The 72,089-nt window shown below is 52.4% G+C and overlaps 2 protein-coding genes across 2 annotated transcripts in view; one reads left to right on the top strand and one right to left on the bottom strand.

Annotated features, from left to right (window-relative positions):
• LOC144942293 (uncharacterized) overlaps positions 1-8,685 on the top strand; it is a 17,206-nt gene extending 8,521 nt beyond the window's left edge. Inside the window, exon 3 of the mRNA XM_078869063.1 lies at positions 1,788-8,685. Coding sequence (XP_078725189.1) covers positions 1,788-2,465 — 678 coding nt within the window. The 3' untranslated portion in view covers positions 2,466-8,685. The remainder of the gene's footprint in view (positions 1-1,787) is intronic.
• Positions 8,686-38,178: 29,493 nt separating this feature from the next.
• LOC144942446 (fibroblast growth factor 4A-like) lies at positions 38,179-65,773 on the bottom strand. Its single transcript, XM_078869319.1, has 3 exons — positions 65,308-65,773; positions 41,561-41,664; positions 38,179-38,355 (listed from the first exon to the last, which is right to left on the bottom strand). The coding sequence occupies exons 1-3, from the start codon at positions 65,771-65,773 to the stop codon at positions 38,179-38,181; spliced, it is 747 nt and encodes a 248-aa protein (XP_078725445.1).
• Between the last annotated feature and the right edge of the window lie 6,316 nt (positions 65,774-72,089).

The following is a 72,089-nucleotide window of genomic DNA, read 5'->3' as shown; positions in this document are numbered from 1 at the left end:
CCTCAAAACTTTTCTGGCACCCAGGGAACGGTTTCGTGGAAGACAATTTTTTCACGGACCGGGGGGGGGGGGGGGGGGGGGGAGTTCATCATTGGGTCTTTCCCCCTTTTCAAAGAAGTTCTCCGGCGATGTTTGTGTTTTACTCATGTTGGCTACTAGGGGTTAGCAGCTCGTGGACGGCCCCCAAGGGAGTGAAGTGTGGTTTTGTGAAAGTCCTTATGTGCTGTGCGGCAGGGGCGGTTTCTTCATTAGGGCGATTGGGCGACGCACCACCAATGTCATTCAACCACAGAGTCACGCTAGCCGTCACTGTGCCTCTGGATATAGTCCAATCAGCGTCATGTCACGTTCTGTGGAGTACCGCCTCTTTTTGGGCGATTTCCCTCCAGCTGAGAATCGCCCCGAGTGGCCCCATAGACTTACATTCAAAGATGTTTTTTTTCGAACGGGGGCGCTGCAATGCATTCTCTATGGCTTCCGGGAGGGCTCGCCCTAACGTGCTTACGTCATCATACGTGCTTACGTCATCATACGTGCTTACGTCATCATACGTGCTTACGTCATCATACGTAAGCACGTTTCATCCAACAAAATTATTTGTCGCCACCTAGTGGAATCTTTAATAAAATAAACTTGAGTGGTTTGTTTTAATAGTGAGTATAGAAACAAACAAGATGTATTGTAAGAGTCACTTTATTTTTCATTAATATTAAAGAAGTGAAGTTGCCTTTACATGCTTAAGCTGTTAATTTATCCTTTGCATGGGTGGACCTTATCCTTATCAATCATCCAGACATTTGCCCCCCCTGAGAGATTTTGCAGGAGCCACCACTGCTGTGCGGTACAGCGATGCACGTGTGTACACCAGCATGCGATAACGGAGTTGGGCCTGTGGGTGGCTGGCAGGGTTATTGATGAACTGGACTTGACTTGTACACCAGCCACGTGGTTAATGGCAACTCGGTTGAGGATTGCTGTGTGTGACACCACGTGCATTCTACAGGTAAAGGACCCCAAAGGTTGTTTTTGATCGTTCTAGAAATGTTCTAGGCTTGTTCGAGACTTCAAGCGTGGCTTTGAATTGTTAATTTGTGATACATTCAATAGGAGGGGTTTTAGCACTGTGCACTGTAACGGATGACGTACTGTAATTACGTACTGTATTTGTAATTCTCTAACCCTAATACTGTTTATCATATAACCATGCTCATGCACACAGAGTATGACTACTTGCAATGCTATTGAGAATAGAACACATGTACAATAGTAAGTTGTAGAATGGTGACAAGTACAGTACGTATACTGTACACGTCCTTCATTTCGAGTGTGCTACACCTGTCACCCCAATCGCTAAGCCGCCTCTCTCTCCTCCACCATTGCCCCCACCACCACCACCTCCACCACCTCCACCATTGCCCCCACCACCACCACCTCCATCACCTCCACCATTGTCCCCACTTTCACCACATCAACCATCTTCACCACCAGCATCACCACCACCTCCAACACCACCACCGCCTCCACGATTTCCCCCACCACCACCACCTCCTCGACCGTTGTCCCCACCACCACCTCCACCACCTGCTCCACCACCGTCACCACATCCACCATTGTCCACGCCACCACCTCCTCCACCACCTCCTCTACCGCCACCACCACCTCCTACACCATTGTCCCCACCACCACCACCTCCTCCACCGTTGTCCCCACCTTCACCGCATTCACCTTCTCCGCATTCACCTTCTCCGCATTCACCTTCACCGCATTCCCCGCCGCTGCCGCCGCAGGTGTGCGGCTTCCGCAACGTGGTGAAGCTGTACGCCAGCGACAACCTCCTGCGCGACCTCCCCGTGGAGCTCGGCCGCCTCAGCCGCCTGCGCATCCTGGCGCTCGACGCCAACCGCCTGGACGAGCTGCCGCGCTGCGTGTGCAGCCTCGCCTCCCTGTCGCGCCTCTACCTGGGCGGCAACCGCCTGCGCTCGCTGCCTGCCGAGCTGCGCGACCTACGCGCCCTCCGCTCCCTCTGGATCGACAACAACCGCTTCCGCTCGCTGCCGCCCTCCCTCTGCGAGCTGCCCCAGCTGCGCACGCTCCAGGCGGGCGACAACCGCCTGCGCTCGCTGCCCGACGGCGTCGCGCGGCTGCGCGAACTGCGCGGCATCTGGCTCTACGGCAACCGCTTCACCGAGTTCCCCGACGTGCTGCGGCGCGCCGAGAGCCTCGAGGTCATCGACGTCGACCGCAACGGCATCCGCCGCTTCCCGCCGCTGTCGCGCATGCCCCGTCTCAAGCTGCTCTCGTTCGACCACAACCCCTGCCGCCTGCCGCCCGAGGTGGCCGCGCGGGTGACGCTGGTCGGGGAGGCCGAGGGGGCGGTGGGCGGGCGGCCGCTCACGGCGAGGGGTGGTGGCGGCGGCGCGGTGGCGCTGGCGGCCGCCGTCACGGAAGATTCCGACGTTCGCTGAGCCCGGCGGGGTTGACCCGGTTTGCTGCCGCCGCCGCCACCGCTGCTGCTGCTGCTACTGGTTGTTGTTGTTGTTTTTCTACGACGGCACGTTTGGTGGGGGGGGGGTGTCACGTTCGGCAAGAGTTTCTAGCAAGTGCCCGGTGGTGTTTCCAGCCCGGTGGTTTTAATGCGAGGTGAACTTTCGTGGTGACGGCACACGATGAGCAAACACCGCAGTCAACCCCCATACGGTTTATAAGCCCGTATTCTTGTACAGGTAAATTGAGTGTTCAGGGCCATTCGCCTCAAGAACCGTTTCAATACGGGCAAAACAAAATGACGCGTCTATTTGTTTGTGTTTCTCCCCTTGTGATGGGACTTTATAGGACGAACGTTGAGATTTAAAAGGGGCACGGGATGACCAACAAGGTCTGAATTGGTCTGTAATAAGGTAGGGACACTGATAAGGGGTTGACAGGTATGGATGAGGCAGTCCCACGATTAGTTTGGCGGCCATTTTTGTCCTTCGTCACAATTCCTGCGAAAATTCCTGCATTAGTTTCGACCTTTCGAGGTCTCATCAGCAGAGTGAGCATTGTTGAATATGTCTTGCTGGAGGTACCGGAGCTTTGCCGGTGAGAGCACTCCGTCTTCAAGATGTGCTCAAGTCTCCCGAGATACCATCGGTAGGGCAGGGCACCGGGTTGTTATTCGTGCTTTCGAGGTCCCTGACTCTCTGCTCACAATCAACAAGGACCTTCATTTTAACACACGACCAATATTATCCATAATAGAGGGTTTTTTTTGGAAGGGAGGGGTTTAACGACACATTTATATTTAAGCGATTGAACGTCCCAAAAAAAGACCTCTATTAAGGACATTCATAATGGTGGGCAGGCCCCGGGGTAAAACCTGGGCCCGAACCTTCGCCTGTTGGCGATATCGTAGTCTCTGGCCAAAGCGCGAAGATGAAATGCTCGAATCGCTGTTTGGCGCTCAACAACAAAAAAGAAGCAATACGGCACAGAGGCACTCGTCAGCGTGCAACTTGCGAAGCGTGTGGCGTGGTTTACGAAGAATAGCCAGAGTTTACACTATGAGACATCTCCTTTACCAGTGGCAAAATATAGTAGTAGGTTTTTACCCTTTAAACTGGTACAAAACTGACACCTTTATACAAGGCATCATGTTTGCAATAACCACAACACAAGTAGTCAAAATGCAAACAAAAAGAAACAACTCTGATAATGATAATAAAATGCACTGTCCTCGAAGTTGATTGGGCCACACCCGAGACAGCTTTCCTTAGAGCCTAGTCTCCACTGGTGTTGAACCAGATGACAACAAAAGGCGTACTTGTGTTGTGGTTATTGCAAACATGATGCCTTGTATAAACGTGTCAGTTTTGTACCAGTTTAAAGGGTAAAAACCTATCACTACAATAGCCAGTGTCCACATCGAACTGGAGGCGCGTTTAAGTCCATCGGCCGAATTGGCCTTCCAGTTCGAATAGCTATGCAGCAGGCATTTGTATCAGTGGGAACACTCCGGATTGGTTTCGACATTTATGGGTCTCAGCAGCAGCAGCAGCAGTCGGACCTGCTGGGGTTTCTTTTGTTTTGCCAGATGTTATTGGCAAGAGCACTCGCCCCCTTCATCGCTAAGGCGGGGATGGTTAGAGGTTCCGTTCGGTACAACAAGCAATGCAATGCAAGCTCATTCTCCACCTGTTGTTGTGTGGCGGCCATCTTATATCATGACTTACAGCCGCCCCCCCATCCCCTTCTCATTCAACTGTCCTCTGTTGGAGGCCGGCCTCATGCCATGTCGGTTGTAGTGGGGGGGGGGGGGGGTGTTTGACCATACTTCACCATCCTGGCCACTGCTGGTTTGGAGAGGTGGGTTTCTTGTGGGCTGCCCCGGGATGAACTGTGTATAAAATATATAAATGTATACATTGTGTAAATATATATTATAGAATGTTATATTTATTTATTCCTGCCATTTAAACCTGCCAAAAATACCACCAGTCTGTATGCTCAGGCAATCGGGCCGTCCCATATTTCAAAATCGCTTGCGTAGATTCCATTAGAACACGGGTAAACAACGCCACGATATCACTTAAACACGAGCCACTCGATGTAAGTGTTTAGTTTCTTTTACTTAAGAAATGAAAGGTTCACTCAACAAGTATTTTAACTTTGAAAAAAGAAACACGTCACGCATTTATTTTGAACACGACCAGATCTAAATCCCCGCACAACATCAAATCTTCACACGTGCCGCTCCATAACAACGCAGACTCGATAGTTATAATGGGAGTCCCCCCCCAAGGGTACACGGCGAATCGGGGCGACCGCCCTGGGCCCCGCGCTTTGGGGGGAGGGGGGCGGTGGCGGGTGGGGTGCGCTTTTCGACGTCACGGTGTCAAATGGAATGTTTCCGATTTTTGGTGTGTGAGTTTCCCCGGGCTCCGCACTTACCACCCCCCATCCTCGCCCAAGGGACTGCTTTGATTACACTGGTCAACAACAAAAAACACATTTTTCTGGCCTGGACTTTTGCAGCTGTTTTAGACTAATTTCAGGGTGCTGATTCCAAATCTGGTCTCAGATTTGCTCTATCACATCTCATTTTTATGCTATCGGCATACCCCATTGTCATTGATTTTACCCGAAATTAACTCTGTCACTTATGATTGCAAGTTGTTGCGAGTCAGTGACTGCTTTAGTGTTAAAATATGGTGCTGATTGTTAGGATAGTGTGTTTATAATATCATTTTATGTAGATATCCACATTTATTTAATATTCTTCTTCTGCAGTTTTTATTGAGAATGCAATATTTGATATCTCAAAAACCTGATGTGATAGACACAAACTGATGCCAGATTTGGAATCAGCACCCCAAAATTACCTTAACCCGTTGGACTACCTTATGCCAGAAAAAGTGTGTTGACCAGTGTTATAATCGATCCTTATCATCGATCGTTATACAGCCGATTCGGTGGGGAGAGGCGGGGTGCAATGGGCGAAACTGCCCCCCCCCCCCCCCCACCTTGGAATGTTCTCTACTCGCCACTCTTAGTGTCTGCATCAGCGGACTAAGTAGGGGGGCACGGGAGGTGATGAGAGTGGGGAGGGATGGGGGAGCGTCACGATTTTCACTCGATACTTTATTTCACTTTGACTCGTTTGCATGCCGTCTCCTTTGTATTTGTCCATCTCGATTGCACCGTCTTATAAAGCCTCTCTTCCCTCCTTTGATATCGCAAGAGGCCCGCGTGGCCCTGTCGGGCGAGACGGAGGAATCCGATCCCATCCCTCGTGCCCTGTCCGTCGCATCGTGACATCGCGAAAGGTGGCGGCGTCGTCAGAGGCGGCGGCTTCATCCAGCAGTGGATTGGCCATGGTCCGTGATGATGATGATGAGCACGATGAGGATGATCGTTTGCCAATGTTATATTTTGGGACAATGGGGCCAGGTCCTGCAAAGGAGGCAACAAACGAGATGGGGGGGGAGCGAAACCGATACCAATCCAAACGGGACCATTGGGGGGAGGTCAGGCCTTCATCCAGCAGTCGATTGACCATGACCCCTGATGACGACGACGACGATGATGATGATGATGATGGTGGTGAATTATTGTTTAAAACGCAGAATATCCTGTTCAAAGTTTACACAAAATATATAACTTTATATACTACGTATGAATATAGATAGATATATACAAAGCGTCTAGCCGGAATGCACTCACATCTCAGAAGCTAAGCAGGGGCTTGAGCCTGGAAGAGCGCTTGTGTGTGAGCGAGCAGCGGCATGCATCACAGGTGCTATAGGCTACTGGCCGGGCAGCGTTGTCAGTAGCGACAGAGGGCAGTGCATGAAACCCAGTTGAGCTGTACTCCTATGCTCCCCCCGCGTGTATCCCTCGCCCCGCCTTCACCGTCAAGCCCGCGTTGACCAGCGTGGGGAAGTATGGTCAACTAGCCTCTATCGAGCAGTGGAGTGCCAGCAAGGGCTGTCCGTGTACACACATGGAGTCGAGTGTGAGCGAGAGAGACACACCGCCACGTTGACTGTGAAGAGAGCTGGACACGTGACGGCGAGAAGGGGACGACGATGGTAATCATGGCGAGGATGATGGTGACGATGGTGACGATGATGATGAAGGTGGTGACGACGATGATGATGATGACGAGGATGATGGTGACGGTGACGATGACGATGATGAAGGTGATGGTGATGATGATGACGATGATGATGATGATGGTGATGACGAGGATGATGCTGACGGTGACGATGGTGACGATGATGATGACGACGATGATGATGACGATAATGAAGGTGATGACGATGATGATAGTGACGATGATGATGGTGACGATGATGATGATGGTGACGATGATGGTGACGATGATGATGACAATGATGATGACGATGAAGGTGATGATGATGACGACGATAATGAAGGTGATGACGATGATGACGGTGATGACGATGATGATGACGATGGTGACGATGATGGTGATGATGATGGTGATGATGATGATGCTGACGGTGGTGACGATGATGATGACGACGATGATGACGACGATGATGATGACGACGATAATGAAGGTGATGACGATGATGATGGTGACGATGATGATGGTGACGATGATGATGATGGTGACGATGATGGTGACGATGATGATGACAATGATGATGACGATGAAGGTGATGATGATGACGACGATAATGAAGGTGATGACGATGATGACGGTGATGACGATGATGATGACGATGAAGGTGATGATGGTGACGATGAAGGTGATGATGATGGTGACGATGAAGGTGATGATGATGGTGACGATGGTGATGGCGGTCGAGACTTAACGACTCGCCCCGAGATGGCAACGCCTTGGGGGAGGAGGGGAGACAGGCCTTCATCCAGCAGTGGATCGATGACCGCTGACGATGACAGCGATACGTGTGCGCACTCAACACTTGATGATATACGCATGCCGTGTGCTTGGTGAGACACATCGTGTCGTTTGGATAAACACGAATTACATTTTATTTTTTGGTAAAAAAAAAAGTTATTACGATTGTGTCCTGCAGTATAGCAAACCGTGCGTCCGCGACTCGATATTTGTACCAAGGTAGCTTTGGATAATAATAATAATATAAAATACAAATACTATAGAGCATATCTGCAATTATAAATATAAGATGATATGGCAAAGATGAATAATCCTGATGTTTATTTTCATACGTTGCGTCATCCGCGATCTTCATTTGGAATCTCGATCGATTCTATTCCGAAGACGACGACGATGTGGATGATGATATCGATGATGATGATGTTGATGATGATGATGTTGATGATGATTATTATGATGATGATATATTATTTTTAGTACATGTTCATTTCTACTCGTGGCTCTCGAATTTGGATGGATCTGGTAAGCCCAAAATTGTAAATATTGACGGGTTTTTTTAATCACTTCGTTCATTTAACGTAACCGGCGATGTCCCTGGCCTAAAAAGGAGAGAGAAAGAGCGAGAGAATTACGACTCAGTTGATTCGATCGTCGATTATTTCAGCAGAAATATACGACCGCTAATTAAAAAGGGAAAAAAAAAATCCCCAAATTCACAGCTATACGTAATTGCTCACTCCTTCGCCAAGCCGCATTGACCAGCGTGGTGAAGTATGGTCAACCCCGCACACACCCCCCCCCAACCGCAAACGTCTTAGTCCACCCAGCAATGCAAATGACAACGCCACAATTGGTCGATCGGCAAGATGAGCAGTGGGGTAAACTGTGGGTTATCCTCACCTCTTCGTCCCAGACGTCTGGCCGTTATGGAAGAGTAGGCCAAAGCGCCCTCTGAAAGGTTCACCGGTGCGCCCTCCTCGTGGTTGAAGGCTCATCGGCAAGCGGTGGAATTGGCAAGAAATTGCAGGGACGCGCCTTTACCCATTCGTCTCGTGGTGGAATCCTGACGGCGTCTTCCCTGCCGGCATGAGCATGGGGGGCTGCGCTCATCTGTTGGCAGGCAAAGCCATCATCGGTGCCACTTTCATTATCCTCATGACATGGACCACGTCCATCCAACCAATCCTGACAACTCGCGTTCGTACAAATCCCCTGGCTTTTGTCTGGAATTTGAGGCCTGAGTATGCGTTACTACTTTCTCTCGCTGTGGTTACAGACATCACGGGAATCACAATAAACGCGGTTGCTGTTGGCGACGGACAGTAATGGACACATCTGATTTCGTAACAAGTGAAAGGGAATTTTGGGTGGTTCAGGGAGTGAGTGAGGAGTGAGTTGGGTGGTTGAGTGAGGAGTGAATGGGTGAGTCAGTGGGTGGGTGATTCAGTGGGTGAGTGAGTGGGTGGGTGAGTGAGTGGATGATTTAGTGGGTGAGTGAGTGGGTGGGTAAGTGAGTGAGTGGGTGAGTCGGTGAGTGAGTGGGTAGGTGAGTTGGTGGGTGAGTCGGTGGGTGGGTGAGTGGGTGAGTGAGTGGGTGAGTGGGTGGGTGAGTGGGTGGGTAAGTGAGGAGTGAGTGGGTAGGTGAGTTGGTGGGTTAGTCGGTGGGTGGGTGAGTGGGTGGGTAAGTGAGGAGTGGGTGAGTGAGTGGGTGAGTGAGTGGGTGGGTAAGTGAGGAGTGAGTGGGTAGGTGAGTTGGTGGGTGAGTCAGTGGGTGGGTGAGTGGGTGGGTAAGTGAGGCGTGGATGAGTGAGTCGGTGGGTGAGTCGGTGAGTGAGTGGGTAGGTGAGTTGGTGAGTGAGTGGGTGAGTTAGTAGGTGAGTTAGTGGGTGGGTAAGTGAGGAGTGAGTGGGTAGGTGAGTCGGTGGGTGAGTTGGTGAGTTTAATTCGCAGGTCCCCACGCCCTAAACAGCTGCGGCCTCCAACTCGCATCATCCACTCCGCCTCTCTGCTGACCTCTCGGTGCATGCGCTACGAAGAAGGGACATTTCCCGAAACGTCGCCTGCTCTATATTTTTTTGTTTTACTTCGAAGCAGAGGTCGCAAACGGGTACCCGGTCGGGTACGGGTACCCATTTGCGACCCTGGTGCGGCCGGGTACGGGTACCCGTTCCCTACCCGTACCCTACCCGAAATGAGTGACAAACGGTGACTCACCAGTGACTCACGGCCTACCCGTACCCGTACCCGGCCGCACCAGGGTCGCAAACGGCTACCCGTCGGGTACGGGTAGCCGGGTATCGGGTAAGGTACGGGTATCGGGTACCCGGTTGCGACCTCTGCTTCGAAGGCCACGCGCTGCGGTGTTGTTATCGACGAATGGGAGTTGTTGCCCTTCGTTGTTGCGCTCTACGTCGTCCGCGTTGAACAACAGCAGAGGGCGACACTCACCCACCGATGGGAGAGAGGTTGTGGGCGGCGCGGGTGTCGATGGGTTTCGCGAATCGCTCCGAGACGGGCGATCAAAGTTGGCGAGACCGCGTGGAGGGCCGCCACCACATTAGAAGGTGAAGGCGAAACGGACGGGGCTCTCGGCACGCTCTGATGGGGGGGGGGGGTGATGACCTGCGGCATCGATTGCCACCAAAGAGGAACACGTGGACGAGATCGCGCGCTCACGGCATGGCCACTCGCGAACAGCACTTGTCACGGCTGCTGCTGCTGCTGCTACCACTGCAGGCTGTGTTCAAGGTGCACGTTGATGTTGGATGTGTTCAACGAGGGCGGGCAGGAATTCAAGAGCGGCAGGATTTCGCCAGTAAGCACCGATCGTTGTTCTGGCGTGATTTCACGTGCGGTGTCATTTTGGAATTTGACCCCCAACAAAAAATGTGACCCCGAGTGTTGACCTCCCCGCCGCCCCCCACTCGCACACGGCGTGGGGATTTCTGTTCGGGGTGCTTCCGTGTCCTCCTCGTCCTCCCACGTGGTGCAAACGAACGCAGAGACGTCGCGGCAGAGAGAGGCACGCGGAGCGGAGACGTCGCGTTGTCGGCGAAGACAAGTAAGCGGGGCTTGGGCAAGAATACGCCTCGTGGCTTCGACCGGGAAGACGACGACATGGAGGCCAAGAACGATGGCGCAGTGGCACCCGAGGGATGGCGGCAGCGTCGGGGAGGAGGTTTTCATCCAGCAGTGGATTGATCCTGGCTGCTAGCGATGGTGTTCCGTTATCCTGGACTCCCCCCCCCACTCGCACCCCTGGGTTTTCTCCGGTTACTCCGATTTCCTGCCACACGTAGCGCGGTCGTGAATACCACTTTGCAAACGTCCTCGTTACAGGCGGGGCTGAGTGGCCGATGTCATCATCATCATTATCGCCAACATCGTGGTCATCGCCACCGCGATCACCATCGTCACCATCAGCAGCAGCAGCGTCATCGTCGTTAACACCACCACCACCATCATCATGTTTGCCATTATCGTCCCAACACCATCATCACCACCACGATCACCACCACTACCTCCATCATCACCACCACTATCACCAAAGTCACCACCACCAATATCACCACCACCAACCCCATCATTACCACCACTATCACCAAAGTCATTACCACCACTATCACCACCACCATTATCACCACCACCAACCCCATCACCACTACGATCACCAAAGTCACCAAAGTCATCACCACTGCTGTGCGCCCGATGCTTCGCTTCTCGCTACCGCGTTCGCAGTTTGCCGGAGGAGTCCCGCGATCGCTCCATCCATGGAGGAACTCTCCACCGCACTCTCCTCCTCCTCCTCCACGTGGCATTGTCCTTGCCCTCGCCGTTGTCAAGACGGGGTGGGGGGGGCAGTGGAGAGAACGCCGGGGGGAGCTGCTCCTTCGTCGGGTCTTCATCGGAGCTGCTCCTTCGTTCAGACGGCGCTGAGTGGCCGCTGTCATCATCATCATCATCGCCATCATCGTGGTCATCGCCCCCGCGATCACCATCGTCATCATCAGCAACAGCAGCGTCATCGTCGTCAACACCACCACCACCATCATCATCATCATTTTTGCAATTATCGTCACATCACTATCATCACCACCACGATCACCAAAGTCATCACCACCATTATCACCACCTCCATCATCACCACCACTATCATACTCTTAGGTTTTTTTCCGGAAAAGTAACGTAGGTAAAAAATAGTAATAAAATAAAATAATAATTAATTAAAACAATTAAATTAAATCACGACGTTTCGGAGGCAACACGCTAGAACGGAGTGCTGATGAGAGCCCACGGGGTCAAAGCGACGTCCTGCCAACGTCAACATTCAGGCACCGGTGTTCGTCGTCCGTTTACAGCGCTGAGCCAGTTGGTGGAAATTCCACGTTCTTATGGCAGCGGGGGAGGCGGGGGTGGGCGACTCTATCCATAGGACAGCCACCGTTGGCTTCCCCACAAAGTGGGACTCGTTTTAACGACCCAGGAGGGGGGCGTGAGGGATGATGGGGTGAGTCAACCGCCCTCAACCAGGATGTGAATTCGCGAACTTCCGATCGAGAGCCGCTCGCTCTACCCGCTCAGCCACCACGAGGCCGGATTCTAGAAATAAATGAATAATACGATTTTGTTGTTGTTGTTGTTTAAATCAGATTCAGAGGCGCGGCGATTAAAAACAACACAGGCAACCCGCTTGCGAAGGCAACCAGCAGTGTCGCTAGCAACAATTTGCCCAAGCTCTGTGGTTCTACATTGGCAGGGATTGACCAACGACGTAAATGAAAAAAATTGTATTGAGTGGGAAAAAAATTGGAGAATGCTCGGAGGCTGGTGGGTGGGTGGGGGGGATAACACTCGATTCCCCGAACGACTGGCTTACCAGATAGAAATATAAGCCTACTTGCTGTACTTCCCCCCCCCCCACACACCCACCCACCTCGGTGATAAATCGACACGGCTCGGTGGGTGACCGTCTCGTCGGGTCCCCAGGCAAACGAGCCGAGCGCGCGTAAACAACGTCGCCTGCCCGCTGGGCTATCCTCGTATCTAGCCGAGGCGAGCGATACCGCGTGCAATAAGCACGTGCTCTCCTGCTACAACCAGGAGCAGCGCGGTGATTTGAAATTATCTGACCGGTCCAACACCGTACACCCCATCCCCTCCCTCTCCCCCACCCCATTCACTGATGGCCCCATCTCTGTGTGCAGATTGCGAGTGGCGGGCGATAAGACGACTTTGGTACCAGTGAGTGGAGGGGTCCCCTCCGCCACGCCGAGCCAAAGTTCACCGCACATCTAATCGGGAGTGGGTGGGCCGCGTCGTCCCCGTTATGGTCATCATCGTAGTCCTGCTGCTGCTGATGCTGCTGATGATGCTGCTGCTACTGATGATGATGATGATGGATTATATCGAACACAGGATTTCAGCGGCGTCGGCTGAACGTTGCTGACCAGCTGTGTTCACCCGACAACTCTGCAATGGGCCCGTAGTTGCATGATCATGTTGGTGATGGTGATTTTTCAGTTTCAGTTTCATTTATTAGGTTTAAAAGCCGGTGAGCCATGCGGCTCTTGACTCGGGTGCAACCGCAACGAAACAAAAACATGAACAAGAAACATCTTAAAGTGACAACGCGCAACCGAAAAATCCAGGGAAAAACAGCAAAGTCTTCCAGAAGAAAACACCGTGTTTCAACGCTGTGTGCAACAATCGGAGTGGGATGCAAGTCAAACAATAACAAAGACATAATAAAACAATAACGGTAACAAGAGTATAATGATAATGGTGGTGTGGAAGGTGGTGGTGATGATGATGGTATAATGAAGATGGTGTGGATGGTGGTGATGATGATGGTGGTAATGTTCATGATGACGTTAATGAGAATACATTACGGTTAGAATGACGAGGAAGCAGCTGGTATTCAACACGCCGATGATGATGATGCACAACATGAGCAATCACTTCGGCATCTACAAAATAAAACCAAATTACGTTTTCTCCGGATTTTCGGACGCCCTCTAAAATTCGACGCGCTAGCGAACCTGTGCCTGGTGTCAATAAAGTTATACAAACCTGCTGTCACACACGCACAGATACCCGATTATAAGACGCACTCCCAACTTTGTTTTGACGCTTAAAAATACAGAGGGCTGGGGCGGAGGGGAAGTGCGTCTCGTTATCTGGAGAGTGGCGGTGGTGGTGGCGGTGGTGGCGGTGGTGGTGGTGGCGGTGGTGGCGGTGGTGGTGGTGGTGGCGGCGGTGGCGGTGGCGGCGGCGGTGGTGGTGGCGGCGGTGGCGGTGGCGGCGGTGGCGGTGGTGGCGGTGGCGGCGGTGGCGGTGGCGGTGGTGGCGGTGGCGGCGGCGGTGGTGGCGGTGGCGGCGGTGGCGGCGGTGGTGGTGGCGGCGGTGGCGGTGGCGGCGGTGGCGGTGGCGGCGGTGGTGGTGGCGGCGGTGGCGGCGGTGGTGGTGGTGGCAGTGGTGGCGGTGGTAGTGGTGGCGGTGACGGTGGTGACGGTGGTGGTGGTGACGGTGGCAGTGGTCGTGGCGGTGGTGGCGGTGGTGGTGGCGGTGGTGGTGGCGGCGGTGGTGGCGGCGGTGGTGGCGGTGACGGTGGTGGCGGCGGTGGTGGCGGCGGTGGTAGTGGTGGCGGTGACGGTGGTGGTGATGAATAGGGTTGACGAACTTTTTGGCTTCGTTTTTTCCATTTTCCTGCACGGAGGAGCACGCCGATTACAGAAGCCGCGCGCCACGGCTCCTGGCATCATCAATGCACACGGAGTGGTAATGTCGAATGGGAGGGGGGGCATAGTCGAGTTGGGGGGGGGGCCCATGGTCGAAAATAATAACGGAGCGGCAGCCACGGCTCTGGAACGCGTCCATCTCCTCCACCCAGGCGGAGATGGAGCGATAATGAAATCAGTTTGTGGTGTGTGTGGTGTGTGTGTGTGTGATGTTGTGTGGTGTGTGTGTGTGGTGTGTGTGTGTGTGTGATGTTGTGTGGTGTGTGTGTGGTGTGTGTGTGTGTGGTGTGTGTGTGATGTTGTTGTGAGGTGTGTGTGTGTGTGTGGTGTGTGTGTGTGGTGTGTGTGTGTGGTGTATGTGTGTGTGGTGTGTGTGTGGTGTGTGTGGCAGAGGCTTAGCCAGGAGACCTTCATCCAGCAGTGGATTGACCATGGCTGATGATAAAGTTACAAAATAAAATAGCAATCAATCATTCGCAAACCCTCCCACGCCGACCTTACACCCAGGCCTCAGAGCAGCGTTGCTTGGCGTAAGACACGTAGAGTAGACGGCATCCCTATCCAGAATAGCCCCCTACTATGGCACCTCTGTCTTCCTCGAATACGTTACATTATTGTATCGAGGATGCAACGAGGATTACATGCAGGCGAGATGCACAGGGCAGGCTAATCGCGTCTAGGGTGTTCCTGTGCGGCACGTGGTCTGTTAACAGGGAATTCGTACATCTCGTGGTGAGACCCACTCCAGCCATAGGAACGTGGAATTCTCCCCACCACGGGCTGCGAGAAGAAGATGCACCCCGATGTCTTAATGCTTCGACGATGTCGATAAGTCATTATTGTTGATATCATTATTGTTGCCCATAAGCGAGACGGTCGCTGGTGTTTTTTTGTTCATGGCAGTCGTTCATGGCGTTGATGTTGGTACGAAATCGTCGCTGATGTTCACGTTGTTGATATGTATATTCTTGGTTCTTTCGGTAAAGTCACGCAGAAGGGAAATAATAAAATAATAAAAATATATAACAATAAAAGAAAAATGTATTGCTGTGGATTGCACACCGGATGATGATTGCTTGTGTTGCAGTCGAAACGTCGTGAGAATTTTGAATTTATAATTGTGTTATTTTATTATTTCATAATTTCCCTTCTACGTGACTTTACCGAAAGAATCCAAGACTATTTGTCTTTTGTCAACGTGACACAATTCTTTCACCGATTCGCCGTGTCGGGTGGTGGAGGGTTGCGACACATTCATAAATAATCTAACCCCCCAAAAAAAAACCTTTACGATCAATAATACCGGTCGCGAAAGCCTGTTACGAGTCAAAGCCAAAGGGACTGCCACCGTCGCTTGCAATTCGCGTCAGCTTTATCCCCTGCACACACACACACAGGCAGTACTCGTCTGAGCAACGTACGAGCGTGAACGCAGCAAACGCGCCAGCCACCTCTCGCTCCCATCCCGAGTCAATGGTGTTACTTGAGGACACGTGGAGAGAGAGAGAGAGAGAGATAGGGGGGGGGGTGGACAAAATAAAATAGTGGCCGTGACAGTCGGTAAAGAGTACGAGTGGTTAGCGGGTACCAGGTGAGTCATTAGACATTCCACCGTCGATATCGGGCCGGGTCTTGCAATAAGTCTCATCTGAAACTATCTTTGGTCCGGTATCAGCCGCTATCGCTAGGTAGGACCCTCGGCGTTGGGCAAGTGCTGATAAGTGTGGCCGCATTTAGTGACAAACAACGCGTTTATTGGGGGGCGCTAAAGTGCATGTTTTGGTTTTATCTGCGCGGCTCTTAATGGCAGCGCGTTCCAAGTGGCACGGTGTGTGTGCGCGTGTGTGCGCGCGCGTGTGAGTGTATGTGTGTGTGCGCGTGTGTGTCAATTGGAATTATTATAATCTGCCAGTGGGAAACCCTGGCCACTTGAGTTCAATTCCCGGCAGCGGCTAACACCAGTGGCCGGATAAACCGAACCGGGACCGGGCCTCCCCTAGGTCGACTTCGCCTTAATTGAGTGCGGCACCCGGTGTGCAGTGCAGGTGTGTGAACATCAACAAAGGGCGTGGGTTGTGGCCGCGCCACCACCAGGCCAGCGCATCGGTGCCCGGCCGCTACGGCTGATTACGATTTGGAGAGAAAGGAGAAATGGGGGGGGGGGGGCAGAGACGTCGCGATAGGCGCTTGGAGGTAGACCAGGGGTGGGGAACCTTTTTTCTGCCAAGGGTAATTTGAATATTTATAACAACATCATTCGCGGGCCATACAAAATTATCAACTTAAACATTTGCCTGTTATAGTTGGTCAAACTTTTAATTAACTCACCCCTAATGTGATGGGCTGGAACTGCTTCTCTTTGTCGAGGCGCGTGATGTTAGCTGCTATTCATGATGTTGCTGCTACTCGCAACTGCTTTTCCAGTTTTGCTCCTAGATTTATTGAATTTCGAGTCCCGCCTGCGGCTGCCTTGGCATGGCCACACCAAATGATTTCGCGGGCCTGGTACGGCTCGCGGGCCGGACGTTCCCCAGCCCTGAGGTAGAGAAAAGCACGCGGATCGGAGACGTCGCGTTGACTGGGCAGGGCACGTCATGGACTAGAAGGCATCATGCTGATGGTGGTGGTGGTGGTGGTGGTCGAGACTGGTGGATAGACTGACAGCCAAAGGAGGAAAAACGCCCCCGAGGAGTAGAGAGAGAGAGAGACCATAGTCTGACGATGATGATGATGATGTTGTTGTTGTTGATAATGATGAGCATGCTTGTGATGGAAAAAACAACCATCACCATCATCGCTCATCACCCCGTCACCGTCACTGCCATCGGCAAAAGCCACCACCTCGCTGACGGGGAATGTGGAATTGTGACCCTTGCAAGCTGCGAGCAGCAGCTGCTGCTGAGCACAGCGCCACCGCTCACTGCAGCCAGGGGATCCCTCGCAACTGCCGGGGGGGGGGGGGGACACCGAGCCCGGATCCAGCTCGGATTGGTGGGGGGGGGGGGGAAAGGGCGGGGGGGCACTCGAACTCTTGCCTGGCAGGTTTGGTGGGGGGGGAGAGGGGGGCACCATCACAGCGATTCACACCGAGAAGCGGAGCGACCTTGGGGGTTTGGGCCAAAGGGACCCCGGATGTGTGTGGGGCCCCGGGCCCAGGAGCCCTCCCCCTCCCCGCTCGCAGGCGGCCCGAGGGGGTGGTGGTGGGTGGAGAAGGTGCCACGCGTAGTGGGGTGACGACGTCGCTTCGTTCTGGGGCCTCACAGCGCAAACGACGCGTGAGTGGCCACGGGGCAGGCCGCACCGATCCACCGCTTGAGGGAGGGAGGGAATTCGTCAGTGGCCTCCCGAGTTTTGCATGCCCGGCGATAAGAAGGACCCCCCACCCACCCCACCCACCTCCGTGTGCGCCGGGGAAAGCCCTTGCCAATACACTCGTGGGGAAAAGACGTTGCCAAACGAGGCATTTTGCCCGGTGGACAATGCTGACCCTGCTGAGGAGAGACTTGATGTCAAAATCGGGCAGGGGTTTCTAGTCTGTATTAAACCGGTGCCGTCGAACAAGATGTGCTCCCAGAAGGCCGTGTCAAACTAAAGCTATTCACTATTGTTAATAGTTTTAATATATTTTTTCATTTATATTCTGGTTTCTTTCGGTAAAGTCACGTAGAAGGGAAATAATAAAATGATACAAATATAAAACAATAAAAATTCTCACGACGTTTCGACTGCAACACAAGCAATCATCAGGTGTGAAATCCACAGCAAGAAAAAAAAAGTGTTTTTCACACCTGATGACGATTGTTTGTGTTGCAGTCGAAACGTCGTGAGAATTATTTATTGTTTCATATTTATATTATTCTATTATTTCCCTTCTACGTGACTTTACCGAAAGAACCAAGAATATGAATCCCTGCAGTCACGAAAGCTTTAAATCAAAATTTATTTTTTTCATTGTTAATAGTTTCAGATAAAGCCCACCGAGTCATCAGCTGTTGTTCAGAGGCGAGCCTGACCCCACGTGATGACAGCTCCTCATCATGGCAGTGGCTGATGCCGTGACCACCGCACGTGGGAATAATTTATAGCAGCGGCCAAATCATCTAAAGGCGCGTTGATTCTCAACGTGGATGGGAGCGGAGAGGTGGGGGTGCAAAACGAGAGGAAACCAGAGAGCGATCCTACGCTGGGACCACCGCGGGGAGGGAAATCACGCGGACTCACCAGCAGACTCGGCTCAGCATCCTTGATGCGGAAGAAAGAGTGCCGCTGGCCGGGCGGTGCTACACCGCTCCTGCAAACAAAGTTGGCCTGAGCCACAAGCGACCCCGCGACGCCTATCGCCCCAGCTCTGAAATCTGAGCACGATTTCAAAGGTCGCCTCTGTCCCAAGTGGTCACTTCCCCGAGTCGCTGCGATAGGCAGATTCAAGCCGTTGCAGTCAACGTCGCCGGACGTGGCACAGCACTTAGACGACTCTTCACTAAAGATCGCCGATGACCTCTACGAAATCACGGATGACCTCTACGAGATCACGGATGACCTCTACGGGATCACGGATGGCCTCTACGAGATCACGGGTGACCTCTACAAGATCACGGATGACCTCTATGAGATCACGGCTGGCCTCTACGAGATCGCCAATGACCTCTACGAGATCACGGGATCATGGATGACCTCTACGAGATCACGGATGACCTCTACGAGATCACGGGTGGCCTCTACGAGATCACGGATGACCTCTACGAGATCACGGGTGGCCTCTACGAGATCACGGATGACCTCTACAAGATCACGGATGACCTCTATGAGATCACGGATGGCCTCTACGAGATCGCCAATGACCTCTACGAGATCACGGGATCATGGATGACCTCTACGAGATCACAGATGACCTCTACGAGATCACGGGTGACCTCTACGAGATCACAGATGACCTCTACGAGATCACGGGTGACCTCTACGAGATCACGGGTGACCTCGGCCACTCAGCCGCCGTCGGGCACCGTCGACCGCGAGGATGCTCGTCGGACGGCAAAGGTCAAGGCTCGATTGTGTCGGCCACGGCCACCTGGGTAGATTGAGTCTGACCTCCGTGGTCGATCACAGTCATCCCATCGCACTATGCCAAGTTCCACCCAATATGCCGATGACGCGCAAATTGTGCACACCGCGGTGGAGTCCCAAGATTGGCAGGGAGAGCCTCAGCAATCCCGAGGGTTCTACTCCACTCGGGCGTGCGTGCGTAGTGGGGGGGTGGTGGTGGTGGTGGTTTGCACGAAACGAAACGCTGCTTAGTGCAGGGATAATCTGAGGTTCTCCTGGTCGACTCAGCGGTGGCGGTCGCAGACTCCAGGATTCAGTTGTCTGCTCCGCCTGTAGAGCCTCCGCACGATGCTCGGACGTAGACACGTCGCTTGGCAAACCACGTGCAAAGCTCACAGTCGGGATCCCGCAGTGTTCATATCGGGGCTCTACCGACGCACTCGGCCGCTGGTTGAGTCACGACGCACAGACAAGGCGAGGCTCGAGGATTGCGACTCTCACCACTTCAACGCGACGTTTGGAACACAAAAAAAGAAACGCATTCGCGAGCTGCATGGCCAAAATGATTTGCGTGGACAAAATGATTTGCCGCGTGATGTCACCGACTTCGCGTGTCCGTCCGGGGCTCGCCAAGCTGCCATCGGCTTCCGGTTTGCCGAACGAATTTCGTTGTTGGCTTCGCGCTCGCCGCGAACGAAAGCGCAAATACCTCGCCGCCGAGCTCGTCAAGGGGCGTAAAGCACCAGGCGACCTGCGGTCATCCTCGCAGCGGCTGTTGGGTGACCGTCGGACGAAGACGGTGGCCACTTGCGCGTCGCGCGGCGCTTTCAGATGCGCTTCCGCGGCCGTCTGGAACGCTCTTCCTTTCGATATCAAGGAAAGCCGATGGAGCTACGCGCTTCTAAATCGCCTAGATTGACGAACGGATTTCTTAAGCATCGATTTTGTGTCCTTGGTTCTTTCGGTAAAGTCACGTCGAAGGGAAATAATAAAATAATAAAAATATAAAACAATAAAATTCTCACGACGTTTCGACTGCAACACAAACAATCGTCATCAGGTGTGAAAAACACTTTTTTTTCTTGCTGTGGATTTCACACCTGATGATTACTTGTGTCGCAGTCGAAACGTCGTGAGAATTTTATTGTTTTATATTTTTATTTTTTTATTATTTCCCTTCTACGTGACTTTACCAAAAGAACCAAGAATATGAATCCCTGCAGTCACGAAAGCTTTAAATCAAAATTAATCGATTTTGTGTTTAGTTTCCTGTCCTTCCCCCCCGAACCTCCGATTAGCATGGTCGGCTACGTACGGTGCGAAAGAAGTTCCACTTACATACATACACATAGACACACATACATACACACATACACACACACACATAGACACAACAACAACAACAACCGCCATTCGCCACTAAGTGGCGGTGACGTCACCACGACGCTTGTGCCAGGCCATGTGCACCTTGAGGCCACGTGAAGTGTCGAACGCCCGCTGGCAGGAGGTCACGGGGCAGACCCAGGTGCCACGGGTCGACTGACCGAGATGACCGAGATGACTGGCTGATGCACCACCTGTGCCCCCTACTGTACCAACTTGCTGTGCTTTAGCCACCCGGCGCTCCGCTCGTTGTTGTGAGCGTTGCTCCTCCGCCCTCCGTTGTTGCTGGAGGGCGACTGCCTCCAACTGCCCAGTAGCGTCCTTCACGAGCCTCCTCCACTGAGGCCGATCTTGACACCGCTGGTACCAGTCATCGGCAAGTCCACTCAGCTCCACATCCTCCTGTACCACATCACTCCATCTCTTCTCCAGCCCGTGCCGCGCCCGTTTAGCCCCCTCGATCCGGCCGAACAAAAGCTGTTTAGGCATGCGGTGGCTGGGCATGCGGGCTACATGACCCAGCCAACGCAGCCTTGCCTGCCGGAGGAGCTCACTGATGGGACTTTGCCCAGATCTTTCAAGGACTTGTGAGCTCCTCACACAATCCAGCCTGGTTAAACCCAGGATGGATCGTAGGCAGGCCAGCCTAAATGTTTCCAACCGGCGAAGATGCTCCACTAGGGGGGTCCACGTTTCGCAAGCGTAGAGAAGGGAGGGAATGACCGTGGCCGAGAAGACCTGAAGCTTCGTGCGGAGCGACAGACCAGGTAGCTTCAGGTCTTCTCGGCCACGGTCATACATACATACACACACATAGACACACATACACACATACACACATACATAGACACACATACATACACACACACACATAGACACACATACACACACACATAGACACACATACATACACACACACACATAGACACACATACATACACACACATAGACACACATACATACACACACACATAGACACACATACATACACACACATAGACACACATACATACACACACATACATACACACATACACACACACATAGACACACATACATACACACACACACAAAGACACACATACACACATAGACACACAAACACACACACATAGACACACATACATACACACACACATACATACACACATACACACACACATAGACACACATACATACACACACACACAAAGACACACATACACACACACATACACACACATACATACACACACACATATAGAGCACCTGTTAAAACCAGAACAGCACGCGATTAGTGGAGAGGGGGGTCGGGGTCGGCAGGGTGTGTGTCTACCACCAATCCCGGCCGCCTTTGTCTCCCCAGTGCTGATGTTTACACACCGCATCAGGCATTATTTTTAAGGCTGAGTAGATCTCTGGCAGGCCCCGGTGTCCGGCGCACACACGCCTCTATTAGGGCACACGCGTTGATGTTTCGAGCTGTGACCCTGGTCACCGGGTTCGTAGCGCGGTGCGCTAACCACAACATTGCCGCTACCCCCCCCCCACCCCGTTACACATGAGACGCGGGTGAGCGGCATCGCCGTCGATGCGAGGGTCAGTCCCGAGGAGCCATATTTTACCGTCGTTATTTATTTTTTATTGATAGCAGAGACTTGTTCTAAATGTGTACGGCGCCACTTTAAACCCAGCAGCCTCAAACACCCCGCCCCCCCTCCCTCCCTCCCTCCCTCCCCCGAAACCCCAACCCCCCTCCCCCCTCTCTCTCCCACCTCCCCCATGAACCCGAGGCCAACGCGATGCCAAACTTGGAGCGCCTCGTATAGCAGCACCGCAGCGAACATCTTCGCCCACACGCACACTCGCCACTCAGCCCACCGTGGGTCACGTGGTGACTCGCCACTCAGCCCACCGTGGGTCACGTGGTGACTCGCCACTCAGCCCACCGTGGGTCACGTGGTGACTCGCCACTCAGCCCACCGTGGGTCACGTGGTGACTCGCCACTCAGCCCACCGTGGGTCACGTGGTGACTCGCCACTCAGCCCACCGTGGGTCACGTGGTGACTCGCCACTCAGCCCACCGTGGGTCACGTGGTGACTCGCCACTCAGCCCACCGTGGGTCACGTGGTGACTCGCCACTCAGCCCACCGTGGGTCACGTGGTGACTCGCCACTCAGCCCACCGTGGGTCACGTGGTGACTCGCCACTCAGCCCACCGTGGGTCACGTGGTGACTCGCCACTCAGCCCACCGTGGGTCACGTGGTGACTCGCCACTCAGCCCACCGTGGGTCACGTGGTGACTCGCCACTCAGCCCACCGTGGGTCACGTGGTGACTCGCCACTCAGCCCACCGTGGGTCACGTGGTGACTCGCCACTCAGCCCACCGTGGGTCACGTGGTGGCTCGCCACTCAGCCCACCGTGGGTCACGTGGTGATAGCGACTCAGCCCACCGTGGGTCACGTGGTGACTCGCCACTCAGCCCACCGTGGGTCACGTGGTGATAGCGACTCAGCCCACCGTGGGTCACGTGGTGATAGCAACTCGTCACTCAGCCCACCGTGGGTCACGTGGTGATAGTGACGCGTCACTCAGCCAACCGTGGGTCACGTGGTGATAGTGACGCGTCACTCAGCCCACCGTGGGTCACGTGGTGATAGCGACTCGCTTCCTTCCCCAATCTCTCTCTCCTCATCCTCATCCCATGTTCCCCATCTCACTGAGTCTCAAGACTAATTTTTGCAGGAGGGTACTGCTCCACACTAAGACATTATTTCGATTATTGTGCTGCTATAAATGTCAAATTGATGGGCCACTTTGTCTGAGCTATCATCCGTGGCCAGGTCGCTTCTGAAAAATGCATTAATACCTCAACGGACTTTGTTTGTTAGGATTGGGATGGTTTAGTTGTATCTGTACGTGTTTGGGTGATTTCTTAAACTTTCTTGTACATTGCACTACTGCTGTTTGTTATTGTGACATTCTGACCCCGTGCCCCTACAGGACATCTGTAAAAAAAAGAGCTTATAGCTCATCGGATTCCTCCTGCAGTCTAAACAAATATTCTGATACATTTTGGGTTGTTTGGGCCAAGTCCAGTAAACGAGAGTTTAGCTTCTTATCGGACGAAACCGGACGATACACACGGCAAAGGGATGACGCTCAAAACTCCGCACGGAGTGATTCAAGAATCCGTTGCCGTGGCCACCTCCTTCATCGCCGCCTCTCGCAGCCCCCAACTCGACAGCCCCCCCCCCCAGCATCTCTGGCCGGGCCTCTGCCCCACGACTTTTATCTGAGGGGGGGCTGGGGGAAGAGAGGGGGGGGGGTAAACGCCCCCCCCCCCACTCCCACCACCCCCTCCTCCGCCGAGGGATGACGACTGAACGTGCAGTGGCGGAGAGCCGGGGATAAACAGAGGGAGGGAAACTCCCCCCTGGGTCGATCACCCCCTTCCCCCCTGCCCTCCTACCCCTCGCGTCTCCCTCCTTGCTTCCTCCCCCTCCCCTTCCCCTCCGTCTCCCCCCCGCGCGTCTTCCTCCCATAACAAACCACTTCTGGCCCCTTTGGTGTCATACACTCTCTCTCCTCCTCCTCCTCCACCGTGTGCCCTCCTCCTCCTCTTTGTTACCCTAACTCCTCCTACCCACGTCTTCCTCCTCCCCGTGTCTCCCTCCCCGCGTCTCCCTCCTCCCCGCGTCTCCCTCCTCCCCACGTCTCCCCCTCCCCACGTCTCTCTCCTCCCCACGACTCCCTCCTCCCCACGACTCCCTCCTCCCCACGACTCCCTCCTCCCCACGTCTCCCTCCTCCCCACGTCTCCCCCTCCCCACGTCTCTCTCCTCCCCACGTCTCTCTCCTCCCCACGACTCCCTCCTCCCCACGACTCCCCCTCCCCACGTCTCTCTCCTCCCCACGTCTCTCTCCTCCCCACGACTCCCTCCTCCCCACGTCTCCCCCTCCCCACGTCTCTCTCCTCCCCACGTCTCCCTCCTCCCCGCGTCTCCCTCCTCCCCGCGTCTCCCTCCTCCCCACGTCTCCCCCTCCCCACGTCTCTCTCCTCCCCACGTCTCTCTCCTCCCCACGACTCCCTCCTCCCCACGACTCCCTCCTCCCCACGACTCCCTCCTCCCCACGTCTCCCCCTCCCCGTGTCTCCCTCCTCCCCGCGTCTCCCTCCTCCCCGCGTCTCCCTCCTCCCCGCGTCTCCCTCCTCCCCACGTCTCCCTCCTCCCCACGTCTCCCCCTCCCCGCGTCTCCCTCCTCCCCACGACTCCCTCCTCCCCACGTCTCCCCTCCCCGCGTCTCCCTCCTCCCCACGTCTCCCTCCTCCCCGTGTCTCCCTCCTCCCCGCGTCTCCCTCCTCCCCGCGTCTCCCTCCTCCCCGCGTCTCCCTCCTCCCCACGTCTCCCTCCTCCCCGCGTCTCCCTCCTCCCCGCGTCTCCCTCCTCCCCGCGTCTCCCTCCTCCCTGCGTCTCCCTCCTCCCCGTGTCTCCCTCCTCCCCACGTCTCCCTCCTTCCCACGTCTCCCTCCTCCCCACGTCTCCCTCCTCCCCGTGTCTCCCTCCTTCCCACGTCTCCCTCCTCCCCGTGTCTCCCTCCTCCCCACGTCTCCCTCCTCCCCACGTCTCCCTCCTCCCCGTGTCTCCCTCCTCCCCACGTCTCCCTCCTCCCCACGTCTCCCTCCTCCCCGTGTCTCTCTCCTCCCCGCGTCTCCCTCCTCCCCGCGTCTCCCTCCTTCCCACGTCTCCCCCTCCCCGTGTCTCCCCCCCCCCCCTCCCAGTGTCTCCTTCTCCTCTCTGCTCATTGCCACGTTATATTTACTGGCGCCGCGCTTCGTTCTATTTAAACGGCGCAGGCATCGGCGGCCGTGGCGGCGGCGACGCGGCTATTAGCGTCCGTGTGGCCGGGCGACAACCACGCCGCCACCACCACGTCACCACTATGCCACCACCACCACCACCATGCCACCACCACCACCGCCACCACCACGCCGCCACCACCAGGACCACCGCCACACCAACACCATCGCGACCCTGAAGCCACCACCACCATGCCACCACCATGCCACCACCATGCCACCACCATGCCACCACCATGCCACCACCATGCCACCACCATACCACCACCATGCCACCACAAAGCCACCACTACCACCAGTCCACCACCAGTCCACCACCAGTCCACCACAAAGCCACCACCACCACCACGCCGCCACCACCAGGACCACCGCCACGCCGCCACCATCGCGACGCTGAAGCCACCACCACCACCGCCACCACCACCACCGCCACACCACCACCACCGCCGCCACCGCCACCACCATCACCACAACGACCACTACGCCACCAGCGCCACGCCACCGATACCAGGCCACAACCAAGCCGCTGCCGCCACGACCACGATCACCGCCACCACGATCACCACGATCACCGCCACGACAACGACCACGAGGACACATTATCTCCGCGCAGTCCGGCGCCCAGCACATGAACTAAAATTGGCCCTCCCGAGAAAAAACATTTAAATTTGCCACCGACCCACCAATTCCGGATTGGTTCCTCTCTCTCTTTCTCGGTGTACGGTGTTTTTTATGCAATATTTTGCTGTCTTTTCTTGGATTTTCTGTTTGCACTCAGTCACATAGTCACTTGAAGATGTTTTCTTGTTCATGTTTTTGTTTTTTTTGTTTGTTGCGGTTGCACCCGATCCAAGAGCCGAATGGCTCACAGGGCTGTACCTAATACATGAACTTGAACTTGAACTGCGCGTAGAGTTGCTGGAAGTGACCACAGAACGATGCCGATGATCGCCGGCGTGACGAAGCTGCCGCCAATCGCCTGGGCAGAGGAGCCCGTCACGGCCACAGTAAAGGGAACGGCTGGATGATGGCCGATGGTTCAGACTGAGGAAGGAGCCACAGCCAAGGGATGGAGCGCGTTCGAGGTGGGACGAGGACGAATTCGCTCCGTCTCCCGTTGGGGGGGGGAGAGAGAGAGACGCAGCGACGAGATGAAATCGTCGATCCTCGCGGCGAGTCGAGAAGTCGCCGGGAGTCGCGAGCGATGGTCACCGGCTCGGGGAGGGAGGCCTTCATCCAGCGGTGGATGGGCCATGACCGATGGCGATTAATTTAGGACTCCGATGACACAATCGGGCAGATTTAGTCGTGGTAGCAGGCGTGCCCGGAATGCTGCGCCGAGTTTATATTGGCCTCGATAGAGAAAAAAAAGCCTCCTAATCCCATTAAATCCACACGCGGTTTAAAATAGACATTTGGCAATCTTAGCTCGTCTGTTCAATTAAAAAAAGACCCACATCCATATTAAGCAAGCATTGTTTACGAGCCCTGGGCTCTCAAAGTCCCTGTGGTTTCCGGCTCAGGTGAGCATCGAGGCACCGGTGCTCAACTCCCGTTTACGCAGTCCTGAACCGGTGGTGGAAATTCCACATTCCTATGGCCGGGCCGGGATGATGGGTTGAATCACACCCCCCTCCCCCCTCCCTCTCCACACTTCCTCAAGCAGGACTCTTGTAGCCGCTTGCTCTGAGCTGCCCGGCCCGCGTATAGATATTTTGGCAATCGTTCTCAATACGCTGATGACATGAGAAAAAAACCCCCCAACAACCGCACGCATCCCATTCATCAGCTCTGTTGAAAGCCCTGCATTGTAACGTGTGCGGCGCGTGTCCTCCTCGCATTCACCGCGTGCGCTATTGTTCAGAGGCCACTCCGTGCTATGCGTTGTCTCTCCCAGAACGAAGAGGTCACCACGGGCATTGAAGCCGGTGACGACGCACCTCAACCATCGCTTCCTTCCTTCTGCCAGAATTCATCCTCGTCACCGCCGCCACCACCGCCGTTTGGATTGAGCTCTTTCCCCTGTTACGCAGTCCACATCCATCCTCCGCACGAGATCCGGCTATGATGTCGTTCCTTATTTCAATCGCAACCCGCGACAGTGGACATCGCAGAATTACCTCTGAGATCCTCTGACCCCCCCCCTCTCCTCCTCTGAGTGGGGGGGGGGGCATCACTTTTCCACGCGATCTGCCAGACGAGAGTAAATGCACGTCGCGTGAAAGTCGAACCAACTCTCGATTTAAAGCTTTCGTGACTGCAGGGATTCATATTCTTGGTTCTTTCGGCCACAACGCAAGCAGCCGTCTTCAGGTGAAGAACAGGTCTGACAGAAGAACAGGTCTGACAGACCTGTTCTTCACCTGAGGACGGCTGCTTGCGTTGTGGCCGAAACGTCGTGAGAATTATTTTATAATGTATTATTTTTTATAATTTTATTATTTCCCTTCTACGTGACTTTACCGAAAGAACCAAGAATTCGAACCAACTCTTTCATCATCCGATCTGCATTTTGGCCAATTTATTCAAGGAATCAAATCTATCGTGGCCACGGCCGTTCTTTGTGGGTCTCTATGTCAGTCATTGCACACCTGCGCTGACACCACCACCACCGACTCGCTACACTGAACAGCCCAGTTCAATCACTGGCAGTGGCTGAGACCTCGATTCGAACCCAGGAAATCAGCGGTGATGGGTCAGCGTCTCTGCCCTCTGCGTCACCTGCGCACAGCTGTATTTCATGGAGTTCGGTTTAAATATATTTATTTAAAAAAAAATGAACAACGGAGCAAGAAAAACATTCGTCTTGATACCAAGCTCGGAGAAATAGGGAATTTCAGCTTGAAATGCATTTCTTTTTTTATTTGCATTCAGTTCTCCCGGCGTCACTTTAAGCCATGGACATTCTGCGCACCTGTCAGAACAAGTCAGCGTAGCACCTGTGAAACAATTCGTCTCGGAGTTCGGACAGTTACTTAATTTTTTTTCTTGTTGAAAAAGTTAGCAACTAAAAAGTGCATTTCACTTTGACTTAAGGCGATGAGGCTCCTCGCCGGAGCGACCGGTCGCCACAGTCTGACCGCTCTCTCCCTCCCTCCCTCTCTCTCTCTCTCTCGATCAACCACCGCGAAAACTTCCCCAGCGCCTGCGAGACCGCTTTGTCCGCCACCCGAGCGATTGGTTGCGCGCAGCGAAACGCCGTAGTTGCACCAATTTAACACGTGGGAGGCTTTCGCGACCAATATTATTCATAATGTAGGTTTTTGGGTCAGATCGCGTTATTTATAAATGTGTCGTAACCCTCCACCACCCGACACGGCCAAACAGTAAAAAATGTGTCGCGTTTTTCAAAGGACAAAATAATTCACTTCTTTAGCCCACCGGTGTGCTGAAGAGAGAATCAACAGCATTTTTTAATTTGAGTAGTACGACGTTTCGCTCATAATAACAATCGGCTTCATCGGGCAGGAATGGTGAAGCTCTCCTGTTGCTTCCGGTCTTAAATAGAGCAGCAGCAGCAGGGTGACGTCATCATTTAATTCAATTCAATCTGGTGCAGTGATTCGAGGCAAAGAGGGGGGGGGGGTAGGTATTGCAGTTGCACCGCGACCGTTTGCTCGCAGCAGTAGCAGCAGCGGTGGACAACGACTCACTCGGGTCTATCTGCCCTCCAGTGTGGCGATTTGTAGAGGCGACGTTGATTTTTATTTTTCAAACCCCTCGCCAAACCTCCTACGCATTTCACAAGTAGTACTAATCGCATATCTGCATTTCCCATAAATATGCTAAATTCCTCTTGATATGCAAATTATTTTGTCAAGACGCTCTTCGCCCCTCCATCCCAGCTTAAATAGTCGCTCCAAGCCTGGGGCTTGTCATTCAGACTCTGTCTCCTCGACAGACCTGTTCTCCACCTGAGGATGGCTGCTTGCGTTGTGGCCGAAACGTCGTGAGAATTATTTTATAACGTTTTTGTTTGTTATTTCCATTCTACGTGACTTTACCGAAAGAACCAAGAAGGCGACGTTGATTGCTCATCGTCGCGCGACTCGCCGCAGGCAGCGCTGCGGTGGGCCCGCTACGATCCCGTGAGCGCGCAAAGGGAAATCTCCCAGCGTCGGCGCGAACTGCCAGCCCAGATGTGGACAAAGGCCGTCGGACAAGCGATCGAAATGAAGCGTCGCGAGTGGCTTCGAGAGCGGTCCGGTTGTCCCGCGACCTGATCGATCGCTGCCCAGGGTCGTGGACTCGAAGAGAGGCCACGCGCACGAGAGCTACGACCTGCGGGTGTGGCCAACATCGCCACCACCACCACCACCGCCGCCGCCGCATTTGAAAATATAAAATTAAATAAATAAGAGCGCGATTTGTGCCAACAGTGGATGCACGAGTAACAGTAGTGTCGTCGTCATCAGCAAACATCGGAAACCGCCGATTCGACAAATCGCGTGAAGAGACATTCGGGACGAGCATCTAGCACGACGAGTTCAAGGGTCAAAGGTCAGAAGTTAAATCAGAATTCTGAGTTTTTGGAACAAAGCAGCACGTGTCGACGCAATTTTTAGTTTTCTGGAACTACAACAACAATCATGATAATGACATTCTCCATAAATAAAGTGTACAGATATAAAACAACATTTACGTGTTTAAATAGTCACTCAGCTCCCAGCCATAGATAGTGGTTGTGGTCGAGAACACGCCCCTTGTGAAACGCTCAAAGCTCACAAATATTCCTCGCCGCGTTTCCTTCCAAGCGGGTCCACGCCTCAAAAGCGATCAGTTGCACAACACGTTTGCGTGCATCTCCAATCGTGGACGTCCCTCCAACCGGTTGCAGGGATCAGTCGCACTCACAATGGTTGCTCTTAGCAGAGGCGACGCATTTCATCACCACGTGATACATTTAGCGAGTTATTATTTGGTTCTTTCGGTTAAGTCACGTCTAAAGATAAAATAATAAATTAAATTAAATAATAGAATACGACGTTTCGATTGCAACACAAGCAATCATCATCAGGTATAATGAAATAGCGACATAAAATCTAACCAGAAAACTATAGACAGACATATTACCTTTAGCGAGCTGTGATTGGTCGTTACGATCCCGATGTGGTTGAGGTGTGGGCGCGGTGGAATTAAGCAGGAAAGGGATTAAGCTCTTAAACTATACACTATGTTTTATTTGACCATGTAAGACCTAATCAGCTATGCGGCCCTTCGTCCGAAGCGACCTGGCCAAATTTCCACGCTTATCGCGTGGAAATGTAAAGCAGCCAAAGTTTCTAAACGCGTGGTGATGTTGATTCGAAATGTGGGAGGGGAAAAAACCGGAGGACCCAGAGAAAAAATCCACACGACCACGGGGAGAACGTGCAAACTCAAAATATGCAGGCGCCAGGGTCGGGATCGAACCCACGGCCTCCTGCATACCAAACTTAATTTGGAGCTTTCGTGACTGCAGGAATTATTCTTTGGTTCTTTCGGTAAAGTCACGTATAAAGATAAAATAATAAATTAAGTGAAATAAATGCTCGTATTTAATTTAATTTATTATTTTATCTTTATACGTGACTTTAGGATAAAATAATAAATTAAATAAATGCTCGTATTTTATTTACTTTTTTATTTTATCTTTATACGTGACTTTACCGAAAGAACCAAAGAATAATTCCTGCATACCAGGCGAGGCAGTTAACGTCTCGCCACCACGTGACCGTAGAGGGCGTGACCAGACAGCTGTAGCCACGCCCAGACCACGCCCTCAGCGCAACTGCTCGCACAGATGATGTGGACAAAGCAGCTGCAGGCCGCAACTGAGTTGCGCGACGATTTCGAGAGCAATCTGGATTGCGTGACTGACGCGCGCGCGTGGACCGGACTCTAGTGGTGTCTGAGATTACAGTTTCATATCAAGGAAAAATCAAAATAACAGCAATCTAATAAATACCTCGAGAACACGTTCCTAACGCTTATGTCGTTTTGATTATATTTTTACCCCAAGCCGAAAAAAGTATAAAAAATATTCTTTGCCTATTCCGCGTTGCAATATATATATACACATTCTATGGAGGGAATTAATCGCCCCGCGCGCGCGCGCGCTAAGCTAGAGCCCACGGAGACACGACGCGACACTGCGGAAGAACACCGGGACAGTCACGGGGATGCAGAACAGGGCTGGAGCCGAATCAAAACAGAGAGAGAGAGAGAGCGTGTCGTCCAACTAAAACGGGCACCCCAATGCACTGGCGCGCACCTCCCGTTAGCACAGGCCCTTAGCCACCGGTGGAAAGTCCCCATTACTATGGCAGGGACGAGAATATCCACATGACAACCACGCCTCTCCGTGTATTTCTTTGTCTGCGTGAGTGAATATGCGTGGGTGCGCGCGCGTGTGTGTGTGTGTGTAATGATGCATGTTTGAGTGTCTCTGTGCATGTGTGTTAATATACATTAATGTATATACACAGAGGGGAGTAGTGGCGCAGTGGTTAGCGTACTGCGCTAGGAACCTGGCGGCCTTGCTTAGGTTGCCGCTCACGGCGAACATCGGTGACGATGATCTGAAACGGTCCTGGGCCTGCCTTCCCCTAGGTCGACTCAGCCTTAAATCAGTACCTTGTGCAGTGGGTAGTAAACATCGCCACTGGGGGAGACAAAGGCGGCCGGGCGTGGTGTTGGCCACCCACCCCTCCCTCGCGTGCCGTGTCGGCCTTCATAGGTGCTCGCTAACAGCACTTGCCCCAATAGTCTATAACAGGCTACACGGGGGCATCTTTATCTTTTTTTGTGTGTGTCTGTCCGCGCGTATGCGCCTACACACGTGTGTGTGTCTGTGTGCGTGTTCACGGGTGACATAGTTGACAGGATGACACATTCCCGGCGCATGCTAAATCCGTAGCTTTGACGGGTTCGCCTATAACATAAATTTAAAATATCCTCTGACAGTTACCAGGGCGCATGAACATGCCACCGAACGCAACTCCGACCGACCCCCCCCCCGTCTCCAACTTCTATGTAAACAAATATAACACTTTCACGAATATAACACAAACACGCCCGCTGCAGTCCGTGAAAACGCACAGCACATACAGACACGTGGTGGTCAAGCAGACAACACGTGCCTCCTTCGCATACCGCTACGGTCAGTGGCTCTTAACCTCGACCCCAGCCCTTGAACCCCCCCTCCCTCCCACCCCCCCTCCCACCCCCCCCCCATTTTTGTTCGCAATCGTTAGAAAAAAATTGAACGCTGTTATTAAATACAATAGGCTTTGATGAAACAAAGCAAGTTGGGACTGGTGTGCCCGTGCTTCGTTTGCGTTTTCGGTGATTTAGTTTCCAGAAATATATATGTGTAATGTGGCCGCGTCTCGCTACCCCCCCCGCCCCCACAAAGTGCATTGGCGAGCAGCCCAGGTTAAGAACCACTTGTGTAGTGTATAGTGTAGTGTATAGTGTATAGTGTAGTGTATAGTGTAGTGTATAGTGTTGTGTATAGTGTAGTGTATTGTGTAGTGTATAGTGTAGTTTATAGTGTGTTGTATAGAGTAGTGTATCGTGTAGTGTATAGTGTAGTGTATAGTGTAGTGTATAGTGTAGTGTATAGTGTAGAGTGCAGTGTATAATGTGTTGTATAGCGTAGTGTATAGCGTAGTGTATAGTGTAGTGTATAGTGTAGTGTATAGTGCCGTGTATAGTGTAGTGTATAGTGTAGTGTAAAGTAGTGTGGTGTATAGTGTAGTGTAGAGTAGCGTAGTGTATAGCGTAGTGTATAGCGTAGTGTATAGTGTAGTGTATAGTGTAGTGTATAGTGTATAGTGCAGTGTATAGTGTAGTGTATAGTAGTGCAGTGTATAGTGTATAGTAGTGTAGTGTATAGTGTAGTGTAGAGTGGTTCTTAACCTTCATTACAGCCCGGGCACCCCTTTGGTTTTCAATCGTAACAAAAAAATTTACTTAATGTGAACACATAAATAGTGTTTGATTAAACAAAGTCCTTGTGCCTAAGGTGCCCGTGTGTAATTTGTGTTTTTGATAATTTACTTTCTAAAACAAGTCTCGCTACGCCTCGCTACCCCCCCCCCTCGCCCCCCACAATTGGCATCGTCTCGTGCCCCCCAGGCGAAGATCCACCGCTTGACGCCACGACTCCCTGTCCACATCCCATCAGCCCGCACGGCCGCCTTTGGAGGGGGTGATCATTAATCTCCTGGCGCTATTCATGAGCTCGACGCGAGCGAACCCCCTTCTGTGATCGTCTTCGACGTTCAGATGTCTCATCAGCGGTCGAGTCAGACTCGCTTCGAGCCAGTGCTGGGCCGAACTTGTCAGACGTTTCGAGGCAAGGCCTCTTGCCGTGAGACACACGGGGAACAGACGCATTAAGCCACACTGCCGCATTCATCATTTCAAACGAATAGTCCGCATTATGAGACGCTCTGGAGAGTAAAACGCACAGATCTGGTCTCACACACACAAACACACGCACACACAAAGACAAAGATCCCCCCTATAGCCTTAACGGACTGGACTGTAGGGGCAAGTGCTGTTAGCGAGCACCTATGAAGGCCGCCACGGTACATGAGAGGGTGGGTGGACAGCACCACGCCCGGCCACCTTTGTCTCCCCAGTGGCGATGTTTGCACATCGCAACAGGTACTCGTTTAAGGCTGAGTCGAACTAGGGGAGGGTCCAGGACCGGTTCAGATAATCGTCACTGGGTGTTGGTGGCCGTGAGCGGGAATCGAACTCGGGTCGCCGGGTTCGTAGCGCAGCGCGCTAACCGCTGCACCACCGCTCCCCATGCAACATACACGAACACACACTCACACACGTACAAAGACAAAGCTCCCCCGTATAGCCTTTAACTTACTGTTGGGGGTATCTGTGAGCGAGTCCATATTAAGGCTGGCACGGGTTTGGGTGGACAGCACTACGCCCGGCCACCTTTGTCTCCCCAGTGGCGATGTTTACACAACGCAACAGGTACTCATTTGAGGCTGAGTCGACCCAGGGGAGTTTGTGTGTGTGTTTGTGTGTGTTTGTGTGTGTGTGTGTGTTTGTGTATGTGTGTGAGTGTTTGTGTGTGTTTGTGTTTGTGTGTGTGTTTGTATTTGTGTGTTTGTATTTGTGTGTGTGTTTGTGTATTTCTGGCTAACCAACCCTCATCACCTCGATGGTGTCAGATGGCAACGCCACCGCCGCCGCCGCCGCTGCATCGCTGAGCAGTGCCACTGGGAGGGAAGTCGTCCCGATGTCAATCAGCTGCTGAGCCCCACGGCGCTCACAGCCACATCAGTGACCAATGGGGGTGGGAGGGGCATTGGACGGGTGTAGGGGAGTGGGGGCCCCCCCACACCCCCACCATGAATTAGTCCACAGAGGAAGAGACCAAAAGTCGGCTCGTGTCAAAGACCCCCTCCACCCAACCCCATCGGGGTCGCTCCAGAAACAATAGGAAACCACTGCGCTTGGCCACCGAGGGATGCCCGAATCCTCGCTGCGGAGGAGAGGCTGCAATCGCTCTGTCGGGAGCTGGACCGGTACCGTCTGGCTCACTATAGAATAGAGGAGGACTAAGTTATTGCTTTGATTTGAAGCTTTCGTGACTGCAGGGATTCGTGTCCTTGGTTCTTTCGGTAAAGTCACGTAGAAGGGAAACAATAAAATAATAAAAATATAAAACAATGAAATTCTCACGGCGTTTCGACTGCAACACAAGCCATCATCATCAGGTGTGAAATCCACAGCAAGAAAATTTGAAAACGTGGCGTTAAGAAAAAACCGCCACTTTTTTCAAATTTTCTTGCCGTGGATTTCACACCTGATGATGATTGCTTGTGTTGCAGTCGAAACGTCGTGAGAATTTTATTGTTTTATTATTTTATTATTTCCCTTCTACGTGACTTTACCGAAAGAACCAAGAATATAAGTTCATGTTGTTTTGTGTGTGTGTTTGTGTGTGTGTGTTTGTATTTGTGTGTGTGTTTGTGTGTTTGCGTGTGTATGATTGTGTGAGTGATTGTGTGTGAGAGTGATTGTGTGTGTGTGTGTGATTGTGTGTGTGTGATTGTGTGTGAGAGTGATTGTGTGTGTGTGTGTGATTGTGTGTGCTAGACCAAATCTGTGCAACGTTATCGACGCCGGGTACAAGTTTGGGCGTGCGTCTCACTTTGCGGAACGTCTTAGAATACGGAGAATACGGTGCAAACACAAACACACACACAAATATCACCTGTATAACCTTAACAGACTGTAGGGGCAAGTGCTGTTAGCGAGCACCTATGAAGGCCAGCACGGCACACGAGGGGGTCGATGGCCAACACCACGCCCGGCCGCCTTTGTCTCCCTAGTGGCGATGTTTGCACACCGCACCGGTTACTCATTTGAGGCTGAGTCGACCTAGGGGAGGCCCAGGACCGGTTCAAATAATCGTCACGTGTGTTGGCCGTGAGCGGCAATCGAACCCGGGTCGCCGGGTTCGTAGCACAGCGCGCTAACCACTACACCACCGCTCCTCACACACACACACCACACACACACCACATACATTCACACGTATTAAGGTGCCATCGTCAGCAAACCCCAACAGGAAACTTGGCATGCGTTGCACGGCAAGATGGTATCAGCGCTCTTGCACAGACATTACGCTCGCAATTGCTGAGATTTGTGGCTGTTCCTTCTCAATGTGTGTGGCAGATGGAGGAGCTGAATCTACACCGGTTGCATTATCATTAGGGGACCGTCCATAAATGACGTCACGCGATTTTGGACGATTTTTGACCTCCCCCCCCCCTCGTCACACGGCGTCACAAAAAGTCAGACAACCCCCCTCAAATATGACGTCAAAAAGCTCTGCCCCCCCCCCCAAAATAAAACATGCTTCAAATCGCTTTAAACTATTGTCATTGTAGTGCGTATTAATGTGGCGCTGCACTCTGATGTTGTAGCAGAAAACATTTATCAAAAAGTCTATTTAATTAAGTAGAACGTGTTGTCTATATTTATTTAAAGTTGCGCATTTTCATACGACGTCACATTTCTCAACCCCCCCTCCCTCGTCACACATCTTCACAAATGTCTGACCCTCCCCCGCCCCCTAGGTGCGTGACGTCATTTATGGACGGCCCCTTATCATTAGGACTCATCAGCACGGCGTAGCCACCATCATCATCATCATTGCACCTCCAACCTTTCGCTACTGAGGAGAATTGTTGCAGTGGGGAATTCGAAGTGGCAGCACATCGCATTCATATATAATAGTGTCACGATTGGGCCCCGCTTGAGAACCCGGTTCGATCGCAGGCAGTGTGGGCTGAGAGCCGGATCGATCCCGGCGGGATCTTAGCGCTTGTCGGGCTCAGAGTCTCTGACCTCTGAACCCTCGTCCCCCACCCAGAACACGTGCTCACGCATGCTTGTTATGACGAGTCGAGGGATGGGCCCAACCACGTGCGTGCGTCCTGCTGCTGTTTTGTAACCACGGTGAAGTCTCGTCGTTTAAAGAACTACGAGATCGCGAGACGCGCCGTCTCTACCGATCGCCTGGCGCGGCGTGCCCACAGCTGACAGCCGCGCGGAATCACCAAGCAATAGAACGAGGAGACTGGGAAGTCACCAGTGGCTCACGGAGATGAGGCCACCGGCAGTTGTTCGCTTGGTTCAGTGGGGCTTACCTGGTGAAATGAAACGAAATAAAAAAAAGTGATTTGCGGAACTAACAATCCCATCTTCTTGGTTCTTTCGGTAAAGCCACGTAGAAGGGAGATAATAAAATAATAAAAATAAAACATAATAAAATAATACAATTCTCACGACGTTTCGGCCACAACGCAAGCAGCCGTCCTCAGGTGAAGAACAGGTCTGTCGGAAAGACAGTGTCTTCAGACGGCTGCTTGCGTTGTGGCCGCAACGTCGTGAGAATTGTATTATTTTATTATGTTTTATTTTTATTATTTTATTATCTCCCTTCTACGTGACTTTACCGAAAGAACCAAGAAGATGAATCCCTGCAGTCACGAAAGCTTTAAATCGAAATTTAACAATCCCATCTTTGAAAAAGGCCAACACTGATGGCATTGACGATGACCCGAGTATGTAGCGTGCGTTCCGCAGACAACATTTATTCGCTGTCATCTCGAATTCCCGTACACATCGCTCGACAAAAAAAAATCACTCGTCCCTCCCTCTCTCTCTCTCTGTATGTGTCTGTGTCTCTCCCCTCGTCGCTTCTCTTCGCAGCTCGGTTCGTCTTCCCTCGACGCCAGAACTCTGTCCGCCGCGGAACCGTCGCGCTGGGCGTCACCTCCGCCCTCTTTCCGGAAAGGACTTTAAGTTATTTCCTTCGCAGAGTCCAAGCGGCCCCCGAGAGCTTCACCCGCACGTGGCGGGGCACGACAAGCGATGGGTTTCAGATCCTCCGGATTTCAGTCCCTGGATTTCAGATCCTGGATTTCAATTCTTGGATTTCAGTCCCTGGATTTCAGATCCTGGATTTCAATTCTTGGATTTCAGGTCCTGGATTTCAGTTTCTGGAATTCAGCTCCTGTATTTCAGATTCTGCGTTGCAATTATTGGATTTCAGATCCATGGATCTCTTGGATTTCAGTTTCGGGAATACAATTCCTGGATTTCAGATTCTGGGTTTCAGATCCCCTGGATTTTCAAATTCCGTCGATTTCAGATCCTGGATGTAAGATTCCAACAAAACGAATATTCGCGACGCAGCGTGGAGAGGGTGTGCGGTTGGTTTCCAACCTCCACCGTGATCATCACCATCATCAACATCGTCATCGCCACCCGCGTCATATCCTGGGCAGGAAGTGCGTCACGCTCATGCGAGGAGACACCTTGCTGCCACGCTTAGTCCTGCCGCCCTTGTTGAGAGCGATGTACATGCCCGGGTAGGCGTCCGACTCGTACGAGTTGTAGTTGTTGGGGAGTAGGTGCTCCCGGAACTTGCACTCCGTGCCGAACTTATCCTGAGAAAGGTGGAGGGGGGAGAGGCGGTGGGGGATAGGGGAGGGGGAGAGAGAGAGGACGACGGTACGGTCATCACTGGGGGGCCGTGATGCTCGCGGCTCGTTTGCAGAGGTCCGCGGTTGTGTTCCGGCAGGCCGACCTGGTTAATACTGCTTGATGTGTCTTTTAAAAATATACATGTTGTTAATAATACTACACCGCCATCTGCTTCTTCACTCACAGTGGACGTTAAACATCACGTGACGTCGTTCGTAAGAGCAGGAGCATCGCGTGCACCGGCTAGCGTCGCGCTCCAAATCTGCCAACCTTGACCCGATCGGGGAAATCACTTGGCGGCAGCCACCTCCACGGAGCCGGGGAGTCGAACCCAGGGCCCCCCTTTTTTGTGTCACCCATCTGCGCCCCCCCCTCCCGCCTGATCGCCGACGCTAAGATCCCGACGGCTCACGCGGAGGCGCCATCCCTCCCCTCCCTCCCTTCCACCTTCCCTCCCTCCCCTCCCTCCCTCCCTCCCTCCCTCACTCCCTTCCACTCTCCCTTCTCTCCCTCTCCTCCCTTCCTTCCCTCCCTCCCTCCCTTCCCTTCCTCCCTTCCACCCTCCCTCCCCTCCCCTCCCTCCCTTCCACCCTCCCTCCCCTCCCTCCCTTCCACCCTCCCTCCCCTCCCCTCCTCCCTCCCCTACTCCGTCCCCTCCCTCCCTTCCACCCTCCCTCCCACCCTCCCTCCCCTCCCTCCCTCCCTCCCTCCCTCCCTCCCACCCACCCTCCCTCCCTCCCTTCCACCCTCCCTCCCCTCCCTCCCACCCTCCCTCCCCTCCCTCCCCCCTCTCTCTCTCGCGCGCGAGGCACCGTGCGCGCTGCTGCTGCACCAGCTGACCTCACGTCACCGCGTGCCTTGAGAGAGGCAGGGCGCTATTTTAACGGCGCCCATCTGTCAGGATCATGTTAAAAGCGAGAGAGGTTTTTGAAAATGTCGCCGGCCAGGCTGGTGCAAGAAGGACAGACGACGCAAGCGGCTCTGGACGGGGTGGTGGTACGGGCTCTGGGGGGGGGGGGGGTCGGGGGGGGGTGGGAGGCTCATAATGGCCGTGTCGCGTTATAGACACTGAGCCAGAACTGCCGAGATCCTGGGTTCGAGCACTGGGTCTGGCTGTTTACGCTGGAGTCTCTGTCGCTTTCTCACGGAAGGTTCGCGATGGCTGCGTCACAGACTCTGGGTCATCCACCGCAGAGATCTCGGGGTTCAAGGCCTGGCTCTCGGTGGTGTCTCGTTCTCCCTCTCTCTCTCGCAGGGTTCACAATGGCTGTGTTACAGACACATAGCTGGAATTGCTGAGATCCAGGGTTCAAACTCTGGGTGTGGGTTTCTCTCTCTCTCTGAAGGGGCTCGTGGTGGCCGTGTCAGAGACATTGATCTGGCGCCGTTGCAATCGTGGGTCCGAGCCCTGGGTCTGGGTGTTTACCGCAAGTTCTCTCTCGCTCTCTCTCTCTCTCTCTCACACAGGGTTCATCATGGCCGTGTCAGAGACACTGAGCAGGGATGTTTGAGATCTCGACTAAACGGGATTCTCAGGTGTCCTGAGTTGATGGCAATAGCCTGGTCATCAATGGCTGGACACACACAAAAATCAATCACCATCACACTAAACGTGGGTTTTCACTGGATTTAGCTCCATTGCAGACGTCCACGGACGGGTGAGTGCTGGGGGTCGTGGGTTCGATCCTGACCCTGACGCCTGCTGCTGTATATTTGGAGTTCGCGTGGATTTTTCCCTGGCTCCTCCGGTTTTTCCCTCCACATTTAGAAGCGTCATCACACGTTCAGAGTGTTTGGTTGCTATACATTTCCACGTGATAAGCCGCTATCATTTGCGGCCAGGTCGCTTCTGAAAACGAGCGAATTGTTCCGTGGCCCTTACCTGGTGGTTGTGTTTGAGTCATCGAGTGAGTGGACGAGTGGACGAGTGGACGAGTGGACGAGCGGATGGGTGGTTGAGCGAGTGAGCGGTCGATTGTTTTCGCACTTAGTGACCGCGGCTGAGTAGATTGTGCAAGTTGGCGGAGTGGATGTGTGGAGAGGCCGAGCAGTCGATTTGCGTGAGCGCGCGGATGGCCGGTTGGGGCAGTGCGGGGGGCGAGCGAGCGAGACAGCGAGCGGCCCAGATCGTGAGTGAGCATCTTGAGTGGCTGAGTGTTTGAGAGGCAATCGGCGGGAGGAGGGGGGAGGGGATCAGTGCCGGATTATTCTAGCAGCAAAAGTAGCTACATGTGTAGTAGCTACACCACGTGTAGTAGCTACAACACGTGTAGTAGCTACACGTGTAGTAGCTAGACGTGTAGTAGCTACACGTGTAGTAGCTACGTGTAGTAGCTACACGTGCAGGCAGTATAGTACTATAGTTATAGAGCAAGTGTAGAATCACTGAGCCGGCATTGATAGCTTGAAAGCTGTTAGCGTGGGGCCCTTGAAAGTGCGGGGCCCGTAGCTACAACACGTGTAACTACACGTGTAGCTACTACACATGTAGCTACGACACATGTAGCTACTACACGTGTTGTAGCTACATGTGTAGTAGCTACGGGTCCCGCACTTTCAAGGGCCCCACGCTAAATGCTTTCAAGCTATCAATTCCGGTTCAGTGATTCTGCACTTGTTCTATTACTATAGTACTATACCGCCTTCGACTTTAACGAACGACTCGGTGTTTAAGTTTAGCGATTTGTCGTATTATCTGGCTGTGTAGCAAATAAAAAAACACAATTACTTTACCGTGCAATCTTCTTAGTTCTTTCGGTAAAGTCACGTAGAAGGGAAATAATAAAATAATAAAAATTACATTCAGACGCTGTCTTTCCGACAGACCTGTTCTTCACCTGAGGACGGCTGCTTGCGTTGTGGCCGAAACGTCGTGAGAATTATTTTATCATGTTTTATTTTTATTATTTTATTATTTCCCTTCTACGTGACTTTACCGAAAGAACCAAGAAGATGAATCCCTGCAGTCACGAAAGCATTAACTCGAAATTTTACCGTGCAAGTTAAACATTTACGTGTTTTAATATTTACGTGTTTTTTTATTTTTTTTATTTCGGGCACCTTGATAACATCACGCTACAGGCCCCGCACTCGCTTCATCCGGCACGGGGGGGGGGGATGGGGGGCGAGTCGTCGAGGTGGACACGCTGTGGTTGTTGTGAGCCTTACCGCTGCGTACATCTTCCCGCGTGCGTTCATCGCCACGAATCGCCCGCCCTTCACGCCGAACATGCTCACCACGCCTCGCTCCACCGTGGAGATCTCCAGGACACCTACATCATCACAAACACGCGCGCACACGCCGCGTACAGGCAGGGGTACACGCGCTGTTAGCGAGCGCCTATTAAGGCCAGAACGGAGAGCGAGAGGGGGGCAGTGATGGCGGGCACCACGGGCTGTGAGTTAATGCCCTCTCCCTCCCCCGCCCACCCCATTCCATGATTCATAATTCATTGTTTGGCTCGCATCGAGTAACCAAAACGTCGTTGTGTCGTACACCCTCCTCCACCCGACGCATGGATATAGTTGTCACGGGAATCACTTATTTAAAGATTTAAGATTCCTATATGTTGAATGTGTGCACCTTCCGGCCAAAGTAAATTCCTTGTCTGTGCAAACTTTCATGGCGAATAAAACCCTTTCTGATTCTTATTTCTGATTCTGATTCTGATCAAAACGGGGCCAAAGTGTTACTGCAGCAGCAGCAGCAGTAGCAGCAGCACCACCGGTGTGGCGCGTTTGTTCATCACGTGACAAGTTTATTAATTGGCTATGTCGGGTGGGTGAGGGGTGTACGACACACAAATTATATTTGCGCAATCCGACCCAAAAAAATTTAGCGAATGGTGATTTTTTTTTAAATGGTAATATTGCTCGCGAAAGGCCGCCTGCTAAAATAACCGGTCACCAGAAAACTACTTTTGAAAAACGAATTCTCATCGGGCCCTCTGCCTATTGCGTCAACAAGCTCAGCCTCCGACTCCAATGCTCATCAATCATCTACCATGCGTTGTCTCTGGCCTCACCATCCACGTGCTAGGAAAGTGGCCCATTGCCCGAAACGTCGCCGCCTGCTACGTATCAAATTTTCGGGACGCACCCGCCCACGCTGCGGTAGTGACGTTGACGCGCGGGTAGTTCCTCGAGGCTCTCCCCCCCTCCCCCCCGTGTTCCCATTGGACGGCGCTAACGCAGCCTGGCCCAGTGCCACTGGCACCCCCCCCCCCCCATCCAACACCCCACACTGAGCCCGGCGCAGGATTCTACCCACGACCCCAACGCTCGTTACGTAAGTCGGAGCTCATCGCCCCGCACAGCCAGAGATTACGCCACAGATTGCCCGCGACCAGAGATTACGCCACAGATTGCCAGCAACCAGAGATTACGCCACAGATTGCCCGCGACCAGAGATTACGCCACAGATTGCCCGCGACCAGAGATTACGCCACAGATTGCCAGCAACCAGAGATTACGCTACAGATTGCCCGCGACCAGAGATTACGCCACAGATTGCCCGCGACCAGAGATTACGCCACAGATTGCCCGCGACCAGAGATTATGCCACAGATTGCCCACAACCAGAGATTACGCCACAGATTGCCAGCGACCAGAAATTAAGCCACAGATTGCCCACAACCAGAGATTACGCCACAGATTGCCAGCGACCATAAATTAGCCACAGATTGCCCACAACCAGAGATTACGCCACAGATTGCCCGCGACCAGAGATTACGCCACAGATTGCCCGCGACCAGAGATTACGCCACAGATTGCCCGCGACCAGAGATTACGCCACAGATTGCCCGCGACCAGAGATTATGCCACAGATTGCCCACAACCAGAGATTACGCCACAGATTGCCAGCGACCAGAAATTAAGCCACAGATTGCCCACAACCAGAGTAACGCCATCGATTGCCAGCAACCAGAGATTACGCCACAGATTGCCAGCGACCATAAATTAAGCCACAGATTGCCCATAACCAGAGATTACGCCACAGATTGCCCGCGACCAGAGATTACGCCACAGATTGCCCGCGACCAGAGATTACGCCACAGATTGCCCGCGACCAGAGATTACGCCACAGATTGCCCACAACCAGAGATTACGCCACAGATTGCCAGCAACCAGAGATTACGCCACAGATTGCCCACAACCAGAGATTATGCCACAGATTGCCCACAACCAGAGATTACGCCACAGATTGCCAGCAACCAGAGATTACGCCACAGATTGCCCACAACCAGAGATTACGCCACAGATTGCCCACAACCAGAGATTATGCCACAGATTGCCCACAACCAGAGATTACGCCACAGATTGCCAGCAACCAGAGATTACGCCACAGATTGCCCACAACCAGAGATTACGCCACAGATTGCCCATAACCAGAGATTACGCCACAGATTGCCAGCAACCAGAGATTACGTCACAGATTGCCCACAACCAGAGATTACGCCACAGATTGCCCACAACCAGAGATTACGCCACAGATTGCCCACAACCAGAGATTATGCCACAGATTGCCCACAACCAGAGATTACGCCACAGATTGTCAGCAACCAGAGATTACGCCACAGATTGCCCACAACCAGAGATTATGCCACAGATTGCCCACAACCAGAGATTATGCCACAGATTGCCCACAACCAGAGATTATGCCACAGATTGCCCACAACCAGAGATTACGCCACAGATTGCCAGCAACCAGAGATTACGCCACAGATTGCCCACAACCAGAGATTACGCCACAGATTGCCCACAACCAGAGATTACGCCACAGATTGCCAGCAACCAGAGATTACGCCACAGATTGCCCACAACCAGAGATTACGCCACAGATTGCCCACAACCAGAGATTACGCCACAGATTGCCAGCAACCAGAGATTACGCCACAGATTACCCACAACCAGAGATTACGCCACAGATTGCCAGCAACCAGAGATTACGCCACAGATTGCCCACAACCAGAGATTACGTCACAGATTGCCAGCAACCAGAAATTACGCCACAGATTGCCCACAACCAGAGATTACGTCACAGATTGCCCACAACCAGAGATTACGCCACAGATTGCCCACAACCAGAGATTACGTCACAGATTGCCCACAACCAGAGATTACGCCACAGATTGCCAGCGACCAGAGATTACGTCACAGATTGCCAGCAACCAGAGATTACGCCACAGATTGCCAGCAACCAGAGATTACGCCACAGATTGCCAGCAACCAGAGATTACGCCACAGATTGCCCACAACCAGAGATTACGCCACAGATTGCCCACAACCAGAGATTACGCCACAGATTGCCAGCAACCAGAGATTACGCCACAGATTACCCACAACCAGAGATTACGCCACAGATTGCCAGCAACCAGAGATTACGCCACAGATTGCCCACAACCAGAGATTACGTCACAGATTGCCAGCAACCAGAAATTACGCCACAGATTGCCCACAACCAGAGATTACGTCACAGATTGCCCACAACCAGAGATTACGCCACAGATTGCCCACAACCAGAGATTACGTCACAGATTGCCCACAACCAGAGATTACGCCACAGATTGCCAGCGACCAGAGATTACGTCACAGATTGCCAGCAACCAGAGATTACGCCACAGATTTCCCACAACCAGAGATTACGTCACAGATTGCCAGCAACCAGAGATTACGCCACAGATTTCCCACAACCAGAGATTACGTCACAGATTGCCAGCAACCAGAGATTACGCCACAGATTGCCCACAACCAGAGATTACGCCACAGATTGCCCACAACCAGAGATTACGCCACAGATTGCCAGCAGCCAGAGATTACGCCACAGATTGCCAGCAACCAGAAATGGGGGGGGGGGGGGTAAAGAAAGCTCGTCTCGTCATCCAGAGAGTCCGGCGGGCCGTATTGGCCCACGCGCTCCATCCAAGGCTTGGGCACCAAACGTCGAACATCGATTCTCGTGGACGACACCGAGAGGGCCCACAGACACGCGCCATCGTCACGAGCACCCTCGCAGTTCCTGTGATCACCGTTACATTGTCTTTATAGCTTTGTCTTGGTGATGTTGAGGACGGTTTGGTCTGGCCATGTTTGTTTGTTGTCGTACAGAGCGAGCCTGATAACTTTAATCTGCATTGTCTTACGGTTGTTATTGTTTGACTTGAATTCCCACTGGGATTTTTAGCACGCAGCGTTGAAATGCGGTGGTTTTTTTCTGGAAGACTTTGCTGTTTTTATCTGGATTTTTCTGTTTGCGTGTAGTCACTTTAAGATGTTTCTTGTTCATGTTTTTGTTTTGTCGCGGTTGCACCCGAGTCAAGAGCCGCATGGCTCACAGCAGAGGTGGGACAAAGTCATTGTTATGCAAGTCCAAGTCGAGTCGCAAGTCATCAAATTCATGACTCGAGTCTGACTCGAGTCCAAGTCACATGACTCGAGTCCACATCTCATAGGTGGGACAAAGTCATTGTTATGCAAGTCCAAGTCGAGTCGCAAGTCATCAAATTCATGACTCGAGTCTGACTCGAGTCCAAGTCACATGACTCGAGTCCACACCTCTGGCTCACAGGGTTATATACAGTGAGGGAAAAAAGTATTTGATACCCTGCTGATATTGTACGTCTGCCCACTGACAAAGAAATGATCAGTCTATAATTTTAATGGTAGGTTTATTTGAACAGTGAGAGACAGAATAACAACAACAAGAAAATCCAGAAAAACGCATGTCAAAAATTGTATAAATTGATTTGCATTTTAATGAGGGAAATAAGTATTTGACCCCTCTGCAAAACATGACTTATTACTTGGTGGCAAACCCCTTGTTGGCAATCACAGAGGTCAGACGTTTCTTGTAGTTGGCCACCAGGTTTGCACGCACCTCAGGAGGGATTTTGTCCCACTCCTCTTTGCAGATCTTCTCCAAGTCATTAAGGTTTCGAGGCTGACGTTTGGCAACTCGAACCTTCAGCTCCCTCCACAGATTTTCTATGGGATGAAGGTCACGGTGCACAACCCGCTCGCGCCTACACCGAAGTTTTGCGCACCTCATCCCGTCGTCACGTTCCGAGGGGGGGAAAAAGGCGCAGCCCCTGCAAGTGCCCGCCCGCGGCACTGCTGATGGAAAGGCCTACGCTTGAGCGGAGCTCTCGAGAGTCTACTCTCGTCGAGTGTATTTGGCCTACTCTTTCAACGCCAATGACGACGGTGGAAGCGCCCACGCTTTACCCCACCGCGAACTGCCTGCCCATCGACCGTGGTGAGGCCACGTGTTGCTGTGCCGCTGGATGAGCAGAGGACGCTTGTGTTGCGACCGACGCTTCGTGTTTGATTTCGATTTAAAGCTTTCGTGACTGCAGGGATTCATCTTCTTGGTTCTTTCGGTAAAGTCACGTAGAAGGGAAATAATAAAGTAATAAAAATAAAACATAATAAAATAATTCTCACGTTTCGGCCACAATGCAAGCAGCCGTCTTCAGCTGGAGAACAGGTCTGTCGAGAAGGCAGAGTCTGAATGTCTTCTCGAAAGACCTGTTCTCCGAAACGTCGTGAGAATTATTTTATTATGTTTTATTTTTATTACTTTATTATTTTCCTTCTACGTGACTTTACCGAAAGAACCAAGAAGCTTCGTGTTTTCTTTTATTCTATAATTCACTGGTCAACACACTTTTTTCTGGCATAAGGTATTCCAAAGGTTTTAAGGTAATTTTGGGGTGCTGATTCCAAATCTGGCATCAGTTTTTGTCTATCACGTCAGGTTTTTGAGATATCAAATATTGCATTTTCAATAAAAACTGCAAAAGAAAAATATTAAATAAATGTGGATATCTACAAAAAATGATATTATAAACACACTATCCTAAAAATACAGCACCATATTTTAACACTAAAGCAGTCACTGACTGGCAACAACTTGCAATCATAAGTGACAGAGTTAATTTCGGGTAAAACCAATGAAAATGGGGTATGCCGATAGCATCAAAATGAGATGTGATAGAGCAAATCTGAGATGAGATTTGGAATCAGCACCCTGAAATGAGTCTAGAACAGCTGCAAAAGTCCAGGCCAGAAAAAAATGTTTTTTTTTGGTGACCAGTGTTATTATATCCTTTACATTAAGTTCACTTGCTTGCTTACGACCGTGCAAATCTTTCGGTCGGTTTTTTACCCACTTCCCGTGATCCAATCGAGCTGACATTTTGCACACAGACTCGTTGTGCGTGACAATGTATTTTCGTGAAAAAAAATTCCAAAATTTTACACTTTTTAGAAAAAAATAAATTATATTTAATTACCAATTGCTTAATGGTGCCAGCCATTCATCTGACCGATAGGTGGCAGCCATCTCAAGCCAGAGGACGAGAGGACTCTAGCCGCCACGCATATAAAGGATTTATAGTGAAAAACTTTGTTTTTACGGGTTACATTTTTTTTTCTACCTACGTGACTTTACCGAAAGAACCAGAGAGTATGAATTCCTGCAGTCACGGAAGCTTCAAACGGAGATTGCGGTGGGAGGGGTTACGAGCCCTGCCCGTTGTTTGATCGCCTGCCGCGCTGGGACATGGGGTCCAAACGGCGCCCTCTGGATGTGCACGTCCAGTGCGCTGCTGACCAACAACACCGCAGCGTTCGACTGGATCGGCAACGGTTTTCTTGCAAAGGATACTGACGACGAAATTCTACAATTAACACCGGTATTTGATACAGATTGTTTTGCTGTGACAGTTTCACCTGAAGACGGAAGCTTGTGTTGCCTCCGAAACATCGTGATTTTATTGTTTTTATTTTTTAGTAATTTTAATTTCATTTTTTACCTACGTGACTTTGCCGAAAGAACTAAGAGTATGGGTCCTTGCAGTCACGAAAGCTTCAAATCTAGAACCGGTATATTGTTTTGTAATGGAAGTTCATTCTCGTGGAGAGAGAGAGAGAGAAATAACGAGGACGACTCAGAGGTGCGAGGAGGTACCACAAACGCGGAGCGGGAACGGCAGCGCGCCATAACTACCAACGATTTCCCAAGCTCTGCAGACCTCCGCTTATCTTAAAATGCCTTCAGCAGCCAATTCACAAATATTTCTACATGTAGGAGGAAATCGAAGCGCCCGGTAAAAAAATGTCAATCCACGCGTTGCGAAGGGACAACACTCTATCCCACACAGATGGAACAGGTGGAGTCCACATTTTGCCGTCCTGTCTTCTCCTGGCCAGCCAGGGCACGGCTCCTGATCGACGCCGATGGTAATGGAGTCACGTGACATCGATGTGCTGTAATCCGCCAACCCTCTCTGCTGACTCCACAGTTGCTGGATCGCAGGCAGCCGCGTGGCTCGGCGTGGCAGGAACCTCGAGAACCCGATAGAAGACTCAGCACCGCGCTGCATACGAGAGGCGGACACTCAAGAGATCCGTACGAATGGTTTTACAAACCCGCTTGTTCTTCTTAGCACCACATCAGGCGGGCTGCAAGGTGTGGGCATTTCACCGTGTGATCCACCTACCCTTGCCTCCAAAGAAGTTAGGTCACAGACGTTGTGAGTGCCAAACCACACCTGGTGGCAGATGAGCCATTGATGAATATTGTCTGACCACTCGGCCTAAAGGTCAAAGGGTCAACTCTCTCTCTTCTGAACCTCAAACTGAGTTCCTGTTCAAATGGGCATTACAGCAATGGAGCTCATGTCCTGTTTGCAGCCCTGAGCCGGTGGTGGAAGTTCCACATTCCTATGGCGAGGACGAGGAACCTACATTTGTGGGAAGCCGGGGGGTCAGAGATACCGATCCAGCACTGCTGAGACCCTGGGTTCTAAGCCGGGATTCAGCCGCTCCTGACAAAACCGGCAATCTCAAGTGCGGCGAGTTTGACGGTCTCAAACCGGTCGCCAATGACCGCTGCACACACAAACATCGGATCACATTCGTCTCTGCGCTTAATGTGTCTGAACGCCGAGCTCTGAGAATGATGCAGGTCTCCTCCTCGCCTCGGTCTTCAACCCACTGTCGGTCTCGCTCCTCCCCATGCACTCCTCCACCACCCTGCACACCACGTGTCCCACCCATCACCACCACCACCACTAACCACCACTTCCTCCTATTCCCAACCTCCAAATTGGTTAACCCGTACCCTGCCGTAACATTTCTAACATCATCTGATGATTTGACGACAACGTGGTGGGAGAGTCCTTACTGCCACATTGAGATGTTGGGCCAACTCCACAAAAAGAGAGTTTGGTTTCATGTTGGACGATGGTAAATGTTATTGGTGCTGCTCATGATGATGATGCTAAATATGCTGCTGATGATGACGATGGCGTTGCTGTTGCTGATGATGCTGCTGTTGCTTCAACAGCTGCAGATGATGATGCTGTTGCTGATGCTGCTGACGACGACAATGACGATTGAGACAATGCTGCTATCATCGCTGTTGCTGCTACTGCCGCTGAAGATAATTATTTCATGTTTTACAAAGCGATTGAAATTCCACATTCCTATGGCGGGGTCAGCTCTGTCTCTCTGTCGCGACTTCACACACAGGCCGGCTGATCGAGTGGCTTGGCCCTGTAAATAAGTTCGACACCTGTTCCCTGACCCTGCGTGTGCCCGAGTTCTGGCCCCAACTTATAAACGCGTATTCTTAGATTTAACAGGAGGGTCTCGTTCGTTAAATCTATCGAGCGTGCAGCGTGAATCATCCCAGCCGAGGTGACGCTTTATGCAACTCGAATTATGGGGCCGTAGGAGGATGAGGAGGAACAGTAAGAACGACACGAATTGTCTCTCTCTCTCTCCTGAAGCCCGCTTGTTTGAAAAAAAATGTTTTCATAGAGGATGTTTAAATTTGCGTGCAGTAAATTTTTAATGTATCTTGTAATTGTATTGTTTGTTGCGGTTGCAGCCGAATCAAGAGCCGAATGGCTCAACAGGGTAACACCAAATAAATGAAACTGAAAATTGTCGTGTCCAGCGGTAGATCTCGACACTGGCTCCTTCAAACATCGCGCCGCCGCCATCATGCACAAACGGGTTTTGATTCCTTATCCGTACCCGTACCCGGCCGCACCAGGGTCGCAAATGGGTACCCGTACCCCGTACCCGTACCCTACCCGAAATGAGTGACAAACGGTTACTCACCAGTGACTCACGGCCTACCCGTACCCGTACCCGGCCGCACCAGGGTCGCAAACGGCTACCCGTACCCGTACCCGGCCGGGTACGGGTATCGGGTACCCGGTTGCGACCTCTGTTAACTACTGCATCTTCAGGCACAAAGGCAATGAAGTCACCCTCCTGGCCTGATGGACTTTTAGTTTGACTTCCTGCGAATGCGTTCAGTGGGCAGGGCGCTCTGCCACGTGGCGCTGCTACGAGGTGGAGTTTAAGCTCTCGTTGAACGGGGGGCGGGGCTGGGTTCTGGGTCGACGTCACGCGCCCGCTCAGCCAATGAGCGCGCGCGCTTTTTGTCGCCTCGTGAAATCTCGACAGAGTTCGCAGGTGGGTATTCTTAGGTTTTTTTTCCGGTAAAGTCACGTGGGTAAAAAATTTAAATTAATAAAAATAAAATAAAAAATAAAATAAAAATCACGACGTTTCGGAGGCAACACAAGCCTCCGTCTTCAGGTGGAACCGTCACAGCACGATAGCTGTATCAAGTGAGAGAAATTCCAAGAAAACAGTCCTTGTGTATTTCGATTTAAAGCTTTCGTGACTGCGGGGATTCATCTTCTTGGTTCTTCCGGTAAAGTCGCGTAGAATTGAAATAATAAAATACGTGACTTTACCGAAAGAACTAAGAAGATGAGTCCTTGTATATTTACTTTAATTAATTTTAACGTTTTTACCTACGTGACTTTACCGAAAAAACCTAAGAATACGAATCCTTGCAGTCACGAAAGCTTCAAATCTAGAATTCGCAGGTGGGGTTGAGGCCTCCTCCAATTGGCTGGATTGTGACACCGCGCACAGCGTCACCGCTGACACTGGCAGAAAAACAAACACAAATGTATTTTATTTTACTTTTATTAATTTTAATGTTTTACCTACGTGACTTTACCGAAAAAACCTAAGAACACAAATGTACCCCACGATGCAGGTGCTCACTTCGAGACGTGCATTGTGGCTTTGTGGCTGTTCGCCTTTTGACGTTGGCCTCTGGGCTGACACCGATGGCGAGACTAGGGGGCCGTTCATAAATGACGTCACGCGATTTTGTAAGATTTTTGACTCCCCCCCCGCCCCCCCGTTCGTCACACGGCGTCACAAAAAGTCAGACCCCCCCCCCCTTAAAATATGACGTCACAAAGTTTTGCCCCCCCCCCCCCAAAAAAAACATCGCTTTAAACTTTTGTCATTGTAGTGCGTATTTAATACGGCGCTGCACTCTGATGTTGTAGGAGAAAACATTTATTAAAAAGTCGATTTAATTAAATAGAACGTGTTGTCTGTATTAATTTAAAGTTGCGCATTTTGATGTGACGTCACATTTCTCAAACCCCCCCCCCCTCGTCACACATCGTCACAAATGTCTGAACCCCCCCCTCCCCCTTAGGTGCGTGACGTCATTTATGGACGGCCCCAAAGACAATGCCATACATAATCAGAGCGTGTTCGTTTATATTTTCGCCACAAGCACCGTGTGTGTGGTTACTGCAGTAACTTGAGTCCTTGGTTTGAAGCTTTCGTGACTGCAGGGATCCATACGCTTTGGTTCTTTCGGTAAAGTCACGTGGGTAGAAAATAAAATAATAAAATAAATCTCGACGTTTCGGGCGCAACACAAGCGTCCATCATCAGGTGGGAAAGCGTGGTCTGCTGCTGAGGCAGACTGTTTTACACCCATTTCAAACCTTTTTAAAAGTATGCAGACTGTTTTACACCCATTTCAAACCTTTTTAAAACAGTCTGCATCAGCAGCAGATCACGCTTTCCCACCTGATGACGGCCGCTTGTGTTGCGCCCGAAACGTCGTGATTTAATTAATTTTCTACCCACGTAACTTTACCGAAAGAACCAAAGAGTTATGGATTCCTGCAGTCACGAAAACTTCAAATCAAGATTGGTAATTAATACACTTAACAACCTGGTCATTATTGGCGTCTTGCTGTCTCGTAGTGGGTAGTGCACCACCCTGTATCACGAAGCGGCCTGTGGCCTGGTCAAGTCGGGCGGGCGAGTGGGGTGGGTGGTGGGGGTCGTTTTGCGTAAACCCCTTTGTCAATCCACTGCTGGATGAAGGCCTCCACACTCGGTCTCGGTCATGGAGGTCGATTGACCATACTTCACCTAAGCTGGCCGGATGAATAAATACCCAATGTGGAAGTCTCGTGCCACCGCGTGTTAAGAGAACGGCCCGTGGAAGTTGACATCACAGATCTACTTCTGAGGTCACCTTCAATTGCCTCTCATCCACGTGACACTGCAGCTTCTCACGTGCGCTGCTGTGGAGGTGTCGACTGCCTGCCCCTGATTACAGAGAGGCCCATAGACTTACTAAACAATCCATGTACTCACACAGAGACCCATAGACTCACACAGAGAGCCATAGACTCACACAGTGACCCGTAGACTCACACAGAGACCCATAGACTCACACAGAGACCCATAGACTCACACAGAGACCCATAGACTCACACAGAGACCCATAGACTCACACAGTGACCCGTAGACTCACACAGAGACCCATAGACTCACACAAATCCATCGACTCACACAGAGACCCGTAGACTCACACATAGTCCCACAGACTCACACACAGATCCATAGACTCACACAAAGACCCACAGACTCACACAGAGATCCACAGACTCACACAGAGACCCACAAACTCACACAAAGACCCACAAACTCACACAGAGACCCACATACTCACACAGAGACCCATAGACTCACACAGAGACCCACTAACTCACACAGAGACCCACAGACTCACACAGAGACCCATAGACTCACACAGAGACCCGTAGGCTCACAGAAACTCAACGAGCTCTACACGAGGCCGATTCAAGAGCCATCGTTTCTCATACCAGGCCGGGCGCTGCTGCTGCTGTTGGCCACCACGCTGTAGGGCAGCGTCCCAGTTTGCTCTACCTCGTGATTCATATTGCGATTTCTAAATTTGCGCGTGAATATCGACCGCCGTATTTATATATCCCTCCGAATATCCGCTCGGCAAGGACGCTCCGTGCGTGTATTTGCAGAGCCTCATTTTTCACGACTTATTTTTACACTTTTTTTTTTGTTGGCAAATGCAGACGGGTTGAGAGAATACGTTCGCTGGGCTCGGCGATGATGGCGATGATGGTGACGATGATTGCGATGATGGTGGCGATGGTAGTGGTGAAGGAGGGCTACTGATGAACATTGACATCATCCTCTACACGACGATTTGACCCAACATTAGCTCATTACGAATCGCGACTTACTGATCGTGAAAGTCCACGCGTAAGATAATGATGATGTCGATGATGACGACGATGATGGAGCACCGGTGGTCGAGAGCAGCTCGGAGTGGCAGTCAAAGGCACGAGGAGACAACTCGGGATTGGCCCCGAGGGGAGGCGACGAAGAGAACGCCACCGCCTCCGTCGATTACCCTCAGACAGACCGACCTCGCCACAGAAATGTGGAACTTCCATCATTACAACGGGTGTGTCCCCTCGTGCACAGCGGCAGCGCTGGGTTTGCCTCTCTGCACGGGGGGGGGGGGGGGGGGGTTTCCCTCCTTCGCCACGCACGAAGCCAAACCCTCGCCGCCGATGTAATTCGTGGCTACCTATCCCCGGCGTAGCGGCGGCGGCGGCGGCCCTCCTGGGTTCGTGGGTTTGGGACTCGTCCCTCCGAGTTGGCCGCGTCGTGACACGCGGGCTGCAATGTCACATGCTGCTCCCTAAATACACGGGGCGGGCGCGCGGGCGAGTGGCCGCCGATTGACGGGCGAGTGGATGAGTTTCCTGTTCGTCGCCTCATTAGGTAATTATAGAGGGCGGGCGGGGGGGGGGCTGGAGGGGGGGCTGGGGGACGAGCGACCTCGCTAGGGCCGCGGGAACGAAATCCGCCGAGAGCGCGCGGTCAAAGTCAAGAGGTCAAGAGGTCAAAGGTCAAGAGGTCACCCGCCTGGCTCCTGCGAGGCCGCACCTCGGGGCGCTCAGCAGCGGTGCTGGGATCTCCCCCTCGTGTTGTTGCTGTTGTTGTTGTTGTCATGGTTGCCTAGGCAGGGTGCGAAAGAAGTTCAACATACATGCATGCCGACTGAAACGTCGTGTCTGCTCTGCTCCCGCAGTTGTTGAATAAATAGTACTCTCATTTATTTATCTGTCGTTAGGAGACCACACCGTGAGTGAGTGGAGTCGCGCTACACTGCGTCACGCGCCACGTGCTGAGGGGCGTCGAACAGCGAACCCCGCACGGGGTGGTGCACTGCTCTCTGCGAGAGCTGTCTTGGTCATGTGACCATGGTGAGTGCGTGGGGTCTCTATGCGAGTGAGTGGGTTTATTGTGCGAGTCTGTGCGTCTCTTGTGTGAGTCTGTGGGTCTCTGTGTGAGTCTGTGGGTCTCTAGTATGAGTCTGTGGGTCTCTGTGTGAGACTGTGGCTCTCTGTGTGAGTCTGTGGGTCTCTGTGTGAGTCTATGGGTCTCTTGCATGAGTCCGTGGCTCTGTGTGTGAGTCTGTGGGTCTCTGTGTGTCTGTGTGTCTCTGTGTGAGTCTGTGGGTCTCTGTGTGAGTCTGTGTGTCTCTGTGTGAGCCCGTGGCTCTGTGTGTGAGTCTGTGGATCTCTGTGTCAGTCCGAGGCCCTCTCTGCCGTGGGTGCCAGGACCGGTTATTTCGAGGGCACTCGCCACTGATGTCAACCGTGAGCGGGAAATGCAACTCGGGGTGCTGGATTCGTAGCGCAGCGCGCCAACAGCAACGCCACTCCTCCCTTAGGGCGTTGCTCATCACTCGATTGAATTAAAAACAGTCGTGTGACTCAGGCTGAGGCTTTCCCGGATTATTACAGGACTGCGATTATTATTATCATCATCATTATTATTACCGCGTGGTATTCCTTACTTGGCACCCACCGTAGGAACGTGGAATTTCCACCAGTGGCTTCGGCCTCGGACAATGGAGGTTTATATCCGGCCACTCAGTCATTGGCCAGAGCGGCGGAGAAGCGAACAAACGTCAATCGTGCGTGGGTCATCGATCCCGCTTTAGATTAAGTGATTAATTGATGCGCTTCAAATCACAAGTTTAAACAAGTAACATAAAAAGAGGAGGCCCGGATCGCCGCGCAGAGGTCAGAGGGCAGGGGGCTGGCGCGGGATGAGAGAATGGGTTCCAATTCGGGTCTCGGGCACTGCCTGTGATTGAGCTCTGTCGTGAGTGGGTGGTGGTCTCAGCACAGGAGCCAATGACTGACGTAGAGACCCATAGACATACACAGAGAGACATAGACTCACATAGAGACTCATAGACTCACATAGAGACCAATAGATATAGACCCATAGACTCACATAGAGACACGTAGACTCACATAGAGACCCATCGACTTACACAGAACCCCATACACAGTGCTCCCACAGAGACCCATAGACTCCCATAGACAAACATAGACTCACATAGAGACACGTAGACTCACATAGAGACTCATAGACTCACATAGAGACCCATCAACTTACACAGAACCCCATACACAGTGCTCCCACAGAGATCCATAGACACCCATAGACTCACATAGATACAAATAGACTCACAAAGAGTCTACGGGTCTCTGTGTCTCTGTGTGAGTCTATGGCTCTTTGTGTGAGTCTATGGATTTGTGTGAGTCTATGGGTCTCTGTGTGAGTCGATGGGTCTCTGTGTGAGTCTACGCGTCTCTGTGTGAGTCTATGGGTCTCTGTGTGAGTCTACGGGTCTCTATGTGAGTCTACGGGTCTCTGTGTGAGTCTACGCGAGTGGGGGAAGCAGAGTGAGGTGGTCGTAGGCGACAATCGGAACCCACTCTTTCTTTGATCGCCGCTTCGCCGAGGTTGACCCCCGCGTCAAACTAAAGTCGCCGCGTCCAACAATCACCGCGATGGCGACGCGTGTTGCCGAGCCGAGGCCATCAAAGTCGCCGCACCTGAGACATCCCAGGGCGGTGGCGTCTCCCCCTCTCCCCCTCCCCTCCCCACCACCTCTCCCCCCCACCCCCCCACCTCTCCCCCCCCCCCCCACTGGGGTCCCCGCCCGCGTGCTCCCAGTCGCCACCTCCCCGTGGAGGTGAAGACGATAGCTCACCGTGGCCCAACAGGTGCCACGCGTGACGCCAGAGGGATCCTCACGCGATAAATACCGGGGATGGTGGCGGTGGTGGTGGTGTGGGGTGGTGGGGTGGGGGGGTGGGGTGGGGGGGTGGGTGGTGGTGGTGGTGTGGGGTGGTGGTGGTGGTGGTGGTAGTGGTGGGGTGGGGGGGTGGGGTGGTGGTGGTGGTGGTGGCGGTGGTGTGGTAGTGGGGTGGCAGTGGGGTGGTGGCGGTGGTGGTGGTGTAGTGGGGTGGTGGGGTGGGTGGTGGGGTAGTGGTGGTGGTGGGGTGGTGGTGGTGGTGGTGGGGTGGTAGTGGGGTGGCGGTGGGGTGGTGGCGGTGGTGGTGGTGGTGTAGTGGGGTGGTGGGGTGGGTGGTGGGGTAGTGGTGGTGGTGGGGTGGTGGTGGTGGTGGTGGGGTGGTGGTGGTGTGGTGGGGTGGAGGAGTGGTGGAGTGGTGGTGGTGGTGGTGGGGTGGTGGTGATGGTGGTGGAGTGGTGGTGGGGTGGTGGTGGTGATGGTGGTGGTGGGGTGGTGGTGGTGGGGTGGTGGTGGTGGGGTGGTGGTGGTGGGGTGGTGGTGGTGATGGTGGTGGTGGGGTGGTGGTGGGGTGTTGGTGATGTTGGTGGTGTTGGTGGTGGTGGTGTGGGATGTTTCGCCACCGAGCCACGCGGGGACGAGTGGCGAGGGGGCGAGGGGCACCTCGAGTCGCGGCTCGCGGCGCGCAGTCCGAGCCCGTGTTTGTGGGCACACACGGAGGGGCCTTGGGGAGGAGGCGCGCGCCGATGAGAGACGGGGAGGCGGGCGGGGTGGGTTTCGGGTTGGGTTTGGGTTGGTGGGTGGATGGTTTGGTGAGTAGGTGAGTGGGTGGTTTGGGTGGGTTGATGGGTTGGTGGGTGGGTGGTTTGGTGGGTAGGTGGGCGGGTTGGGTTGGTGGGTGGGCGAGTTGGTGGGTGGGTTGGTGGGTGGGTGGTTTGGTGAGTAGGTGAGTGGGTGGTTTGGGTGGGTTGATGGGTTGGTGGGTGGGTGGTTTGGTGGGTAGGTGGGCGGGTTGGGTTGGTGGGTGGGTGGGCGAGTTGGTGGGTGGGTTGGTGGGTGGGTGTTTTGGTGAGTAGGTGAGTGGGTGGTTTGGTGGGTAGGTGGGCGGGTTGGGTTGGTGGGTGGGTGGGCGAGTTGGTGGGTGGGTTGGTGGGTGGGTGGTTTGGTGAGTAGGTGAGTGGGTGGTTTGGTGAGTAGGTGAGTGGGTGGTTTGGGTAGGTTGATGGGTTGGTGGGTGGGTGGTTTGGTGGGTAGGTGGGCGGGTTGGGTTGGGTTGGTGGGTGGGTGGGTGGGCGAGTTGGTGGGTGGGTTGGTGGGTGGTTTGGTGAGTAGGTGAGTGGGTGGTTTGGTGAGTAGGTGAGTGGGTGGTTTGGGTGGGTTGATGGGTTGGTGGGTGGGTGGTTTGGTGGGTAGGTGGGCGGGTTGGGTTGATGGGTGGGTGGGCGAGTTGGTGGGTGGGTTGGTGGGTGGGTGTTTTGGTGAGTAGGTGAGTGGGTGGATTGGTGGGTAGGTGGGCGGGTTGGGTTGGTGGGTGGGTGGGCGAGTTGGTGGGTGGGTTGGTGGGTGGGTGGTTTGGTGAGTAGGTGGGTAGGCGCGTGGATGCTGTGCTAGTGGGTGAGCGATCGAGTTAGTGGGAGGGTGAAAGAGTATAGGTGAGTGAGAACGTGTGTGGGTGAGTGAGAAAGTGTGTAGGTGAGTGAGAAAGTGTGTGGGTGAGTGAGAAAGTGTGTGGGTGAGTGAGAAAGTGTGTAGGTGAGTGAGAACGTGTGTGGGTGAGTGAGAAAGTGTGTAGGTGAGTGAGAAAGTGTGTGGGTGAGTGAGAAAGTGTGTAGGTGAGTGAGAAAGTGTGTAGGTGAGTGAGAAAGTGTGTAGGTGAGTGAGAAAGTGTGTGGGTGAGTGAGAAAGTGTGTGGGTGAGTGAGAAAGTGTGTAGGTGAGTGAGAAAGTGTGTGGGTGAGTGAGAAAGTGTGTAGGTGAGTGAGAAAGTGTGTAGGTGAGTGAGAAAGTGTGTGGGTGAGTGAGAAAGTGTGTGGGTGAGTGAGAAAGTGTGTGGGTGAGTGAGAAAGTGTGTAGGTGAGTGAGAAAGTGTGTAGGTGAGTGAGAAAGTGTGTAGGTGAGTGAGAAAGTGTGTAGGTGAGTGAGAAAGTGTGTAGGTGAGTGAGAAAGTGTGTGGGTGAGTGAGAAAGTGTGTAGGTGAGTGAGAAAGTGTGTGGGTGAGTGAGAAAGTGTGTAGGTGAGTGAGAAAGTGTGTGGGTGAGTGAGAAAGTGTGTGGGTGAGTGAGAAAGTGTGTGGGTGAGTGAGAAAGTGTGTGGGTGAGTGAGAAAGTGTGTGGGTGAGTGAGAAAGTGTGTAGGTGAGTGAGAAAGTGTGTGGGTGAGTGAGAAAGTGTGTGGGTGAGTGAGAAAGTGTGTAGGTGAGTGAGAACGTTTGTGGGTGAGTGGTCGGATAGAAGAGTGAGCGTGCGGCCGAGTGAGTGGTTAGGTGGATGAGTGGATGAATGGGTGGATAAACGGATGGTTAGGCGAGTGGGTGGGTGGGTTGGTAGATGGGTGAGTTCGATCGTGGGTGAGTGGTTGAATAGAACAGTGAGCGAGTGGTAGAGTGAGCGGGTGGGTGAATTCATGAATAAGTGAACATAAGATTGACATGTGAGAGGGCAGGTGAGCGAATACATGGGTGGATAAGCAAGGTTGGTGTTGATTATTGTTACAAGAGCTTGGAGGTGAAATGAGACCGCGAAGACGAGGTGATTGGATCAGTGCAAGGGAAGAAGCAGCAGGAGTAGCGAGTGCGATGACCTGCAAGTGTGGTGAGTGGGTGACTGAGTAAGTGGTTGGGTGGGTGAGTGACCTGCAGTCTGGTGGTGGCGGTGGTGGCTGAACACATTCAATAGCCAGGCACAGACCGAATTCTCGCTCAAGTGTGGAGACAATCAGCGAGTGAAGTTCACCGGGGAACAGTAATCACGGTCGGGGCGATGCGAGAAGAGTGATTGAGGTTTGTGACCGCGAGAGTGGCTGTGGGTGTGGTGAGAAGGGGGGACGCGGGGTTGGTGGTGGAGGAGGGGAGGGGAGAGGTGGAGGGTTAGAGATGTAACGGGAGACGGTGTTGTGCAGTAATTCGTTACTGTAATCGGATTACGCACTGCGAGCGTGTTCCTGGTAATCCGGGAGCGGCACTGTTTTTTAACGGCTCGCAATCGGATGTCGCGATGTGTGCGCACGCGTGCGCGCAGGTGCACCGGTGGAGGGAGGAGAGAGGAGGAGGAGAGAGGAGGAGGAGGCGGGAGGAGGGAGGGAGGAGGGAGGAAGGAGGGGGGAGGGAGGAGGAGGAAGAGGAGGAGGGAGGGAGGAGGAGGAGGAGGAGGAGGAGGAAGGAGGAGGCGGGAGGAGGGAGGGAGGAGAGAGGAGGGAGGAGGAGGAGGGAGGAGAGAGGAGGAGGAGGGAGGGGGAGGAGAGAGAAGGGAGGAAGAGGAAGAAGGGAGGGAGGAGGAGGAGAGAGGAGGAGGAGGAAGGAGGAGAGAGAGTAGGAGGAGGAGGAGGGAGGGAGGAGGGAGGAGAGAGGAGGAGGGAGTAGGAGGAGGAGGAGGGAGGGGGAGGCGGGAGGAGGGAGGAGAGAGAAGGGAGGAGGAGGAAGGGAGGGAGGAGGTAGGAAGGAGGGGGGAGGGAGGAGAAAGAGGGAGTGGGAGGGAGGAGGAGGAGGAGGAGAGGGAGGGGGAGGGAGTAGGAGGAGGAGGAGGTGTGAGTGTGCGCTATGAGAATAGGAGAGGCAGGAGAGGGGATACGGAGATTGGAGATGGGGCTGGGAGGGAGGGAGGGAGAGCGCGTCTTGACATTCTTAGCGGTCTCAAAGAGCTGAGTTGAGGATCCAAAATTGAACATGCCTCGTGTGTGTGTGCGTGTGTGTAGGTGTGTGTGCGTGTGTGTAGGTTCGTGTGTGTGTAGGTGTGTGTGTGTAGGTGTGTGTGTGTGTAGGTGTGTGTGTGCGTGTGTAGGTGTGTGCGTGTGTGTAGGTGTGTGTGTAGGTGTGTGCGTGTGTGTAAGTGTGTGTGCGTGTGTGTAGGTGTGTGTGTGTGTAGGTGTGTGTGCGTGTGTGTAGGTGTGTGTGTGTGTAGGTGTGTGTGTAGGTGTGTGTAGGTGTGTGCGCGTGTGTAGGTGTGTGTGTGTAAGTGGGGGTGTGTAAGTGTAGGTGTGTGCGCGGGTGTGTGTGTTTGTAGGTGTGCGCGTGTGTGTAGGGGTGTGTGCAAGTATTTTGTGTGTGTGTGTGTGTGTAAGTGTGTGCGTCTGTGGATGTGTGGGTGTGCACTTTGCCCCAATAGCCTATTTAGACTATTCGGGGAATCCTTGTTTCCACGTGTAGGTATATGCGTGTGTCTGTGTGCGACATTGCGTCCGTGTGCACGTGCTCACCATGTGTTTGTGTCAGAGTGTATGCCTTCATGGGTAGTGTAGCGGGTAGCACGCTGCGCTACGAACCTGGCGACCAGGGTTCGATTCCCGCTCAGGGCCAACACCCAGTGACGATTATCTGAACCGGTACTGGGCCTCCCCTAGGTCGACTCAGCCTTAAATGAGTACCCGGTTCGATGTGTAAACATCGCTACTAGGGAGACAAAGGCGGCCGGGCGTGGTGTTGGCCACCCACCCCCTCGTGTACCGTGCCGGCCTTTATAGGTGCTCGCTAACAGCACTTGCCCCAAACAGTCTGTTAAGGCTATGCGGGGGATCTTTGTCTGTTTTTGTGTTGACTTCATAGGTGCTCGCTAACAGCACTTGCCCCAAACAGTCTGTTAAGGCTATACGGGGGATCTTTGTCTGTTTTTGTGTTGACTTCATAGGTGCTCGCTAACAGCACTTGCCCCAAACAGTCTGTTAGGCTACACGGGGGATCTTTGTCTGTTTTTGTGTTGACTTCATAGGTGCTCGCTAACAGCCCTTGCCCCAAACAGTCTGTTAAGGCTATACGGGGGATCTTTGTCTGTTTTTGTGTTGGCTTCATAGGTGCTCGCTAACAGCACTTGCCCCAGCAGTCCGTTAAGGCTACACGGGGGATCTTTGTCTGTTTTTGTGTTGACTTCATAGGTGCTCGCTAACAGCACTTGCCCCAGCAGTCCGTTAAGGCTACACGGGGGATCTTTTTCTGTTTTTGTGTTGACTTCATAGGTGCTCGCTAACAGCACTTGCCCCAGCAGTCTCTTAAGGCTACACGGGGGGGGGGAATCTTTGTATTTGTGGGGAGCGGTGGCGCAATGGTGAGCGCACCGCGCTGCGAACCCGACCAACCGAGTTCGACTCCCGCTCGTGGCACGAGAACACCCCCACCCCCCCCCCCCCCCCCCACGGTGCAATGTGCAGTAAACATCAGCACTGGGGAGACAAAGGCGGCCGGGCGTGGTGTTCGCCGCCCTCACGCATCCACCGTGCCGATCCAGCCAATCATAGTTTGCCCGCAAAACAACAACAACACTTGCCCCAATATGCTGTGAAAGCTATCGATGGTGGGGGCCCTTTGTCTTTATCTTCGTAGCTACCGCCTAAACACTCCACTCCGCCTCTCTCTCTCTGTGTGCATTGGTGTGGCCAATTTGTTTCCTTATTGCCTCTTCCCATTCCTCCACCTCCCCCCCCCACCCACCCCCACACGCGCATTAGAGGGGAGGAGGAGGGGGCCGAATGCGTGGACCCCACCGTGGCTCGAGCGCGTCCAGGATGTGAATCGCCTGACCCTCGAGATCTGCCGTGACACCGACTCGGGAAAAGTCGCCTGCGACCAGCAAACAACCCTGGCATCATCTTCTGGCACCGTGGGCAACTCGGGCCGCCAGACGACAATGACGATGACGATGTCTTTCAAGAAGTGGTTCGTCCGGTGGATGGACTGGTCACCGGCATGGGAATGTGGAATTTGTTCCCACCACTGGTTTAGGGGGGCCGCTAAAATTGAGATGACCACTTGCACGCTTGAGACGGGGGTTGAGGGGGGGGGGTTGAGCTTTTGCGTGCACGTGCTAATAAAATATTTTTTTGAAATGCCATTCAATCTGTCAAATGATTACGGGGAGCGGTGGCGCTTCGGTTAGCGCGCCGCGCTACGAACGCCGTCGTCTCGAGTTCGAGACAAAGGTTCACTAGTGGTGTTGACTGACGCGTGGTTGGTCTTTGCTCTGAGCGGCGGTCGAATCTCGAGTCGCTCTACGAACTCGCATCCGGCTCGCTTCGGTATCGACCGACACAGAGACCCATAGACTCGCACAGAGACACATAGACTCGCACAGAGACCCATATACTCGCACAGAGACACATAGACTCACGCAGAGACACATAGACTCACGCAGAGACACATAGACTCGCACAGAGACACATAGACTCACGCAGAGACACATAGACTCGCACAGAGACACATAGACTCACGCAGAGACACATAGACTCGCACAGAGACCCAAAGACTCACGCAGCGACCCATAAACTCACACAGAGACCCATAGACTCACGCAGAGACCCACAGACTCACGCAGAGACCCACAGACTCGCACAGAGACCCATAGACTCACACAGAGACCCATAGACTCACACTTAGACCCATAGCCTCAGGCAGAGACCCATAAACTCGCACAGAGACCCATAGACTCACGCAGCGACCCATAGACTAGCACAGAGACCCATAAACTCACGCAGAGACCCATAGACTCGCACAGAGTCCCATAGCCTCACGCAGGGACCCATAGACAAAGAAACCCAGACTCATACAGAGACCCACAGACTCACGTAGAAACCCACAGCCGCATACAGGGACCCATTGACAAAGAAACCCAGACTCACACAGAGACCCACAGACTCACATAGAAACCCACAGCCTCATACAGGCCCCATAGACACAGAGACCCATAGACACAGAGACACACAGACTCACGTAGAAACCCACAGCCTCATACAGGCCCCATAGACACAGAGAACCATAGACACAGAGACACACAGACTTACGTAGAAACCCACAGACTCACGCAGCGCCCCACAGACTCACGCAGCGACCCATAGACTCACAGAGACCCACAGACTCACATAAAACCCACAGCCTCATACAGGGACACATAGACACAGAGATCCATAGACTCATACACAGACCCATAGACCCACATAGACACCTATTATTGACTCTCAAATGCACATGGCCACTAATTTTGTGCAATGTTTGAAATGCAGTCGCATTTAGAGACCGCTATATTGATCTACAATGTGTTTTACGAAGTGCACCTTGGTCAAGTTCTTGTAGAACAAGTATTGCTTCTGTTCATGTCAGACGTTTGCAAGTTGCATGATCAGCAACATCATCATCAATATTATCATCATCATCAATATCACCTCCTCCTCACTCTAGGCATGCAGAGGCACAGCCATTGAAGCTCACCGCTCCGTGTTTAGTGCACTAACCGTGCAATAACAACCACCACCATCATCATCATCGCCGCTACTAGCCACTGCTGGATAAAGGTTTCCTCTCTCCCAAGTCGCCGCCGCCTCTCACGTGGCGATCCGCCCGTCACCGCTCTACACACGAGGAGCGACGATTCCGTTCCTCGTCGCTCCGTCTCCTCCACGGTGGTCCCGACATCCTCCCTAACGCGCTGCATTGCTCACCTGCCGCTCTCCGTTTATGATTCTCGACCACCGAGTCCCTTCTGGACGTGACGACGCGTCTCCCTGCCCAAGTCTCACTCGTTTATTGTTGCTGTTGTTGTTGTATCAGCACTGCGGATGATGATGATGCCATTCGCCCGCGTGTCATTCCAAGCGTGCGTCTCCGCGCAATTCATTGGTGCATTTGTCAATTGTTGCTCCATATATGTTGCCCATGACCGTGTTGATGATCCACGTGTCAAAGCAGACGACACCTGCTGTGATACCCCCACTGCCTGCAATACCGCCACTGCTACCAATCACCACAACTAGCATAACCGATAACAGCAACAATGCCAACCACTACCACCAAAATGACCACTCCAATCACCACCACAACAACAATGAGCACCTCAATGGCCATCGCCACTATCGCCAGTACTACCTCAAATCACCACCACAATAACCACCTAAATCATCACCACTACCATCATCACCACCACCACAATGACCATCTCAATGAGCATCACCACTATCGCCAGCACCACATCATTCACCACCACCACAATCACCACCTCAATCATCACCATCACCATGACCTCTACAATGATCATCATCACTATCAACAGCACCACATCGTTCACCATCACAATCACGACCTCAATTACCACCACCATCACAATAACCACATAAATGACCACCTCAATCACCACCACCATCACAATAACCACAACAATCACCACCTCGACCATCACCACCATCACAATGACCACATCAATCACCACCTCAATCACCACCACCACCATCACAATAACCACATCAATCACCACCTCAATCACCACCTCAATCACCACCTTCACCATCACAATGACCATATCAATGACCACCTCAATCACCACCACCACCACCATCACAATAACCACAACAATCACCATCTCGACCATCACCACCACCACCACCACAATGGCTACCATCCACGTGCCCCACGCGCCCGCCACTCACTGTATGGGCTCTCGCTGTGCACGCCGCTGATTTTGCCTTCGGCCGTGACCTGCAGGTGGAAGCCGATGCCCACGTTGCAGTAGAGCCTCCTCAACCTCTTGATGACCCCGCCAAGGTAGGCCGCTCCGCTCTCCCGTGACCTCAGGGGTGTCACGTGAAGTCCAAACGCCAGGCCGAGACCCCCGAACGGTCCCAGACCCCCGAGACCGACTCCCTGGCCGCTCCTGGCCACCGGGGTCCCCCAGAATCCACCGGGCTGCTGGGACAACGACCTCGAGGAGGCCGCCTGCTGCTGCTGCTGCCCCGTGGGATTCCATGGTCTGGCTCGCTCGGGCGGGGCCACGTGGAGGCGACGGACCAGCACCGGGGTCGACGGGGGTCTTCTGGGAAGGCCTTCAGAAGAAGCCAGCAGCAAGACCTGCAGGATGAGCCACCATCGCTCCAGGGAGCGGCAGCGTGATGGCATCGTCACCATCACGGTCATCATCATCGTCGCCGCTGCTGCCACAACCGCCATCATCGCCATCACCAGCACCAGCACGGTCACCCTTCTGTGATCCAGTCTCCAAAAGCTGTCCCTCGCTCGCCGCCTGTTGCTGCTGCTGCTGTTTAAAACTTATGACGGTGGATTATTACGCCCTGGCAAATGTCATTCGTTGACCACGTGCTATTAATAATTATATCTGAAATAAATTAGACGTATAACGTGTAACAATGAACAATCAACGAATCAACTTGGATTTTTCAGTATCTTCTGTTATCCAAAAACAAAAACCTTTCAAGACTCTTCTTTGCTCTTAGTATTCGTATTATTATTTGTTGCTGTTGACGATGATGATGGTGATGATGAATAAGGCGCCCTTATCTCGAAGCAGTTCAAATGGCAGGCGGGTTATCTCCGAGTGGTCATGATGAGAATCCGTCTCCCTCCTCCACTCGCAGCGACCTCGGGATCGAACCTCGCGCGCGAAGAACCTCCTCGCTCAGCCTCGTCATGCAGCACACGGCGCATCCCACCGGGTGCGAATGGGAGGCCCCTCCCGTGCCCAGCACCACCGCCACCACCACCACCGCCACCACCACCGCACGTGGCCTCAGTGTCACATCCCGCGGGTGTCCAGTGAGCGCGTGCGCGTACGCGTGTAGGTACACGTGTGTGTGTGTAGGTACGCGTGTGTGTGTGTGTAAATACACGTATGTGTGTGTACGCGTGTGTGTGTGTAGGTACACGTGTGTGTGTAGGTACACGTTTGTATGTGTGTACGCGTGTGTGTGTGTATGTACGCGTGAGTGTGTAGACGTGCGTGTGTGAGTACACGTGTGTGTAGGTACGCGTGTGTGTGTAAACGTGTGTGTGTATGTAAGTACACGCGTGTGTGTGTGCAAGTACACGCGTGTGTGTGTCTGCGTGTGTGTGTGAGTACACGTGTGTGTAAGTACACGTGTATATAAGTACACGTGTGTGTAGTTACACGTGTGTAAGTACACGCGTGTGTGTGTGTGTGTGCGTAGACGATCAAACACTGAACTCAGGGCGCTCAGGGCTGTGACCGGCAGCTGAGTCGTCTCACGCGCGAGTGTCTTCCCACGACCACCACCACCACCCTCCTACTCGCCACCCTCCTCTCTCGCCACGCGTCTCCCCCTCTCTAAAAATACCCGCAGCCGCCTCGAAGCCCCACGCAAGAAGCGGCTATTAATATTCAAATCCGTCTGTTATAACGCGCTCACGCCTGGAGAGACTCCACGCGGCCAGCGCCGTTCCGTTCGATCTCCAGGCGCGGCAGGGAGATTCTGCGGCGGTCACGAGATGTCTCGAACACCTCCACGACGCGCCTTGTCGCCCTGCAGCGGTCTAAACGACTTGGGTACGCCGCCACAACCACAGCCACCACCACAGCCACCGCCACCACCACCACCACCACCGCCACCACCACCGCCACTACCACCGCCACCGCCACCACCGCCGCCACCACCAACCACCACCAACCACAGCCACCAACCACCACCACCACCAACCACCACCAGTGCCGGCCCGAGCCTCTTGGGGGCCCTAAGCAGAATTTGATTTGGGGGCCCCCCTCCCACCACGCAGACTCATCTGTGCTAGAAGATTATTGACACAAATGTCACACTATAATGTTATAGCGAATATTATAAACGAATACAGTGAGGTTATGTATTAATAAAAAATAAAAACAACACTTAAAATACTTCACTCTTTTATTAAAACTTCTGAATACAAACGGTCACAAAAAACATATTAAATAAATTATTTGCAAATGTGCATTAAATGTGCAATCTTTTAAATAAAACCAAAATAGACAAACATTAATCTAATCAAAAATAGAATGTTACAAAAAAAAAGATACTTAAATAATGAAAGCAAACATAAGAACAGCAAGGGTTCAACAATGTCAACTGTACAACAATGACCTCAAAATCGTTCCTTCCTAGCTTTTCTGGAGGCAAAGTCACTAATGACATCATTGTATGGTATTGCTTGGCCAACTTTGTTATTAATACTAATGACTGCAAGTCCACTTAGTCTTTCCTGGGCCATTGATGATCTCAAATATGTTTTTATCAATTTGAGCTTGGAAAAGCTCCTCTCTGCTGAGGCAACTGACACAGGCAGAGTGCAGGCTATCCTGAGAGCTACCCAAAGATTTGGGTAAAGCTCACACATCTCATTTTGTGAGAGGTATGTGAGAAGCTCAAAGGCAGTCATCATAGTTTGGGGAAGTTCAGGAAGACTCTCTATCTCTACTGCCAGTGCGCTACCATCAATATCAGCCTCCTCTCCACAAGAGAGTTTTTCCCCAAGAAGCTCACATTGTTCCCTCCGGACCTTTTGATCTAGCTCCCTAAAATTGAGCAGCACTCGATATGTCAGTAGGGGCAGGTAAAATTGGTTGTGCTCCAAAGTACTTCAACAGTGTTCCTGGAAAAAAAAAATAGCATTGCATAAATGCATAGTTGATCGAGCAGAATGAGTTTATTTTTCCATCATTACTAAGCAATTCCACACCACACCTAACAATTCATATTCTATTGGCAAATGAGGCATAATTGCAGTATGGTGAAAAATTAACATGGTGATCTACTGCAGCCTATAAATATGAGGATAGCACTGCTACATCAGTTGCCACCATATTAATAAAATTGAAGTCTATTTTCATTACAGAAGTCTCCCCACCTAACATGGCTTTGGTATATTTTCTCATAAAGATCAATACCATCGCTTGCCAAAGATCTTAAAGCAGAGACCGCACGTGCTTTGCCTATGAAGCTGGAATATTCACTTCAACACAAACAGCAATGCTAGCTAAGCTTGTCATCGCTGTTTTCTCCAACTTAAACCGATATCTATCAACGTGAAATACACACCTACTACCTAGATAAATGTATATTAATAACATTTCACTGTTGTGGCGGGGATTTAGCTCTGGTGCGTTATATTACCACTTTTATGGCTTATAAAAATATCATGAGTCATGAGTAGCTAGCTGCTTCCTCAAGTGACGTGAGCACAATTTGTGCTGCTGCTGCACAAAACATACTGTAAATAATAATGCAAACATACCTTTATCTCGCTCTTTTTTCTCCTCCTCGGTCCTTTTCTTTTTTCTTTTTTCGGCACCAGAGGGATACGTCCTTTTTTGTGACATGGCTTAGGCGTATTTATTATCGTGACGTACAATTGCGCGCACCTGCCCGCGCCCGCGCCCGCGCCCACGCGAATTGTCAATGAGCCGTGACATCCGTGAGCCGTGACAAAGCAGCAGTTGTCGACAGAATTTTCTTGTCTTGAATCATTTATTCATTCATTCATTAATTCATTTATATCACTTGTTTAAGTTATTTAATTGTAAAAAAAAAACGATTCGGGGGCCCCCTGGTGGCCAGGGGGCCCCAAGCAGCCGCTTAGTTCGCTTATGCCTCGGGCCGGCCCTGACCACCACCACTACCGCCACCACCAACCACCACCACCGCCATCACCAACCACCGCCACCACCACCAACCACCACCGCCACCACCACCACCACCACGTGCGTCTACGGTGGCGTGTGGTGGGGGTATCGTCAGTGTACTCCCACCCCTTCCACAACTTCCTGACAAGCACGGAAGAGTAGGCCAAGAACAGCCTCTTATCGGGGTTTGCTCTCTGTGACGAGTGCCAATATGATGCTGCTACTGCCATGATAATAAGTCTCACGCTCGCCCCCCGGCAGTATTTAAATCAAACTTTTGGGGGTGCGTGTATAGTTTCGGTAGGCGCGTGTGTGTGTGTGATCAGATTTGTGTAACTTTATTGACACCGGACATATAAAATCCAATGTCATTAAATGTGTTCCTCCACCCTCCTCGCCTTACCTTGGATACATTTCAGCTCTGAGAGTTACACTATTATATTATTTGGGTCTTTCGGTAAAGCCACGTAGATAGAAAAAAAAATCAAGATAATAAGAATATCGCGACGTTTCGATCGCGACACGAGCAGTCGTCTTTAGGTGAGCGAAGACGAGGGTTGTACAGCCTTGTGGCGTCCTCTGGTCTAACACCGTTTGAGAGGAGGCTCAAAAGAAAGCTGTCTCTGGTGTGGACCAATCAGTTTAAAAGACAATGCAAATATTATCAGAGGACATGTTTTTTTTTTGCATTTTGACCACACGTATTGTGGTTAATGCAGACATGATTCCTCGTAAAAAGGTTTCAGTTTGGTGTTTTAACAACTTAACACCTGTTTTGTTGCCAGATTAAAGGGGAAAAATGTATTCTCTAATATTGGTACTGGCAAAGGAGGCCCCATGATGTAGATGCTCACCCCGAGCTCTCGTTACTCTGATAGTGGCGTTGTTTTTGGGCTGTACAGCCTTGTGGCGTCCTCTGGTCTAACACCGTTTGAGAGGAGGCTCAAAAGAAAGCTGTCTCTGGTGTGGACCAATCAGTTTAAAAGACAATGCAAATATTATCAGAGGACGTGTTTTTTGTTTGCATTTTGACCACAAGTATTGTGGTTAATGCAGACATGATTCCTTGTAAAAAGGTTTCAGTTTGGTGTTTTAACAACTTAACACATATTCTTGGTTCTTTCGGTAAAGTCACGTAGAAGGGAATAATACAATAATAAAAATATAAAACAATAAAATTATCACGATGTTTTATACTGCAACACAAGCAATCATCATGAGGTGTGAAATCCACAGCAAGAAAATAGTTGATTTCACTCCTTGATGATGATTGCTTGTGTTGCAGTCAAAACGTCGTGAGAATTGTATCGTTTTATATTTGTATTATTTTATTATTTCCCTTCTACGTGACTTTACAGAAAGAACCAATAATATGAATCCCTGCAGTCACGAACGCTTTAAATCAAAACTTAACACCTGCTTTGTTGCCAGATTAAAGGTGAAACCCCTATTCTCACGATTGCTTATGTTGCGATCGTCGCGATATTGAGATTATTTTTATCATTATTTTTTACATCTACGTGGCTTTACCGACAGACCCAAAGAACATGAATTCCTGCAGTCACGAAAACTTTAAGTCGAGCTCCAATATTAGTTTGAACATTTATGCGACTGCGAACAATTTCTCTCGTGCGGGGCAGAGCGGCTGTGGGAGAGCCGCCCCATTCCTCCCTCTCCCTGTGGACCGAGCATCGCGTGAAGATTGGGGGGAGGTGGGTGGCTTCGCTCCGTCTCATTCTTGCGAGTTTTCCGAATAAATTCACTCCGTCTCGTGGTGCCGAGTTGGAGAGAGAGATGGGGGGGGGGGGTGCGTGCGTTGTGCGCACTCCGCTAGAACGCACGTGTTTCTCTCGCCGTCTCTCCCCAAGCCGCGTCCTTTCCCAGAGACGATGGCGACCGTTGCCTGCAACCCACTCGGCTTTGAGGATATTTGCTCAACAGTCCTGCATCACCAGTGAACTCCGATCGTTCGCATCGCTCGTGGAACTCGATTCGCTCTCTCTCTCTTACCGGCTGCGTGTGGCTCCTGCAATGTGCCAAGTCTTACCCCCCCCCCCCCCCCCGCGTTCTATACAAACTCCCTTGTTGCTGTCATTTCACGACCCATTTAATCTAACACCGCCTCTTTCTAAATATTCATATTCTTCTTACGTGTGTTATTAGAGACGTATGGAGGAGGCACGTAACGGAAGATACTTTTTATTCATACTCACGCAAACATTATTTAGATCGCCGTCAACAACCGTGAGCTATTAACGGCGTCCACGTCGCCTCGATGAGGCAAGACCCAGTGGGGCGACTGTGGCGATACAGCCCAAACTATGGGACCACAACGTAAACCCATGGAGACCCAGAGACACACAGAGACTCATGCAGATACACCGAGACACATGGAGACCCATAAAGACCCACAGACTCGTGGAGACACACCGAGACACATGGAGACCCATATAGACCCACAGACTCATGCAGATACACCGAGACACATTAAAGACAGGCTTCAGTGGTGTGACTGTGGCCATGCAACCACAACTATGGGACTACATCGTAAACACATGGAGACCCATAGAGATACACAGAGACACACAGAGACTTGTGGAGATACACCGAGACACATTAAAGACAAGCTGCAGTGGTGCCACTGTGGCCATGCAACGTATGCTATGGACCGCACAGCAAACCACTGTGGTAGCAGCAGCAGCAGCAGCAGTCTGCGCTCCTCCATCGTAAGAAGAACAGCAAAACGACACCAACTCTCTCTCCCTCTCCTGAAGCCCTCTCGTTGTGACCAGCAGCAGGCCTCAACAT

The sequence above is a fragment of the Lampetra fluviatilis genome, chromosome 27, assembly GCF_964198595.1.
Source record: "Lampetra fluviatilis chromosome 27, kcLamFluv1.1, whole genome shotgun sequence".
Lineage (NCBI taxonomy): Eukaryota > Metazoa > Chordata > Hyperoartia > Petromyzontiformes > Petromyzontidae > Lampetra > Lampetra fluviatilis.
Note: the sequence above shows the minus strand (reverse complement) of the source record. Positions and strands in the feature narration are given on the sequence as shown.

What these genes read in the sequence shown, in the direction of transcription:
- LOC144942446 (XM_078869319.1), bottom strand. Translation starts at nt 65,773, where the DNA reads ATGCCATCACGCTGCCGCTCCCTGGAGCGATGGTGGCTCATCCTGCAG. An exon ending in GCACAGCGAGAGCCCATACA is followed by an intron (nt 41,665 to 65,307) that starts GTGAGTGGCGGG and finishes GTGATGATGTAG; the next exon opens with GTGTCCTGGAGATCTCCACG. An exon ending in GCGGGAAGATGTACGCAGCG is followed by an intron (nt 38,356 to 41,560) that starts GTAAGGCTCACA and finishes CACCTTTCTCAG; the next exon opens with GATAAGTTCGGCACGGAGTG.